This window comes from Grammomys surdaster, unplaced genomic scaffold (assembly GCF_004785775.1).
Source record: "Grammomys surdaster isolate TR1022 unplaced genomic scaffold, NIH_TR_1.0 126187, whole genome shotgun sequence".
NCBI classification, from domain to species: domain Eukaryota; kingdom Metazoa; phylum Chordata; class Mammalia; order Rodentia; family Muridae; genus Grammomys; species Grammomys surdaster.
In genome coordinates this window covers 4,286,025-4,356,883 of record NW_021620993.1, presented here as the reverse complement: position 1 = coordinate 4,356,883, position 70,859 = coordinate 4,286,025, and the positions used below count along the sequence as shown (strand labels likewise).

General features: G+C 50.9%; 2 protein-coding genes across 3 annotated transcripts in view; both read right to left on the bottom strand.

Moving 5' to 3' along the window:
- Positions 1–10,520: 10,520 nt before the first annotated feature.
- Positions 10,521–34,109, bottom strand: Cpz (carboxypeptidase Z). Its single transcript, XM_028758236.1, has 11 exons — positions 33,930–34,109; positions 27,657–27,689; positions 25,418–25,792; positions 23,200–23,412; positions 20,773–20,969; positions 20,076–20,237; positions 19,395–19,553; positions 16,458–16,593; positions 14,995–15,134; positions 11,951–12,050; positions 10,521–10,989 (listed from the first exon to the last, which is right to left on the bottom strand). The coding sequence occupies exons 1-11, from the start codon at positions 34,024–34,026 to the stop codon at positions 10,643–10,645; spliced, it is 1,959 nt and encodes a 652-aa protein (XP_028614069.1). The 5' UTR covers positions 34,027–34,109; the 3' UTR covers positions 10,521–10,642.
- A 24,972-nt stretch (positions 34,110–59,081) lies between these two features.
- Positions 59,082–70,859, bottom strand: part of Trmt44 (tRNA methyltransferase 44 homolog) — an 18,696-nt gene continuing 6,918 nt past the window's right edge. For both annotated transcript variants that reach the window (XM_028758187.1, XM_028758186.1), the window contains exons 6-11: positions 70,757–70,828; positions 69,067–69,173; positions 67,806–67,989; positions 66,446–66,881; positions 64,507–64,623; positions 59,082–59,944 (exon numbers count right to left, since the gene is read on the bottom strand). In XM_028758187.1, the coding sequence (XP_028614020.1) occupies positions 59,715–59,944; positions 64,507–64,623; positions 66,446–66,881; positions 67,806–67,989; positions 69,067–69,173; positions 70,757–70,828 (1,146 nt within the window). In that variant the 3' untranslated portion in view covers positions 59,082–59,714. The remainder of the gene's footprint in view (positions 59,945–64,506; positions 64,624–66,445; positions 66,882–67,805; positions 67,990–69,066; positions 69,174–70,756; positions 70,829–70,859) is intronic.

The following is a 70,859-nucleotide window of genomic DNA, read 5'->3' as shown; positions in this document are numbered from 1 at the left end:
TCCCTCAGACCTCTCTGAGAGGCTCAGGTTGCTTTCCCAGGACATAGTCTACCCAGCAGAGTTGGGTCCTGCTGATACCGCCTTCCAATAAATCTTTCCCACGCCCATAAATCTCTCCCCGCAAATGCTTATTATGAGAGAGCAGGGAGACTCCTGGGTGGACCTCGTGTCTTCAGATCATCGATCACTTTGGCTAGAGTTGGCTGTGTACTTATTCAGCAGAAGGCCTGACTGGAGTGAGAGGTGAGGGCCCGCGTTAAAGAGTGCTTGTGTGCAAGTGTAAGACAAGCTGCGGCTTCCAAACGCGATGGCTACAGTGGAGAAGTGAACATCAATCAGTCTGCACAGAAAGCTCATGGAGCCTGGCTAGAAGTGTTGGCCCACTGGGCTTTGAAGGATGTATAGAAGTTCATTAAATTACTAATTTAGGAAGGAAACAAATGAGCGATGACAGGAGATGACATGGCTTCTCTGACAAGCTCCCAGGGCTGCTGCCACAAATGGGCTCAAACGACACAGATGCAGTCTCTATAGTTCTGACTAGAGATCTGAAATGACTCTCACAGAGCTGCTAGTGAGGAGTCAGAAGAATGGGCTCTTGATGGAGACTCTGAAGCCATCTACTCTGGCCCTCTTTCAGCTTCTCAAGGCTGCTGATTTCTGTTGGCTTATGGCCGTATCACTCAGCACCCGCCCTCTCCTGAGTGCCCCAGAGGCCATGTATGAAGAAAGAAGAAGGTGTAACTATCATTGCCAGCCATGCCCCATGCTTTACAGGGACTCATTCCTCACCATGCTGTGCGTGAGTAACCAAGAGAGAGACAGAAGGAGGTTGACTGGAGAGGTGGGAAAGCCTAGCTCCTCTCCACCCCCAGGCTCCGTCTGGACAGCCTCCCTCCCCCCACTCCACCCTACCCAGTGCCCTTGCAGGAGAGGACCCCGCAGGCACTTCTCTGGCCCTGTCTCCTGGGAGCAGCCTCTTTTCCCCCAACTTCTTGCTTGGAGTCCCTGACCTGGGAGAGCAGAATCCGCTTCCCATTTGGGCCTATGAGAGGGGTCAGAAGCAGAGGGCCATTCTGGTCAGTGGGCAGGAGGTATTTATTTGCTCAGCCCTACAGGCAGATGCTTTGATGTTTCCGGGTAGGCATGAGGGGAGGCTCCAGCCGGGCAGAGACCCCAGGCCAGGATTCTTAGACTGGATATCCAGCTGTGAAGCATGCCTCTTGCTCTCACCAGCCTCACCAGGCCAGACTCCATGACTATCTTATACAGACAGATCCTGGCCCATCTCCTGGGCCCACTATCTCACCCTGGCTCTGCTCCTGAATCCTCATACCCCTCCTTCTCTGAGGAGTCCTCTGGAGAAGCTGGGAGAGGCTAGTGCCTGGGGCCCTGTAGGACAGAGTCCAGCCCTTGGCCAGGGTAGGCTGATATGGATGCACACACATCTCTGCCTCTGCATTAGCCTCTGGTGTGGGGGAGCAGAAAGGGCTTGACAGTGAGGAATACAGTATGCGGTTCCCCTGTGCCTGCTGCATCTGTGAGGCTGCTTTGTTAAAACATAAGGGGTGTAGTTTCTTGGGTTTCCTGGGCCAGGGGGTGCTTTCTTCCTTCTCAGTACCTCTCAAGTGACAATAGACACCAGACATTGACAAGATGGGCAAGGAGCCATGTGTCCCAGGAACACAGTTCCCTGTCCTCCTTCCCCACCTAGTGGCCTGGATTCCCTGCAGAGCAGGGAAGGCTGGCATCGCACACCCTATGCCAGCTGCATCAACATGCCCCTCCCTCTTTCCTGCTGCTTCCTAGGAATGGCTTGAGCAGAGCAGAAGACACAGAACAAAGCTGATCCTGGAAGATGGGGACCAGTGCCCCATGCTCCTACGGCTGAAGCTGGGAACCAGCTGAAGGTGGGAACAGCCCTGAGGCTCCAGCTGTAGCCCAGGCCATGTAGCAGAGGAGTCAGACCTTCCCATGGCTTTTGCATGTCTACCCTGCCCTTCTTCATTGGCTTCCTGGCTGAGAACAGGACCCTAAGGCTTGGCCATGTCTCTGAACATAGAATGAAGACAGAGACCCAACCTGAGGGCCAGCTCCTGTCCTGATGCTTGACTACCCTGTAGTAAGAACTAAAGGCCATCAAACCCTAACAGCCCATGCAAAGCTGGGGACCCCCAAAATACCCTGGGAAGGGTACATGTTTAGGAGTGTAGCCCTGGAGATCCTAGTCCCCCAGCCTTCTGTTCAACCCCTTACACTCACTCCATCCCCTCCCTGAAGCCACAGCAGGTTGGAGGCTGGAGATGCTGGGCCAGGGCAGCTCGGGCCAGGGGGAGGGGGAGGGGGCTGATGTTGATGGACTCAGGCAGCCGAGAGTGGCAGCTGCTTTCGTGGCCTTTCCTGAGCAATCAGTCTACCCTGGCTGTTCCCTGCCCCCACACAGCCAGGGACCTGCTGGGAGAGCCTTAGCAAGCCCTCTGTGGGCCAGTCTGGGCTGCAGACAACTGACCTTATCCCTCTGAACCTTTTCTCACACCTCAAGAGCAGACCTCTGACCTGCCAGAGACTGGGCCGCAGCCCTCCGGGCTCTGTTTATCTTGCACATTAATTCTGCAGCATGGGCTTGACCCTGAGACCCTGGCCTGGCTGGGGTGTTTACAACCGCAGGCTGTGTGTGCACAGAGGCTGGGCTTCAGGCTCAGACCTCTCTTTTCCCTGTCCACACTATCTTCCTGGATCTCCTTGGATCAGCAAGTACAGTGCACTCACACTTATCCACTATAGGCAATTCTAGGGATTCGCAGCTGGAGGGAGCAGTGTCGGGCTTAGGATAGTACATGAGAATGAGCAACATGTGGACACAAAGCTCCATCCCCAGGTACACCACCCATCCACAGCACACCCCCTGTCCGTAGCCTGCATGTTCCATCCACAGCCTAGGACTACTATTCCCAGCCCATCCTCAGCCACTACCCAGGCCCCGGCACACATCCTGAGGCAAACACAGGGCAAGTAGTAGACACACTAAATATTTGCCAAAAAACAGTGGTGAAGCACTACGTGCCCCCTCCACCTCTGCCCTGACCAAGATCAGGGTATCATCTTCCTCCGTGTGATCAAGGCCCACTTCCTGCTTGCAGCAACTGGGCAACATCACCACCCCTCAGTGTGAAGCCCAGTCCTCTCTAGCGCCTACATGGGGTTCTGACTGGTGTTTTGTGTGTTTCCCTGACCCTCATTTTATCTTGGCTTTTTTTTTTGGTTCAAATAACTATTAATTCTATCTGGCCTTGCCATGGTGTCCCTGTGAGCTGGCACAAGCCACTGGAAATGCAGGCTCAGACATTCCTAAAAGCTCATGAGTCCCTAGATCCCATGGATGATAAACCTGGGATACTTGATAAAGAAACAGGAAACAAGGCTGTGGAATTGTCCCACCTTGGCCCCAAGATGCCCCTTTCCGCCAGTGGGTGACATCAGAATCCATCTGGCATAGCCAAGAATGCTTCTGCGGTCTCATGAATTAGAGGCCAGCAGCAGTTGCCAGGTTTGAGGAACCTAAGGTATGCTAGGCCCTCAAGTAAATTCATCTAAGCACTGCTTCCCAGGAGCATCTAAGGGACAAAGGGCTCACTCTGTAGTGTAGGGGAATGGGTTTAGGAGTCTTCGAACCCAGGAAGCATCCCCACCCCCAGTCCTTTCTGTGCAAGCTGTCTGTTCAGTAGGTAGGAGGGCAGAGTGTCCCTCCAGCCTCAGAGGCCAAGCGCCAGCAACTCAATGGTGTGAGCGTAATCTGTTTGCTTTGCGATTCTCTCCACTCAGTGGAGACAAATTGACTTAACTGTGGAAATGGGCTGCCGCCGAGAGGCGACTGGCTCCTCAGGAGCAGCTTTGTGGGGTTTACAACGTGGTCCTAGCAGGCGGCACAGGCCACAGCCAGGCTGCTGGGACCCTCTCCTGCAGAGCTGGCTCTGTCTTTGAAGTTCTTCCTGCGCATTTCCCATTAGGAACCTGGTGATGCTGTCCTTGGAATGACGAAGATGGGCTACAGTCTTGAGCAGTGGCTTTCCTGCACTCCCATGAAGAAACAGGGTCACGAGGAGGACGCCTCGGTCACCAAACAACCTCAGAAGATAGCAAAGCAAACAAACACAAACACAAAGCCCTCTCAATTTTGATCCCAAGGACAGCACAGAACAGCCACTGAGCCACCTATGAATGTGTAGCTTTTATCTACACCTCTGTCACCTGGTGAACATTACGTTTAGAGGATAATTCTTGTGGTGACAAATGAGTCCTGGAAAACAAAAGTTTCTGCCATTAAAAAGAAGTTGGCCAGGCTTAGTGGGCACACTTTTAATCCCAGAGTTTGGGAGTCAGAGGCAAGCAGATCTCTGTGAATTCGAGGCCAGCATGATCTCCAGAGTGAGTTCGAGGACAGTCAGGGCTACACAGAGAAACCCTGTCTTGACATCCCTGATCCCCCCAAAAAGAAGTTAAATGATGAGCACTCAGTTACTCACCTGCAGTCTCAGCCCCACGAAGGCCCGACGAAGGAGATCCCTCGCTACTCTGGGTCACATTTGTGAGTCCTGGGGCTGGAGATTCAGTCCATTTTTCTGAGGACAGATCCCAGCCTATCAAAGTCCATGGCAGGGTGGTCTGCAGGGGAGTCTCTCAGGAGCTCTGCCCATGTCACAGTATGAGGTCCTCTGACCTTCATCTCCCCCACAGCAGTAGAGAGACTGATGGAATCCCATGGTTCCTACAGAAGGCCAGCCCCAAGCAGGAGAAAAGCATCCTGCCTTCATTCGCTATCTCAGGTTTCTCCTCAGCTACAGCCCAGGAGGACAAAGAAGGAAACAGGTGAGATGCCCACCCCATAGGAGCAGAGAGCGGAACTCAGAGAGCAGGGAGTGGCCTGCCTAGGACAGGAAGCAGAGGGATGGAGAGAGAGGGAACTTTAGTTGGGCCTCACAGCACCTTCAGAATGTGCAGCTCAAAAACGAAGCTACAGTGTCACAGAATTCCAAAGAGACTTTTTCTGGTTAGCTGGGACAGGGTGTTTAAGAGAGTCCCCTTCTGCAGAGCCGGTATGGAGACAGCCATAGGCTCTGAACTTGCCTTGCAGCCACTCTAGGTCCTCTGGTGTGCCTGCCTGTCTACTGTTGATGCCCCAGCCTGACCTGTCCTTACGGGACAGCAGTACTGCACAGAAGTGTAGTATTAGGTACCTCAGTCAAGAGGACATGGTCTTCTAGGGCTGCAGTAGCAAGGGCCGCAGATGGCATCTCAAACTAAGGACACCTGTCCCTCATAGTGTGGCCAGCTACACAAGGCCACACAGTTGACAGCTACCACCCATTATTTTCTTCTGCATGCAGGAGCTGTCACCTCCCTGTCTTTGGTGAATGGCCTTGCTGAGATGGGTGTCTTTAAAAGTTCTCTGAAAGCAGAATGGTGTTTTCATACTCTGCCTGTAGGAAGGCCCAGGAGCGAGCTTCCTGCAGGCTGGCTTCATAGGAAGGATGATGGACAAGAAGCCCCAGGTCTGACGGTGCTTCAGGAGCACGAACTGAAGAGCATGTCTTGTCAGGTAGGAAGAAAAGCTACTGCTCTCAAATCCACAACCTGCCTTCCAGTCCCACAATGCTGTTGGTAAGCCAGGTACCTCACTAAGTGGGATCACAGTGCCAGCCACCACAGCACCCAGCCACTATACTCCCCAGCCCACCACACTTCCCAGCTACCCTACTGTCCAGCTACTATGACACCCAGACACCATGCTGCCCAGACACCACAGCACCCAGCCACCATACTGCCCAGCCACCACATGCCTGGCCACACTTATACAGCGTGCAGGCAGATCGGCGTAAAGAGGGCTCCAGCCCACAGGGCAGTAGCCCGTGCAGAGAGGTCTTGCTAGAATTTTCTTTGCATCACTGTCATCTTGGAAAAACATCTTGGGTTTGTTTTAGCCAAAGAGAGATTCAGACTGGACAAAGCCGGCTCTGATTCTCGTTATTAAATTGGACGATATTGTATTTATGGAGCTCAACTTTCTGATGACAAAAAAATTATCTGTACAACAAAATAAAGACAAACGGAGCTCAGAGGCAGCTCAGGAGGCAATTTCGGCCACTAATCCCCCTCAAGGGCAGCTTATCGCACCCTGGGATGGTGTCATCAGCAAGGCTGGGACATAAAGTGCCCTTTTGGGTTTTTCTTAAGCTAACATTAGCAAATTGTATATAAATTCAATCTCAGCTAAAAAGCCAAGACAGTCCACAGCCAAGGGCAAGGCCACCCTCTGGGGGCAATCGCTGTGCTTTATGTCCAATCAGACACAGGCTAAGAGGGGAAATGTGGTTCTCTTAACTAATCAATTACATTTGAGTAATTGATCGTATATTATTATTGATGAAAGCCTGTAATATTGTGAGTTAGAATGAGTTAGAAGGGAGTGGGCTCTCCAAAGATTAGATTTGTATACGAAAATGGAAGGGAAAAAAATGACCTTCATAAAGTCTTTGGAGAGTGGTTCATGATCTACTGCCAGGGCAGAGTGAGGCCTTGATGTTTCTGTCCTCAGTCTGTACATCGTCTATTGGGGGACAGGGGACATGCACCTCTGCAGAGCATGTGAGGTCACAAGATCAGCCCAGGATGGAAGAAGGACAGCCAGAGGGAGGAGAGAGCGCCACCTTAGAGAAAGGCACTCCAAAGAAAGTTTAAAAGAGCAGAGAGACCTTGAAGGAAGCATCTCACATAGGAAAGCACCTATCAATAGCATGTCACAGTGAGAAGAATGCACAGCCCGTAGCTCTGAGACGCTCTTCTGAAGCTGGCTGCAGTGTAGTCAGTCTCACATTGCATTGGGAAACTTCCCAGCCATATCTTGAACTCTTCATGGCAAATGTCAGTCTTTATTTCCTAAAAAGTCAGTAAAACGGCATAAAACCAGAGGGGAGGGGGCAGAGAGTGTCAGGGAGCAACTGTAGCTTTCCTTCCAGGCCTGACTCCCATTCCTGGGGCATAACCCCCACCCATTCCTGTCCTTAGGTCATAGACAGAGTTGGACCAGCTAGCACTGGGTAGGAGAGGAGGCTGTAGTTGGTATAGGTAAGTGACCGTCTAGGCTCCTCCAGAGTCAATAGTAGTCCAGGGTTCTCTCCAGCGCCCAGGTCAGCACCAAGGGCAGCCGGAAAGGTGGTGAATACTGACAGCAGCAGCCACTACCGTGGCCGTGGTCATCATCCCCCCACCCTTGATATTGATGTGGCACCCATTCCCAGGGGATACTGAAGGCCCTCACCCCTTTCCCCATACCAACAAAAGACTGTTTCCACTCCACAAGCAAACTTACTGAGTGTGGCCACCAGGAGCTCCGCATACGCCTCTGTAGAGCAGACCCCCTCCCCTTTCAGGATCTTCCTCCTGCTTGGAATGCACTTGACTTCAAATCACTCTGTAACTGAGGATGACCTTGAAGGCCGGGCTCTCTTGAGTGCTGAGGTGTCACCCCAGAGCTGGGGTGATAGATGTGGCCCCACCCTAGGCTTTACTTCTACTTTAAAATGCTTCCTTACCGTGGTCATGATTCCCTTCACCATGGGCCTTGGTCTTCATGTCCCTCATGTGTTTGAGGCGTCCCAGTGAAGATCCAGCTGTTCCTCAGGCCACAGAACCTACAGAAGCCCTTACCCTCTCACAAACACTGGCAGGTGCCCTACTGAGACCTTGTCTTTGAGTCCCTAGCTAACAGATTCCCAGGTCCCAGAATCTGTCACCTAGGAGGTGAGTTTACATCAAAGAGCATATTGGTGGACACACACCCCTCTTTTCCTGCCTCCTGTCATGAAATCAGCAAACCTGGCTGTGGATGTGCTGTGAAACCTTCCCCTTCCTCAGAAGGAGCTGATGAAGAAACCTCACTTCTGCCACATGGGGCCTGGCTTCCTCTCTTCAGAGCCCTCCTCGTGTTTTTGTCTCTGGTCCTAGAACCTGAAGTCTCAGTCAAAGCCCCACCATACTGTTGCCTATCTCTGTTGAGCTACAGTATTAATAACTTCTAATAACTGCTTGCTTCTCAGTAACCCATGTCAGTGTCCCTCTTGAGTGCCCAGCTGGGACCTTTCAAGATTTCTCTTTTCAGGCCATTCTCTGAATCCAGTCTTCTTTCCTTTGAACCTGGCCCACAAGGCCTGACTCACCATGAGTCTCTTTCTCTCCTGTGTTTGAAGTCCCAGGTTTCATCAGACAGCCAGAGGCATTTTGCAGCTAACACAGAAAGAAGCTTTTTGCTTCTTCACCTGGGGGAATTCAATCTGAACACACCCAAGTATCACTCTTCTGGTGTCCCATTGGGAACTTTGTGTCCTTTGGATCTGCAGGCTAGACTCTCCAGTGCCTCCTAGGTATCTCCCTATAACCCTCCTGCCAACAAGGCCCAGGGTGAGGAGCAGCTTGGAAACAAGGAGCATACACACAGAGTGCTCATAGGGCAGGGTACCAGAGGATGTCATCAAGGATGGCCAGGATTCCATTGGCAGCCATCGAAGGGCATGGTAGAGAGATATGAACACTGATTTTAAAAAAAAGTGGGATTGGTCTGGATGTCATAGCCTCATCACCCCCAAATGACTACTGTCTACTCTGCACAGCCTTTCTGAGGCTCTCTGACAATCTTCCATCAGGCCTGTCCCAATATCTCCCAACGCCGGACTCAGGAATGACTGGGGCCATTGTTCATCTCAGCTTCACACTCTAGCATCTTTGAGCTCTGCTCTTTGAGCTCTTTGGGACTGCGTAAGGGTATCCTGGTTCATGGCTGGGCATGGGCCTGGAACCCTGAGACTCTAAGTGAGAAACAGCAGGTGTTCGGCCACGTTCCCAGAACCCAGAGTCCTGACAAGCAGTCTCATCTCCATAGACCTACATTGTTCAGTCACGTAGGCCATTACAGCCCCTCCCAAAGTGCACAGGTAGAGGGCGTGACCTTAGGCCTCAGGCCCTAGGGATTTACATACTAATGAAGGCCAGAGGGCGGAGCAAATTAAGCATGTCTCCCCAGATCCTCCCTCTTTCTCCCTCCCTATTTAACTCAGGACTGCCCTGAGTTTCAGGGGGCTACATCCAGATCCATCCACCATCTGCCATGACAATAAACCCTTTTGGAGCTATGGACATTCTCGTGTCTTTGGGTCCTGCCACCGTCAAAGCCTCCAGCCTTTGGAACCTTAGATCTTCTCGTGTATGTGGGACCTGCCAGCGTGGAACACCTCTGGGACCACCACCGCAGCTATTTTTTCCCACACTTCCAGGCTGTGTGAACAGGGCAGGGGAAGCTCTAGGAGAGCCCCCATATATGCCCTGCCAGAGGGACCTGGCTACCACTAGCACATACCAAGATCCTGGCAGTCTGGGCCAGCTCCCTCTGCTGTATCCACATTGCTCTTCCACTGGAGTCCCTGCTCCAGGGCATACAGTGACTTCAGCATGGTGTCCTGTATACAGTGGAGCCAAATACATGCTGACCTAGAGACCATCAGACACCCAGAGAAATGCAGTCCACAAGGATTCCAAATTTGACAAGAGTCTAAAACCAATGCTCTGGAACCTTCTTGGAGGCTCACATGCCTGGCTCAGCAGCCGGGAACTGCAGTGCCAGAGCCATGTTTTCATAGCCCTAGGACCCACCTCATACCATAGCCACTGAGGACAACATGTAGGCTGTGGCCTGGAAAATTTGTGTTGGGGCCAGGCTGCCAAGAGGCCATGGAACAACTCAGTGCTGGTGACAGTCAAGTAACAGTTGTGTTGTCATGATCCCACATGACATGAGGAGAAGAGAGCTACCAGCCGAGCAGAGAAAATCCAGCCCTTCCAGGACTAGTCTATGATAAACTCCTATTGTTAAAAACCCTAATTAGACTGTGCTATGCAGTGCTAGGAGCTCGAGTACATCCTTTGTTAGCATACAAGAGGCTACAGAATTCCCAATCTAGTAAATCCCAGAACTGGTACAAGCCCTTATAGTAAAAGAGATGATGAAAAAAAGACCACCCATGGGGAACGTGAGGTCGCGGAAGGTCTTGTGGACCTGAGCTAGTAGCAACATAAGAATGAAGGAAGGCCAAGGAGGACCAAGACCCAGAATCAGACCCCATGAATGTTGTGAGCCCCGCAAAGGCAGATTTTAGTCAAGCTGCAGAGATTTTGGTGCTAACCAACTCTTCTGCCTTTGAGGCCTTGATCCTGCCTTGGAATCACTCATGTGTCTCCCTACTCTTCCCAGCCGGATGATTCCTGGCCATTTAACCTGCAGCAGCAGGATCGGGAGCTCAGCCTTCAAGGCCTCATGGTCTGGAAAAGGACAGCAGTCCTGTGGGCCTTGCCCCGATAGCTCCAGTACTACTACTGGGGGCAGGGAGAGCACCACCTAGGGTCTTTTTCACTAGGACTAGTTGCCCTCAGTAGGCAAAGACCCAATTCCTCCCCTCTCTTCACGGAGCCTTTCATCACAGTGGGTGAACACGCTTTAATAAGCTGCAGAGGCTGTGTGTGGTGTCTATGGCTGGCAGACTCCAGACAGAAGCCCAGGCTGTGGAGGTGGACATCAAGGCCGGGCCTGAGAGGGGTGCTAGTACTTGAGCAGCCAGCGTGGCTTGTGTGGGCTCAGTGATGTGAAGTAAGCCCACCACCATGGCTTGCTCCCACTAGCTGGCTGCCTACGTGCCCTGGGGGGCTCAAAATCCAGCTGTGCGGGCTCTCCCTGTGGATCCTGGGATCGAGGTAAAGCTCTCGAAGGTCCAGGAAGGAAGTTCTTAGGTCCTGTCCCCAGAGGCTGGAGGATGAAGTCCACACGGCCGGCCCTCTTCATACGCAAGGGAATGGTGACTCTCTTCATTACCTTGGAGTAGCCAGGGGCCTGAGCAATGACAATGTGGGAACCCGGGGGGAGGAGTCTCCAGTAGTCACCGTCAGGGGCTTCAAAGACAATAGAAACAATCCTCAGAGGGCTTCAGGCTGAGGCAGATAGTATGATAGTCAGGGTGAGGAGGTTGCACCATAAATGGGGTTTATAAATGGGCCTTAGCACAGGGTGGGATGAGCATTTACCTCCACCTAGGATGTCCTCCTCCTCTTCATCAGACTCCTATTCATTCCTCAAAGCCCCACTTAGGTCCCACCTCTTCCTGGCAGAGTTCATTTGCAAGTTTACCCTTTACCAGACAATGGTGCTGCCAAGTCCCGTGTTATAGGCTTCTATTTTTAAATTGTTTCTTTTTAAGTATTTCATGTCTATTTTATGCAGTTGAATCTTTTGTCTGCATGTATGTATTTGCATCACATGCACACATAGAGCCCTCAGAGATCAAAAGAGGGCACTGATTCCTGCGGCACTGGAATGACAGATGGCTATGAATCACCAGATGTGCTGGGAATTTAACCTGGGTCCTCTGCAAGAGCCATGTCTCCATCACCTGGGACTATGATTTCCAGCTGGGAAAGACTTCAGAACAGCCAAAGTCCATGTGAGACAAAATCAACTTTCAGAATGTTGTGGACTCAATGTCCCCAATGCGTTTGTGTCTAAACAACTAATCCCTGGTTGATTGTGCTGTTTTGGAAGGTTGTGGAACATTTAGGAGGTAGAGCCTACCACCATGTCCTCTCTACTAGCATGGACTATGAGACTAAATGAGCCCCTCCCTCCTTAGGTTGCTTCTTGCCAGGGATTTTGTCTCAGCAATAAGCAAAATAACTAAGTATCCTGCACATAGTGTCCCAGAGTGAACCTTGGGTCCTGAATAAATAGGATTCCTGAGGGAGGTGACTCTAGGCTGCCACCATCGCTAACCAAGCTGGCCGAAAATGGCTAAAGAACCCGGTGAGGTGTGAGCCCTGCACTGGCCAAATCCACAGACGGGTGCAGGTTGCTGCTCACCTGTGGTGACGTCATGGCGGATACCCTTCACTAGAATCCGTGCGTTCTTGACTGGCTTTCCGTATTTATCTGTCACCACACCCTTGATGCCTCGGTGTACCTAAAGGCACCAGAGAGAGGGTATATAGGTAATGTCTAACCCCAGTGTCACTCTCACCAGTGGCCCCCAGGCTCCTCTGAGTTGGGATTCTGCTTGTATAATCAAGTAAGTCACTCTGGAGGCCTCGTTTCCTGTTTGAGATATCTCTGGTAATCTGTCTCATACATTTTGAGTTGTTTGCCACTGCAGTTCTGCCTTAGGGTCATGTTCACTGTCTTCCTGACCACAGGCACTGAGGACAACCTTCGCTGTCTATCCTTAGGTGTATCTGAGTGTCAGTACCTTCCTAGCCTAGGCAGGCATCCATGGTTCTCTCTGAGAGAGGTATAGAAGGAAACCTGGTGAGGACAGACCAGGGCCTCGAACCCCCAACTTACTACTTACACTCACATGTGTCTGTCTACACACCAGACACCCAGTGAGTATACTCAGAGTAAAACCCAGGGCCCATGGAGGACAGCCATGGAGCTGGACAGACTCAGCCCTACTGTGAACTGGCCCTTCTGCTTCCCCTCCACATCCAGTGCCTCCTGTCACCAACAAACCACTTGCTTCTTCACACTCAGCTTCCTCAGCTACAGAATGAGTGGAAGTGGGGCTGCCAATAACACCTAGGACTCACAGTGCCTCTAAGATCAGCAAAGTCAGGAACCCAATAATCCCAGAAGTCCCCACTGCTCAGAGCCAGTGGCTCTCAGTCGCTGCCACCCTCCCTCCTGACCCCCAGTGGCATTGAGGCAGACATAACAATCTAGTCACTTCTCTCCTACAGTTTTGAAAAAAACAAAACAGTGTTGAATGTTTGGGGAAAGAGAGCGTGTAGACATGGCTAGCACAGAAGCTCAGCTCTCATGACATGAACATGTAAGTGGTAGCTGGCTGCCCATGGATGGGTAACCACTGCCTGGATGTCCCTGAGCACGGACTGCTGTTCTGTGGAGCTGAAACCAGAAACGCTATCCTGTGGATCGAGAGGAGAGGTTGTTGGCTGAGGGGAACTGATGGTGCAGAGGCCATCATGCTACCCCAGCTCCTCCCTTGCTCTTCCTCACTCACAGAAAGGCACTGAATCCTATGCATAGCACCAGTGCAGCTGACCTGGATAAAGCTGCCCCTTGAGTCAGTGGTCACAGCCAACCACTGGCTCCCACACATCTGTATCCCTCTAGACCTCTGCCCCCCCACCTTTGCCCTCTTAGAATATTCTGGCCATCAGCACTGACTTGCCCCTTCTCCCACTCCCAGAAGCCCTCACTCCTCAGCCTCCAGGAGGTCATTCCCAGCTTCTCTCTCCCTGCTGGGTTTTACTGAGTGGGCATTTGTGTTTCCTCTGTCCCTCAAGGGAACAAGACCTGTCCATGGGAGTCCCTCCCTCCAGTTGGCTAGTCTCTGGTCTGTACTTTAACTGGGGTCTTCTTCTGCCACCCTGGGGCCTGGAGCTGAGCAGCAGGAAGAATTGGTTCTCCCTCTTCCACCCCCCACCCTTGGGCCTGCTCAGGATCACTGTGAAAGTGGCCTCAATTGGCCATGACAGTCCTGATTCTTATCAGGATCCAAGCCCGTTTTCCTGGGGGTCATCTGTCTCGGAGTAAGCCAAGTGCTGCCCGACTGGCCACCTCTCTGCTTGCCATTAAATCTTCATACACTGAGACTTCATGTACAATATCCACGGAGCGATCCCAGTCCCACCAAAGCCCCTTCTAACTCATTTTCCCCAGACGACCACAGAATGGCCTGAGCACCTAGCTCTGCCTCAGGCCCTGCCTATGGATGAGACACACTCTGCCTGAATGACATGCCAGCTACCACAGAAAACACAAGGCCACATTCTGTGCTACCTGGGGGTGTCTTCCTCCATTGCTACTGCTGTAACAAGGCTCTAGCCTGTTCTTACCTGGTAGAAAGTTCCTGATCTCTCTAGAAAATAATGGGGACACAAAGTCTAGACTTAAAACTTCGGGCAGCTGCCAGGCCACATTTCATGGCCACTCCTTTTGCTCTGTCTCCCTCTCTATCATAGTCATGTGCCTCTGTGACCACAATGATCATTCCCTCAAGCACCATAACCTAGGGGTGGGGCTGCCTAGGACAGGGCCATCTAAGGATGGAACCAACTGTGGAACACTGTGTATTTGCCATGGCCTCTCTGCATCTAAATGTGCTGATCTACCCAGGAGGTGTTGTCTCCCTATAGCTCTCTGTGCCTCATCATAATTCTATAACACACGTGTGAGCAATGCCGGGTGAAACATTGCCTATTTCCTCTGACCCAGCAGACCCTAGCTCCAGGATCCAATGGAGGATTCTGAGGATGTATTTTCAGCCATCCCATCACTGCCTGCCCACCTAAGTCCAGATGACCTTGATGCAGATGCTCTCAGGTACTCCCAGGCAGTCTACCCTTCTGTCTGGAGGTCTCTGATGTGTGAACAGGCTGTATTCCAGAACCATCATCTGTGAGACCCCTCCGTACATACTGTCCTCCACACTCCTGCAGCTGCACTCACTCCAGTTTCGGGAAGGGACCCTGTAGGTCCCAAGTGCCTCACTGAGTCACCTACTACACTTGTCTCCTCAGAGAGTATCCGCTCCTGCCTGGTTTTTCTTCCATCAAGATTCACCTTCATCGCCTCCTGCTTCCTGATAACCCCCAGGGCTTGGAGGCTGGCCAGAACCCCCTTCAGGCTGCCAGCACCCCCAAAAGTCTACCAGCCCCCATCATGCTTGTCAGGTATGAGATTCTTACAAAATGGCCATCTACCTGACATTCCCCTAAGGTGTGTGGGAAGAGATATGGTTGGGAAGCCCCGGTCTTGAATGGGTGGTCAGAGAAGTCACCAACAGATGCTTCCACTGAGCCCCAGACAGAGCCAGGATGCGGGAGCCTAAGGGTGGAGCTGGACTCCATCCCCACAATGAGAACCTTCCTGTGGACGGGGCTCACCATCTCCAGGAAGTTCAGTAGGGGCTCCTTGTTGTGTTGCCACAGGCCGTAGAGCGCCTCCTCTGGCGGGAACTTCACACAACCCAGCTCTACTGTGATCTCAAAGCAGTTGGTGTGTAGGTAATTGAAGTCAGACATACCTGTGGGGTAGGTAGCTGAGTGTCAAGGGCAGAGGGCCTGCGGCAGGCACAGACTCCAGGCCCAGCATCACTTTGCACATAGAGATGATTTATCCAGCCACTGTTCTTCCATGCACAACCCTGAGGACAGGAGTAGAAGGCCCTGACCAGGCCACAGGGGTAAACTTTGATTTCAGACAGGTGGGTAGCAGAGTCCATGGGATTAGAATCGTGTTCTACCAGAGAAACTAGCCAGGGTACCACATGGGCCTCTGTGTCCCAGCTACTGGTCCTACAGCTCCAAGGAGTCTAACAGCGACCACAGCACACAGCTTCCCAGAGTTAACAGCAGCCAAGGGAGATCTGATCATTTCCCAGGAGAGAAAGTCGGGAGGACTACAGTGTCCTCCCCTATCCCTCAGGGCTTTTGTGTTTCTGAGCTGCAACTACCACTGCCACAGTCCTCACGGCCACCATGGTCCATCAGTGTGTCCATGTGCCCTGTGGCCCTGCCAGCTGCTGTAAAGAAGCCTACTGGTCTCTCCAGTTCAGCCTTGACAGTAGGACCTTGTCTGGCATCTGGGGAACCAATGTACCTGAAACCTGGGAAGAAGGGAAGCTCTCATGCCCCAGAAGACGGCATGTGCTAGTCCCTGGCAGCATGACAGGGCTGAATAGTAGCTTTGGAACACATGAGAAAGGTAGCTGTCGGCCACCTGAGTAGGTTTGGTGGGAGACAGAGTTGCAAGGTGAGGGAGCACTGGCCTTGCTAACACAGGCCTTGTGAATCTGTCTCTTGCCCTCTTGCCCATTACAGAATGGTCTAGATGTGCTGGGGGCACAGCAGGAGTCAGATGAAGGGTGGCTGCTGCTGTGGGGTGGGGGAGGCGCCGTCAATGTGTGTGTAGCATGTGTCTCTCGCAGTGACACCACCCAGCACACAGCAGCCAGTGAGGACTCAGAGGCCTGGTGAATGCTGAGCTTGGGAAAACCCAGAATTCTTAGAGTACAATCACCCCCAATATCTTATACAGAAACTATATCCCAACCATTAGGACCTGTTACAGAGAACCAGAAAGTCCTCTGTTGTCCCAAAATGTCAGCTCTCCCGGGCTCTGCCACTGCACCTAGCAGCGCCGTTCAACACCTAACAAGCAGCAAGGGTTGGGTCACAAGCAGAATCACCACATGGCTGATTATAAAATAAATTCAACAGTAGCTGCCAAAGTCACAGGATCAGCTCATCCTAGTCCCCCTTTTCCAGGGAAGACGGTGACTAACTCTGCAGAGAGTGCCAGGGCTCTGCTGAGGGAGACCCCACCCACCCGCCTGCTCAGGCCGCACCTCCAGTGAAGCTGTACCAGTCTGCCCCGTTGATGATGCTCCCCCGCTTCAGGAAGTTGCCCCCACACCTGTTCTCCGACCTGTCCATCATCATGGGGTGGACATCAGCATAGGCTCTGGCCAGCAGCTTGAACATCTGAAGAGGAAGATGGAGAAGGAAGGTCAGTGTTCTGCAGCCCTCCCCCATCTGTTTAAACATGGGCTTGGCTCCAAGGTTAGGCCTAGTACCTGGACTGTCTGGTCCCCTACCACTCTTCTTTCTCATCCCTGCCTTGGGGCCATCATCCCATGTTTCTCCTTGGTCCTGTGGGTGGAAGCTGGAAGGAGGCTATAGCCATTGTCCCCAAAATCCTGGGCACTTGAGCCTCAAGCCTGGCTTAGAGCAAGGATTACAGAGGTGTGGCCTGTCTACAGGCTATGTGGGCAGGTGGGGTGCAGACATGAAGAGTGCAGATGAACTATGTCAGCTGGAGCCAGGCGCGGTGACACTTGCCTTTAATCCCAACACTCGAGAGGTAAGAGGCAGGTGGATCTCTGAGTTTGAGGCCAGCCTGGTCTACAGAGTGAGTTCAGGGCTGCCAGGGCTACACAGAGAAACTGTGTCTCAGAAAAACAAAAAGAAAGAAGGGAAGAAAGGGAGGGAAGAAAGGGAGGGAGGGAGGGAGGAAGGGAGGGAGGGAAGGAGGGAACAAAGGGAGGGAGAGAGAGAAGAAAGGGAGAGAGGGAGGGAGGGAAGGAGGGAACAAAGGGAGGGAGGGAAGGAGGGAAGGAAGGAGGGAGGGAAGGAGGGAAAAAAGGGAGGGAGGGAGGGAAGGAGGAAAGGAGGGAAAAAAGGGAGGGAGGGAGAGAAAAAAGGGAGGGAGGGAGGGAAGGAGGAAAGGAGGGAGGGGGGAGGGAATGAGGGAGGGAGGGAGGGAGGGAAGGGCAGGACAACTACAGAGTCCCAGGAGCGCAGGTCACTGGGCACAGCACCCTGACCTCTCAGCAACTGCTCTTATAAGTGTCCTGGTGAGCTGCAGTTGTGCTGACTTCTAGGGCCGTGGCAAGTAGGAAGGGCTGAGGGCTGTGAGTGTGGCTCCCAGGACTCTCTCTGGCAGGATGGAACACTGGCAAAGACATCCCTCGGGACACCCAGCCAGCTCCTTCCTCACACACTCTCCCCACCTCTCCTGAGACTGTGGTTTCCACAGAGCCTGCCACTGGCTGCAGGCTGCACCATTATTGATTGAGGATTGATGTCTGGGGAGCAGGCTCATTTCTTCTGACTCTAGTGGGACCCATTGAGGTGAACCTCCCCGCTTCAGACATCCCGGGCACTGAGGCTGAGAGGCTAGGCATGGAAGGGCTCCTGCTGCTCAGAGCACACCTGCCCACCCAGGGGGTGCACTTGCTCTAAGGAGGCACACGGTCTGAGACCCCCACACTGAATGCATGTACAAGCAAATGTATGAATGAGTGTAAATGAGTGAATGCATAGTTGAGTGAAGGATTGAATGAATGAAGTGGGGGAGAGAGTGGGTGCATGAATGAGTGAATGAATAAGTAAATGAATGACTGAATGAGTGAGTGCACGAGCTAATGGGCAGACTTGCGGCTGAGAAGCCAGAGGATACAGGCATGGCTGGCATAGCCCTTGCAACTTACAAGTGTGAGGGCACTCAGCCCAGTCTGACAGTCTGTGCCTGAAGCATCCTCCCATACTTGGGAATGTCCACCTCACCCTTGCTCTTGTGCTTCACTAGGAGAAGCTGCCACCTAAGGGAACCTCTCTAAGTCTAGGCCAGGCTGGGGTTCCTCTCCTGACACACATGAGAACACAGACATATACATACGCTCCCAACGGTGTGCAAACATGAACATGAATGCAAGGCCAGCCGTATTCACACATGTATACATACACTGGGCCCCAGCCTCTGGGCCTCTCCATGGAGGCTGATGGTCCTATCTCAGCTTGTTTTGTTGTTACTGTTTTTGTTTTGTTCTTGGTAGTTTTGTTTGTGTTCTTCCGTGGACAGAGTAGGAGGGAGAAGTTCCCTCTCTATTGTGCCCAAGGAACATGGAAAGTTCTAGGTAAGACCAGTTTGACATATAAGTGTCCAACAGGGCTCAGAGGCAGCTGTTCTCCTGGCCAGGGTGCTCAGAGATCAGAGAGCCCGGTATCTGGCCCTTGTCTGTCCTGATGGTCCCTACCTCCAGGTCCCTTCCCCTAGGTCTGAAATGAAAACTGCCCTTGAAGGTACGCCAGACTCCCTGCAGCTATCCGACTCCCCAGAGACCTGACTAGAGAGCATGCCTAGCTCAGACCTGCACAGGCTCCAACTGGGGCAGGAGCTTGCAGCGCCCAGTAATACAAGAGGGAATGGAGGGTTGGCCCCAGACCTGGGCGACACCAAGAACTGCTGAGTGCTGCCCTCCCTCTGCCAGCTTCCTCACCCACACAAGGGAAGGATCAGCTTTCTGTCCCCCTGCAACAAACAGAGCTGGGTGACACAGCAAGGCGGTTTCAACCACGGGAGTGCCTGGAAGGGTCCCAATGTCACTGCTAAAAAAAAAAAACAATCCTAAGAAACCAGGGGGCTTACCCAAGGACCCTGTGAGCAGCAGCAGGGCCAGAGTCCCGCCCCTAACCTCTGCACCTAAGCTGGAGCCCAGGCAGAGAATCCAATTCAGAGCCCACTGGGCACCATGCATGTGGTAGCACTGCCCCCTGCTGGTGTTGTCTGGAACACCATGAGAGATGCAACACAAAGCCATAGCTCCTCCCTGAGATTGAGGACACTGAGATGGAAGACTGCTCTCTGCTTGACAGGGCATTTCCTGGATGTTGGGGAAGCAAGCAAAGGGGCTCCTGAGGTTCAGCAATGCCTATGAGCTAGAACAGAAATGACCGTGCCGGCAGAAGACCCACTCAGCCTCGGCACAGTGTCCGTCTCTCACCTTCTCATCTGGCGTGGGAGAAAACATCTTCTCCTCATGGGGGTGCTTGGAGAAGTCGAAGGGGTAGGATACCACCAGGTCACCCCCATGCAGGCTGGCTGAGAGGACGAAGGGAATGGTCTGTATCCACTTCATGATGGCCTTGGTCTCGGGGGCCACCTGCCGGGGTTGGAGCACTGCTCTCAAGATTCTGCCCTCTCTGCTTGCCACCGTTTCCCACCCACCCCAGACCCAACAGAACTCCTGGCCAGCTACTACAGAGTACCAGTGACTCTAGTCACTGCAGAGTGTGTGCTGGCCTTTCAACCTGGAGCCCATTTTGTCCCTCCTGGTCAGGTCACCTCTCCTGGAAGCTGAGGAGTACCCCCCCCCGCAGCTCCTGACCATCCAGTGCCTGCATTGAGTAGGCACCACTAGCTTCAGGAGTGGCCCTGACATAAAGCAAGATACACTAGCTACAGAGGACAGGGCTCCTGTCAAGCTCATTCTTGAGGAAGAACTCAGGGCTTTTGGGAAAGTGGCCAAGAGCACTCCAGCAGGATGCAGACTCACATCATCTCTGCTTGACATTGAGGCTTTGATACATTGTGACTGCCCCAGCAAGGGATGGGCCTACCTTACAGGCTAAATATCGAGGCTCAGAGGGGCCAGTGCCCTAGGGAGGGGCCACACAGCTCCTACCTTACCCCACCAGTAGTACTGTGAGATGGGGATATGGTCTGTGCGCACACCACGAGTGGAGGCCAGCCGGTAGTACTCTGACGTGAGGTCAGGGAAGTTGCGGTTCAGATCCAGGTTCTGCGCATTCTGCCTCCCGCTGGTCCAGCCGTTGTAGCCAGCACCCTGGACATAAGGGCCTGGTCAAGCATCTCCCACCCCACCTCTTCCAGCTCAGGCTGGACTGAGGTTCAAGCGGGAGTGTGGCTTCTGTGGCTTCACCTTTGCCCTTCCTCCCACCTCCTGTGCCTCCACATAGCCTTTCTCTCATCCCTAGCATCATGGCCCAGAAGTATTCTCCATACATGGAATACCTGCTCCCTCTATGGCCTCTTGCCTCTGATGGCTCTTGCCCATGTCACTCTGTTCCTCCTAGTGAGCTTCCCTAATCCTCCATCAGCACACTCTCTCCTTGGAACTCTTTTTCTTATCTTGCATGTTTGGCAAGTACTCTACCACTGAGCTACATCCTCACCCCTGTCCTAAAACAATACACCACAGCTCTGCCCATCCATCAGGCGGAATGTTGCAGGACCACTGCTGGCTCAGCCCTGGTCACCTAGAGAGATGACTGCAAACAGACCTTCAACAATGATGAGTAAAGTCAAAGGTTAAGCATGCCAGAGGATGCAGCCCCTCTGCAGGCAGCGGGAGCTCCCACCTCTGCAGCTGCCACCTCGTAGCCATCAGGGTTCATGGATGGCAGCAGGTGGATGCGGGTAGTGTTCAGCAGGCGCTGGATGCGGGGGTTGCCCAGCAGGTACTCCGAGCACAGGTACTGGGCCAGGTAGATGAGCATTTCCCGTCCTGCCACCTCATTGCCATGGATGTTTCCAATGAGCTTCACCTCAGGCTCCACTGCAGGGAGAAACTGTGATATGGGGTGTTGTCTCACAGATAGAGTTTAGTAAGGGCATAGTGGATGTGCTGAGACTGATTCCCAATTGTTTTGACTCAGAAGTCTCTGGGCATAATGAACTATCTAGACACTCACTTCTTGAGCTCATTTCTTATGTTTAGCTACAATTGTTAGCATAAATAAAGAATGCTATGATAATATATGGTGCCATTGATTTGTGTGACTTCTATTGACATCTTTTGCCTGTGTTTGTGTAAGAAGTCAAACACATCAGTGCTTAATAGGTAAAACAGCTGGCCCTGGAAGGGAAGGATGAATAGATGCATGAATGAGCAGATGAGTGGGTAGATAGATGGATGGATGGATGGATGGATGAGTGGATGGATGGATGGATGGATGGATGGATGGATGGATGGATGAATGGATGGATGGATGGATGAGTGGATGGATGGATGGATGAATGGATGGATGGATGGATGAGTGGATGGATGGATGGATGGATGGGTAGATGGGTAGATGTGTTTATGGGTTGGTGGTTAAATAGACAGAAGATAGAAGAACAAATAATAAATAGATGGTGGATGGACAGATGGACTGGTGGATGAATAGCTGGGTGGAAGAACAAATGACTGAATGAATAAATGAATAGATGGATGAATATGTGAATGAATAAAATAGTGAATGATGGCCAGAGGATGGGCAGGTGTGTGAGTGGGTGGGTGGATTAATGAGTGAGAGGACGGATGAAGGCCATGTCACAGAAACACTAGACTACGCTTGGCAGCCTTCTTCGGTGTGGCCGTGGGAAAGTCACCCCTACTTGCTGGATCTAATATTGCTCATTGGAAAACAGAATCTCTTACCTGACCTGTCTGGCCCAGAAACCTTCAGCTGTCGGTGTGAATGCCCAGGCACTTCAGACTCCACATCCCAGGGTATAAACGACAAGGAAATTTCCATGTCTCTTCAGAAGGCCAGATGTGACCTGATGACCTCTGGCCTCAGAGAGACAAGGCCTTTGAGCTTGTGATGTCCACACTGCTCAGTCTAACAAGGTGAAAGCTGGGTGGGGGTGGACAGCCCAGCAGAGACCTAAGTCCACAGACTCAGAGACTTCTGGAACTGGAGGGAGGGATGGGCCCTAGTACACCAAAGTGGCAATCAGGTAATGGGCTGGGGGATGGGACCAAGGGAGTTCCAGCCTTAGTGATGTTCTCAGTGCTGGGAGTAGAAACTTTCAGTGTCACCATTCACACAGGAGATGGAGGTCCAAGTCAAGTCTCTGTTTGAACATTCTAGAGCCCTAGGTACAGTTAGCTTACCCCTTCACTAGCTTAGAACCACTAGTAATTACTGTAACAAAGTTTGATTCCTAATTTGCACCATAGCAAGGAAGTCCTGAGGGATCTGACCCATCTAGTATTTTCCAAAACTCATAGTAGGCCTCCATACCTAACGTCACTGTACCTCGATATGAAAAACCCACTGTGTGCACACCACCAGATTAGCACACTGTGCCTCAAAAAAGGAGCAGAGCAGAGGGACAGGAACCCAGGACCCAGACCAGCACAGGCCCAGGATTCACAAGACTGCAGGGCCACCGTGGTGGTGATGGTGACATATTCCACACTAAGGGTCTAGGACTGAAGCTCTGGTATCCACTGCCCATTGGCCCCATGTCCCCTCCAGGACCTGCCCTAGTCCCTCCAGCCTCCAGCCTCTCAGAAAACTTTGCCCTCTCCCTGAAGACAGAGTCTCCATACTGTCACCTATTAAGGTAACTTACTCTCTTGCTATTACTCAGTCTCCTCAGACAAGTGTCTGTTAGGATGAGACCAACTCATTTCCACGCTCCCAAACTCAAGTGATATGGCTTTTCTGGAGAAATTCTTTTTTCTCCCCTGAGACAGGGTTTCTATGTAGCCCTAGCTGTCCTAGAATTCATTATGTAGACAAGGTTGACCTTGAACTCACAGAGATCCTCTTGCCTTTGCCTTCCAAGTGCAGGGATTAAAGGTGTATGCCACCATGCTTGGCTTGGAGAAATTCTTTTTAATACTGTCCTTGTGGGCTGTGGTCACTCACCAGTCATGCCCAGGTGATCATGGGTAGGTGAGTGGAGGGGGGGGCACCAGTTAGTCACTCTCAGCTTGCGCACCCCAAAGCTAAGTAGGTCTGCATGCTGTTCCCAGGGATAGAATCACACCCTGACCTCACATGGTCACTTACTCAGTTCATGCTGGCCTGGGCGGCTCGAGAACTCGATGACTACCAGGTCCTTGCCTTCGAAGCTGCGCCCAATGCTGTAGGTCTTGGCCACCTGGGAACAGCGGGCCGCTGTCCTCTTCAGCACCCGGACCATCTGAGCATAGGAGTGGTGGGCGAAGCGAATGAAGGTAGGTGGCAGGCCTGAGGGCAGAGCCTCCTCAACATCTAGTTCTCCTGGGAAAGGAATTGGAACTGGGGCTGGGGTGTGCACTGAATACTTGCTCATGGCGCAGACAGCTAGCCATCCTGGCCCAGCACCCTCACCCCCAATCCTACTGTTCTGCTGTACAAGTGGGGGATGGGGATGACACATAGGCCTCCTTGATGGCACTGCGTCAAGCCAGCCAATGATGGTGCCCAGGAGATGAATATGGAGCATGTCTCCATTCCAATGTAAAAGTGACAGCAAGATGTGGGTGCCTGCTGGGAACTTTCAAATATGAAAGGCAGAATCCAAGAGAAGGTGCGCCTAGGAATCCTCGACCACCAGAAGTCAATGAGAGGCTGTCATCTGCCTCTAAGCTGTGGTTGTCTGACATAACCCAGCCTTGGGGGCCCTGACACAGCTCTGCATCCCTCTCTACCTACTGGTACCATGGCCTATGCCATGTCAACACTCACATAAGCCAGGCAGCCTGGCTAAGAGTGATTTCTCACAGCTAAGATTGCTCCCAAATGTTTCTGTGACAGGGGGACCTCCCATCAAGAAGAGAGGGAGGCTGGGACAGTGTTGGTCAGAGTGTGACCTCCACCTGACAACCTGAACCTCCACCCCCACCCCCACCCCCACCCCCATTTCTCTGTTTCTCTCTAGAGAAGAAGCTAGCAGCCTGGGGATCCTCCTCAGCCCTAATGGTTGAAGAAACTTGAGGCAGGTCCCTGCAGATCGCCCGGGGCCACAAAGAGTTAATGCTGTCTCTACTTGTGGTTTTCTTTTTGCTCAAAATGGTTGCTGAGGAGAAAGAGCAGATGAACCCAACAATTTTGTGGTTTCAAAATAATCCCTTTCCAGTGCCTGGGCTTTCTTGGGGCAACAGGCTCAGCTAGAGCAGGTTGGCTTCCTTTCTCCTCACCAGCCTTGCTTGCCACCTCCACACCTTAGCCCATTGTACACACAACTCCTGCTGGCCAGCACCCACTGTGCCTGCGCTTGAACCCAACCTGCCTTTTCCAGGGCAGGACCAGGCTCCAAGGCCAGGCTCAACATGGTAAACCTCCTGGCAGCCACTCACACATGCTCTGCTAGTCTTTACATCTCAGTACACAGTAGGCCTCAATAGATGAGGCTGTACAAACAAGCCCATCCATCAATGGCTGGCCAGGGTGACTCCAAGGGAAGCCCCTGTTCTGTCTGCTTCCCTGGGCATCCATTTCCCAACTGCAACAGAAGACTAAGGGCTTGCAAAGCAAGATGAAAGCATTGCTGGTAACTCCTGCCCGGGACAATATGGAAGGCCTGGTGTCTGTCCCACAGAAAGGTCCACAGGCCAGGGTGGCACAGTGGGTACTGATCCCCAGTGGGTCATCTTTCTCACCACTCAGGTGAAAGGGTACAGACAGGAACAGAAAGGGCTGTGCTCAGTGAGGCACTGTGCCAAGCATTCAGTGTAGCCTATTCCTGTGTCCCAGGTTAACCCTGGAGAAAAACAAGCCCTCCTCTCTGCAGCTTGCATCATATCTCCTGCCGTCCAACAGACTGTGCCTGAAGAGTGACTCAGATCACATAGCCTGAGTCATCCTTCAGGCTCAGCTTTGGCCAGAAAATCTGCTGAGAAGGTCCCTGCCCAGGGACATGGCCAGCGTGATGCAGTTCTGATGGCGGCTGCAGCTGCTCACTCTGTCTACCGTGCTCATGCCCCCCTTGTTTGCTGGGCATAGGCATTTCCATGGATAGGATCCTTCACGGGCCTGGATGGGACACTTTCCCCTGGCCCCTCCCTCCAAGTCGATAGATACAGGATCCTTTGGTTTCTCAGCAATGAGATAACCCTCCATAGGACCCTACTGATACCCTTCTACAAGGAGCAGGGTCAGCACCAGGATGAGACCGTGCCATTCCAGATTCAAGTTATCTTTCTGTTTGTCACATGGCCCTAGCGGACCCCTGACACCTGCCCACCCACACAGTAGCTCCCAGAGCTAATGGGCAGCCTGGAGTACTCCCAAAGTCTTGCCTTACCCCGGAGCTGTTCCAGAGGGTCATAGCAGCCTTCCTCCTCTGGCTTGAAGTATAGAGCACAATCTAGGAAGTAGGGCCAGGCCATGTCGATGGCATCAAAAGCTGGCTGGCAGGCCTCCCGCAGGCCCTCACAGACATGCCTGCAGGGCCTTTGTGTGTGGCCTTCCTCACATCTGGGGGCCAACACAGAGCACCCTAGCAGCCGCAGGTCAGGGTTGCACTGACCCTCCAGGAGAAAGTGCAGCACACCCAACAGCATGTACTCAGGGCTGGACTCCACTGCCTCCCACGACCGGTGCTCCAGGAGTGTGGGGAACGATGTATGGTTATAGGCCACATCCGCACAGGTCCTGAGGTGCAGGTCCACACAGGTGGCTGGAGAAGGAGAGTCAGCAGGTCACATGATGACCCATGCCCAAGTAGATACCACCTAAGACCAAGGCCTACAATGATGGAGCACCCACTCTGTGGGGAGAAACAAGGGCAGGGCTGCTGTGGAGGAAGCAGGGTCGATGGGAGACACAGCAAGGGGTTCTGAAGCAACTGCACCCAAGATACCTACCAGAAAATGGGCCAGGATGGCAAAAGCACCAGCAGAATGGGAGCAGGCAGCCTCCCCTGCCTGGTGATGCATGATGAGGCCAGTGGCTTGTCAAAAGCAAGCGCCAGCCTCATGCAGGCCAAAAGGAGAGATGTTCATGAGAACCCATCCCATGTGGAATACCCCGTCCTCAGGACAAGGTTAAGTCCTCTCAGAATGCATCTGGCAGACCTGGCTCTGTTTTTCCTCTTGTTACAAGGACATTGTAAGTACAGGCCAAAGGAGGCCATCTCCTCTGAGATTAGACTTTTTGTGCTGGACCAACATGGGTGTCCACTGTCCTACCTCCAGCAACCACCATTTGCCAGGCAGGGCCTTCTAGAGTCCTTAACACCTTTTAGCAGGAAGCTGCTGGGCACAGAGTTGTGACCCTCACTCCACTCTTCCTCTGCCACCTGCCACTTGCTCCTCTTCCCCCCATCAGAGACATTATGTGGTACCGACCCAAGGACTTGTCAGTTTCCCACGTCATTGCATGGGAAGGACATGGCTGTCCATGTTCAGCTTCTTTCTGCTCAAAGCATTTTAGATATGTTGATTTTGGTCTTCTCTTCTGGCCCTTGGGGGTTTTTGGTTTTTCTTCGGGTTTGGTTTTTGTTCTTGTTGTTCTTTGTTTGTTTGAGTTTCTTTGTGTAACAGCCCTGACTGTTCTGAAACTTGTTTTGTAAACCAGGCTGGCCTTGAACTCATGGAGATCTGCCAGTCTCTGCCTCTTTAGTGCTAGGATTAAAGGCATGCACCACTTGGCCTTTATTGTTTGTTTGTTTTTAATTCATTTATTTATAAGTGGTTCACACCACGGCAGGAGCATGGACCTCAAAGGACAACTTGCAGAAGTCAGTTCTTTTCTTCTACTATGTGGACCCTAGGGATTTGACTCAGATGCTATATCTCGACAGCAGAAATCTTATCAGTCAGCTTCTTGGGTTTTTGAGACAGCCCTTAGTCTGTAGCCCAGGCTGGCCTAGAACTTCTATGTAGCCCAAGTTGGCTCTAAACTCATGGTGATTCCCTGCCTTAGCCGAATAAATGCTGAGGTGACTGACTAACATGAGTCACCAAGCTCAGCTATGGCACTGTTGTTCTAGGAGGAAATGTTCCCTAGGTTTATAAATCTCTGTATAGAACAGACCAGATGTGCACAGCTGGTGGGAGAGAGGTGTGTCCTCAGCCTTGTCCTGAGAGTTTTGATCATAGCTTCAAGTCACTAAGCAAGATGCCCTACCTCTCCTCATCTCAGGAAGGGCATGTCCAAGTTTACAAACCCAGCTGGGCCTTCAGAACCAGAAGCTGAGGATGGCTTCTCTGTCGTGGGGCATGGATTAGAAACACAGCCTGTGAATAACATGCAGGAGGCTCTGGGCTCTGTTCCAAGCAGAACATTTTCCCCACCGAGGAAAGAAAAGGAATCTTATAGTGAGAGACAAATGCAGGGCTGGCCTTGGAGGGACCCCTAGCATTGCCCCAGGAAGAGCTGGACAGGCAGGCAAGCTACTCTCTTGTTTAGTCTCACTTCACTGGATCTTCTGAGCCTGCCCTGCTATCCACATCCGAAGTCAGCATCTCTGCTTTAACAGCATGGGGGTCAGGGAAATGTGGAGTTCCTACAAGACAAAGCAGGGATGGGGTGGTACCTACCACTGTGTGTAGAAGCCAGCCTCTGACATTTACCTGGAAAAAGAGACAACCCCGATCAACCACAGATACAAGTACACATCTCTCCCTTCACAGCCTTTGCTGGGTACTCATTGATGCCGAGCCCTATTTTATCTTCTGCTACCTTCACCCCCTAGTTTGCACTGCTGACCACTGAGCTCAAAGCAGCAGAGTCTGACAGATCACAGGACTTGCCTAAGAATGTGGATGCACTGGCATTTTTCCAGCCCAGCCTGGAACCAATCTGAAGGGTCCTGTGCCTACATCCCCATAGCCAGCCATGCATCAGCACCCACAGCGTCCTGAGCCATCAGCCTCAGACTATGCCTTTGGCTCCCACCATACCCAAGACTGAACACTTTTCAAAGAGCCATCCAAGAACACTGAACGAAAAAGGGCCTCAGTGCTGTGTGAGTTTAGGGCTCCCTTTCCAGCAAAAATTAACACACAAAACTATCCTTGCAACTGTGGGCTCTCAAGGGCCTCCTGAGTGCCAGGCCTCATGGACTCCACAGTAAGTTCCAGGAGGGGCCATAAAACTCCCATGAATACCAGCAGCCATATTTAGCCAAGCACCTATTGGGCATCCTATGCACAAAGAGAAGGAGCCAAGGAGGAAACTTTGCATCAGGTTTAAACTGGTCCGGCCCTGGTGTAGGGTCAGGATAGCTTGTGTGGGGAAGGACAGACGTGGAGTAGAACAACCATGGTCAAATGAGGAGTCTCTCAGGAGCAGGCGTACCTGCATGGGAGGGGAGATGGACCCCGCTGGCATAGGGACCATAGCAAATGCCTGTACTCTGTCCTGTGCAGACAGAACCTGGCAGGGGAACAGCACCCATAGGTTTCTCTCAAGATCTAAAGTCATGTAGCAGGTAGATACAGGAATGTGCCACCTACACCTGCCACCTATAGAGAAAACAGCAAAGACACAGACCCACCCTGGTTACCAAAACTTACTGTGCTCAGTGTACCTACTATGTGCCGGGCTGCCTCAATTGGGATCATACTCCCAGGCTTTTGTGAGCCAAGCAGCATTTGAGACACCATACCTGGCACTCACAGGGTAGCTGAGGTTTTTAATATCTTTGAGATAGGGGGTTGGTTTTGGTGGTTTGAGGCAGAGTCCCATGTAGCCCAGGTGATCTTGTACGCTCCGTGTAGCTGCAGATGGTTTTGAACTCCTGACCTTCCTCCCTCCTCACACGTGCTGGGATTACAGGAGTGCACAGCATGCCCAGTTTCTATTCTCTCAGCTATCAGGGAGAGATTCACACAGACTTTCTTATGGTGTCGCTTCTGGGTGTGTGCCCAGGCCACAAGAAACCCCCTGGTACTCCAGGACATCCTCTCCTCCTCATACTAACCATGCTGTAAAGAGTCCTGACCAGTGCAGTGGAGTACAGAGGAGCCCAGCCTCTGGCCTAGATGGCTCTGGGTTCACCAGCCCACGCAGTGGGGATCATGGACAAGTCTCACTTCAATATTCTTGTGAGGTTCTTTTTATATGAGGCTTCTAATAATCACTTTAGGGATATATTATGAAAGTTCTAGAAGATGACCCACATCTAACAATGATGTGGCCCAAAGACAACATCCCACAGTTATTACCGGTTCTCACTGTTCCTGCTTCAGGCCAAACTTACACAATAGATCAAGTCTTGTGAATGTCATTATCAGATACCCCGGGTGGGGGGGGAGGGGTTGTCCATAGCCTTTACCCCTATAGAAGAGACTACATGTGCATACTCCTCAAAACAAACCTGCTACAATGAGTGAATTGAGCACAAGCAGGCAAAGGGGGGGGTTCAAGAGCCCCCTACTGCACATACAAGTGTCCCAAGGGCCTGCTTTCTTCATGCAGTGATCTCCAAGCACCTGGCTGGACCAGCTCAGAAGACTGCTAAGCTCTGTGGTTCTAAGTGTCCCTGTCATGTGCCCTCACTGCCCACAGCAGAGGAGGAGGATACAGAGTGTCAACAACTGTAGAGAACAGTGAGGAAAAACTGAATTGCCCTCTGGCCAGAGCATGGTACCATCATCTGCTGTCAGTGAAGCAAAGGCAATCTGCAATGTTGGGATAGGAGGAGGGATCCCATGAGGGACCTGGTGTGACCTCCACCCTGTGCAGGGCCCTGTAAACCACTGTACCCAGAGATGCCATTCCCAGGACTCACAGTCTGGGGTGGCATCTTGTTCTACAATAATTTTGGACCAAGGTGCATGCTGAAAGGAAGCCATTAAGCTCCGGGGGTGCTTTCACTCACACCCCCTTGCTCCTGCAGCCCCAGGCTCACACAGTGCACATCAAGACTCACTCTGTAGGAGCCTAGATGTTCTGTGATGAGGAGTTGTAGTGGAAAATTTTCCCCGCAAGTTGGGAGGAGCTAAGGTGAGAGAAGTAAGGAGAGGAAGAGGAGGAGTAAGGGGAGGAAGAGGAGGAGTAAGGGGAGGAAGAAGAAGGAGGAAGACAAGGAGAGACCGGGAAGAGAGGTAGCACCATGGATGACCACACATGTACCGAGAACAGTCCTGGGTTATAACTTATATCTGGGTTAGTTAATTGGGAAACACCTCCATTTATGTGGGCCTATTGTTATGGAATATTATCAAACATATAAAGCCTTTGAATAATCTAAACATTAGAGTCTCATTTATACCAGGCCTGAGTGGATGATGGGATGGTCTGGGTGCAGCCCAGCCTTGTAGAGACAGCGTGGAAGATTTGCGGAGCCATCTTCCACGTTGGTGTCTCGTGGGTGGCAGGGCCGGTGTTCCTGGCTGGCCATTTCCAGCTGTGGTGCACACATAGCCTCTGGCTGCAGAACATGGTGGCTGAGCTAGGCAAAGCCGCAGCAGCTTCGATAGTCGGCTTGACCAGCGGCCATTTTAAATAATTACTTCAACAAGGAGTGAATAGAAAAATCAACTTGAACTCAGCCCTGGGTCCTCTGCCAGCCTCAGGGAAACTTAAGGCAAGGATACCAGGTGCTGACTGTACCCAAGCTGTTCTACAAAGTCACTGAGGACCCACCACTGAGACTGGGCCACTGTTCAGAGATCAGAAAAGAGAACCTGATGGTTTCATAGCCTTTCCATTCTCTCTGGCTCACAGATGAGGAAACACATTCAGACATTAACATGTCTTTGTTGAACACGAAGAGAAAACCAGTAATGCTGTCTGGTAGAGCAGCTGAGGGGACAATGAGGTAACTCATGGGTGTGTCAGCATGACATAGCTTGGGCACGCTGTCTGTAGAAGGAGGTACTGACCACAGTGACCTCTCAAGCAACAGAACTTGATCAGGGCTCAAAGGGGTGGCCAGGGGCAAGCAACCACCAAGTTAATCCCCAACTATGTCCAGGTCTCCACCATACCAAAGATGGCAGACCTGTCTGCTAGAGCTGCTGTGACAAAACACCACAGACTAAGTGGGTTACAGCAGTGGAAATTCACCCCGCCAAAGCTCTGGATACTGCAGTCAGAGGCAAAGTGTGACCAGCACGTACCTGCTAACGGCTCACAGAGGATCTTTGCCGCGTCTAGGTCCTGAGGATTCCCAGTGTCCTTGACTTATGGCTGCCTCACTGTGATCTGTGCCTGGTGCCCCACCCTACCACTAAAAGCCCTCACCATCAGTCTTAGTTCATCTGCAAAGTCCCTATTCCTACGTGAGATCCATTCATAGCTCCTGGCCTTAGAACTTGTGGTCTTTTCTGGTCATGGTAAAGTTGAAGTGGGACAAAGGAGGGACCCAGAGTAAGTCCATGTGCCTCTGGATTCCACAGCCATCTACAGAATGAAATTGCACCTCTTCCAGCTGGGTGAGTCTCTCCAGGCCTTTGATTTTTATGCACAAAGCAAAAGCCAGAGCCAGTTACACAGAGGCACTCCATTTTGCTATCCACTGTGTCAGAGCCATAGACACTGTCACTACTGCCTGCTCACCTCCTGCCACCCACAACATAATGCTGACACACTCCAGATGCCTGGACCAACACCTCCTTAGAACACAGAGGGCCTGCTTCAGAGTCTAAAGCCACTCCGTCCTGCTTGATAGACACACACTTAGTGTGGGTGTCCAGTGCCTGAGTCCAGCAAGTCGAAACCAGCTGCTACTGTAAGTGGAAAGATCCACAGTAAAATTCAGACTTAGTGTTTTAAAAGAAGGTGGCGTGATCTGTGCTATTTTGTTTTGTTTTGTTCATCAAGTTTACCCAAGCTGGACTCAGTCACCTGGGAAGAGGGAACCTCAACTGAGGGATTGCCCCCATCAGATTGCCTGTAGTCAAGTCTGTGGGGACATTTTCTTGGCCAATGATTGATGTGGAAGGCTTGGCAACTGGGGATGGTGCCACCTCTGGGCAGGTGGGCCTGGGGCGTATAAGAAATGAGCTGAGCAAGCCATGGGAAGCAAGCCAGTAAGCGGTGCTCCTCTGTGGTCTCTGCATCAGCTCCTGCCTCCAGGTTCCTGCCTTGACTTTCCTCAGGAAGTGTAAGCCAAATAAATAAACCTCAAGTTGCTTTTGGTCATGGTGTCTTATCACAACAATAGAAAGCAACCTAGATCATACTCCAATCATAATTTTATGCCAATGAGGAAATATTGAAGTAATATTCCAGATAAATGGATTTTTATTATTATTCTCTTTCCTTCTTAGCGGCCCACATGGCTGACCTACATCAACCACAAGGTGGCGGCATTTCTTCAAGGGAGGGACAGACGCTGCCCTCAGTCCAGCCTTTCAACTGCCCATGATGCTCTTGGCTAGAGCCCCTCTAGCAGAACAGTCAGAGTGCCCTGGGATAGAACAGGATGCCTGTCCCCAGTCACAGCAGAGGAAAGGAGTCAGGCTGTGAACTCAAACTCAGGTTCAATGAAGAACCAGAGTCCTCCATCAATGAAAAGACTGAGCAGAGATGAAAAGACTGAGCCCCCTGGAACATAGAAATAGGGTGAGAGTGGGGGGTGTGACCACCCTTAGATGTGCAGCCTATGTGGAAGCTGCCAGGCTGACCCAGAAATTTTCAGATCTGAAAGCCTTCTAAACTTCCATGCATGTACCTATAGAGGGAGACTGGACCCAAAGAAATTACTCTCTCCCTCCAGAAATATTCCCTGATGTGTTGTGGCGATATTCAGCCTATCCAGGGACAGAGCTCACCTGAGTGTCCTACCTCAGTGAGGAAGAGGGGTCTGTAATGCAGCCTTGGTCTGGGGCTAGTATTCCTGGTGCAGAATAGGCCAGGAAAGGCTTCCTGTAGCAGCTTCTGCCTGTACCTGCTTCTATGCATTTTTCTGGGATACCTAAAGCTCAGAGAAAGTAACCTCCACTGCAAGTTTTAGCAGCACTAGACAGGTATGGTCTTCACACAGGTCCACACATACTTGCACATGTGCACACTCGCCCAACTGGCCTGTACTGTCTATTCTACAACAGGACAGATAGAGGTCCAGGGGAGGCCAGGGGTAGGGAGGAAACCCCAGGCTGAGGGCAAAGAAAAGGGGCATTGTGTTCCCAGCATCCACCTGGCTAGAGCAAGCAGGCTCTCAGGTGACCACAAATCCTAGCTCTTAAAATTCTACATCTGATACCATGGGTTCTGAGGACCCTGGGGGCTCAGCTAGACTCATGTGGTTGCTGTTGATAAAGACATAAAGGAGGTGAACTAGATGTATATCTCCATCCAAACAAGAGGGAAGCTGAAGCCCGGCTTCTGGAGGGCCAGAGGCACCAGAATGGAGTCCAGGACTCCAGACCCATCCTCAGGACCCTCAGTTGTGATCCCTGGGTGTCCCTCCTTCTCCCTGTCCTATCCCTGCCAAAATGTTCCACCCTTCTCTGGGCCACTTCCGGAAATAAAAAGTTATCCACATTGCAGCCAGGAGTTTTGAAGGAAGGGTCAGGAGTCTGCTGTGGCCAGCACCTCCCCATTCCTGGAAGGACAGGGGACTCAGACCGCCTTGTCCTGCAGTCCTAGCACCTGCTCACTCTGACCCACTTTCGGACCCCACCACTCCAGGTGACTTCCCTGCAGTAGCTGGTGCTGGATGCCTTCCAGCTCTGCTGTCCCCCTAGGGTCTCTGGCCCAGTGCCCCAGCAAAGTTTTCTCTACTGGTTAAGGGTCACAATGTGGCACCTCAGGACATTCTACCCAAGTGGTAGTTCTGCGACCCACAAGGAGAGAAAAGTTCCCAGGTGAGTGGAAGGAGGGGTATCTAAATCTACCCAGAGGGACGGCTGGGACCCTACCGGAGTGGTCGGGTCCAGGCGAGCAGCTGGGGTGCGCGGCAACGGCCAGCGTGACCAGCACGGACAGCGCGGCCAGCAGTAGCGGCATTGTAGGCATGGTGGGCACAGATGCGCGGATGCGCGGGAGGGCGCAGTGATGTGGCACTCGGGGAGCGCGAGTGGCGCTGCTGGGCCCTGCGGCTGGGGGGGGGGGGCGGTGAGGAGCCGGCACAGGAGTCGGGTTACAACAGGCAGCGCCAGACACTGGAGAGGAGAAGCTGGAGGGAGGAAGAGGAAAGGCAGATAAAAGCCAACCTGCCCCTTAACCCTCCAGGAGCCCCGCCTCCTCAAGAAAGGGACTTGTCCTCTTGTGGGAGGCTCTGGGGAGATGATCATCAAATGCTTGCTGATTTGGCCTAAAAACCTTGATTTGTGGGTGGGTGGAGACATCACCAAAAGTGAAGATGGGTCCTGGTCCAGAGCTGACCCCCAGCTGGAAATGAGCCATGCCTTGGTCAGAGCCAGCTAAATGAGGTTGGCCAGATCTCTCATGCCTGTCCCCTGTGTGGATTCTCTCCCAGGGGAGCTGCTTGTAGAGCAAAGGTGCTGTTACCATGGCACCCTTGCCTAGATGCTGACAAAGCTCTGATCCTGTGTGGAGCTGTGTTCCAGACAAGTCCCCTGAACTTTGATTCCACCACTTGCAGGACCCAGCAGGGACCTAGCTCAGAGGACCTTCCTAAAGGATTATGTATCTATCTACCCCTAGAAGGTAGCCTGAAGGCAATGTCGTGAAGTGGGAGGCAACAGCCTACTGGTGACCAAACTCCAGATTATACCTAGGGCAATGGTAGCACCTTCCTGTGCAGCCGGACGCCTGGCCCTCACCTTCCCACTTAGAACTTGTAGATCTCTAGGGCTGCCAGCACCCAAGTAAGGAGAGATGGCCTGGAGCCCTGTATGCTGTCCTTCCAGGCCTGACCATTTGGCTCAGGACAGTCCATGACACAGCTGTCTAGCTATAGACACATCTGCCTGCCAGACCCTTCTCACTACCCCACTGCTATGGTCTGGTCAGCTTTCACATGTCACAAGCTTGGGGACAGTACCTGTGGGACACCAAGGTAGCACCTAGTAGAAGCGTTTGGCCCAGATGACTTTTAGGGGCCAGATGCCTTCATGCCTACCCTTTATCAACCATCCTGGATAGCTGGAGGCTGTGAACAAGCCATTTAGCCTGGGTGAGAGGTTATAGTCTCTCTCTGAAGCAGACCCACCCCCAAGGAGCACAGGCCACTTCCACAGCTTTTCAAGTCAGAGCCTTCAAGGCAGCAGGGCCACACCCTCCTGAGCTCAGACTCCCAAGGGCACTTGTGGCTGCCCACCAGCTTCCCGATTCCCTACCTTGACCTTCCTTCTGGAGGCTCCTGCCTCAGTCCCTCATCTCGGAATCCAGCTGGCAGCATGCAGGCTAAATGCTGTGGGAACTGCAGGTCTGCTGCTATCCCCTTCTGCCAGCAGGTTTGAGTGTCATGCATACAAAGCATGCAGCTATGGGACCCAGCTGTGCAGCCCTCTGTGGGGTTTGGTCTTTGTCCTCAACAGTACATAGGAACCTATGCAGCTTAGAGATCACAGCCCTTCAGACTTGATAAAACAGGCTCCATAGAGCTACCATCATCACCCTTCAGACCCCAGATGTCCTGAGGCCAAGCTCTCCCCTCTAATCCAACTTTGTCTCATCAGCAGAGACAACACAATCCCCCCATTAAGCTATTTTATTCTTCAAGGGGAAGTCACAGACAGGGTTAGACTTTCCCAGTGGAGAAGGGGCTGCCTTCTCTTCATCTGCCAGAAGCTCTAGACACCAGCAGGCAGCCAGGCACAGAGGCTTGGGATATAGAGCAGCTTCTACATTCAGGGTTGAGCTGAGTGACCAGCAGGGGCAGCTAGAGGTGTCTACACAAGACTCAAAGCCTGGAGCAGGAAGAGGCTCCACAGGCTCCCGCAGAGAGCACAGCCACTGTCCTCCCAGTCATGAAGGGACTCTCCATCCCCAGCTTGGCCAGCCTGGGCACTCTCCAATAATGGCATCAATGCTTTCTCTGCCTTAAAGTGATGTACACAGCAGGTAGTAGGAGCACACAGGTGGGTGTGTCACTCCCTGGCCCCTGATGGTGCTGGATGTGTGGCTTCCAGCCACACATCTGGTATCAGGGTAGGTACCAAGCAAAGCCCTGAGGACAGCAAGGCCTCAAACAACAGCCACCAGGCAGCAAGGAGGGTGTTGGGTTATAGGAGTGCATGGCAGTGCTGGCAACCTAGGCTAAGGGCTCTGAGTGGGGTTAGCTAGAGGCGTTTGGAGGGGCTTGCTACACACAGGAAGTAGGAGGTGGCTTCTTCAAAGAATGCTAGAGCCAGAGCCCCTGAGAAGCCTGAACACAGAGCTTTAGAGAAGGGCCAGGTTGGGAGTGGGCAACCATCCATATACAACACAGCTCTCACCCTCAAAACAATAAGCTTACACTTGAGCCAAACTTGAGTGACTGCAGCCAAGGCAACACCCCCGACTAGAAACAGTTTTCATGATGTTTTTGCAATTACAGAGACTCACCGATCGAGGTACTGGCCATGTGCCTTGGCAGTAGATGGGGAAGTCTCTGCTGTAGGTCTCGGCTGTTGTCTGATGACATGATTAGCCCATGGGTTGGTGGAAGCTAGTGGCCTGTCAAGACATCCTAGAAGGCTTCACTGGTTGTCACAAGATTGCAAGGTCAGACACAGTGGGCCATCAAGGGAGCTAAAGATAGCCCAAGATAATTTGGCTGTATACCTACAACAGTTCAAGTCTCTAAAATCACTAAATTTTGATCAGTAAATCAGCCTTTAGCCCTTAACCTTTAGCCTTTAATAATATATGTTTTCTCCCTGGGAATTTCAGTTCACCCGGCAAAGTAGAGGGGCTTTCAGGCTGGGCAATAGAGGGCACAGAGCTAAATGCTCAAAGGTTTCCAGATGAGCCTACATTAGCAGATATCCATGGAGGCCATCCATGAAAACCCCAGATGAGGCCCAAGGAGAGGTGGAGTGAGGCACACGAGGAGACAGGGTGGTGTGTGCATGACATGACCTCTGATAGCATCAGAGACCTAGAGACGGGGAGTTACAATCTCAAAAGGCCTAGACAGCCTGCACAAGAAGTGTCTGGCCCCTTGGTCCTTCTGACCCTGACAAGAAGATTCAGTGACAATGTCTAAACCCTGAATAACTGAGCAAGGAGCCTTGTGACACCTTCCTGTTAAGCCATATCAACCCAGCCTCTGTAGACTGAGGCCCATCAGCTTTCCAAGGAGCCACTTCTGCTAGGTAGCATTCTGATGTGGCCAGATGTGAAGAAACCAAGGGGCATGGCTGCTGTCTGGCCACAAGTGAGGACCCCAAGAATCCTACATGGCGATACAGGACAACAACACAAGTGAGCGCTTCACATAGGCTTGTCTCCAACACCTTTTGACTCAGGCAGACCTGGCCTGAAAGGTGTGTAGGCCAAGGGCTCCAGGGAAAGAGACCAGGGAACAAAGATGGTGTCTCCCTAAACATGGCTCCACCCACAGTCCCCCAGTGCATGTTGGGAGATGTGGCCCCGTGGAGGTATGGCTAGCCTCGTGTTGTCTTGTTAACTCTGGAAGCATCCTGCCTTGCAAAGGACCAAGTGCTTGTCCACACAGACTACACTGACCTGGACTCAGATCCACCTCCCTGGACATGGAGGTTTGTCATTTGTGAGATTGGATACGGGGCTGGTGACAGTTCTGTCCTGTGACAGGATACAAGACAATCTCCTTGGCACCCCAGACATGGAGAGAAGCCTGTGGATGTCAGCTTTCCTCCAGATCCTTGGATGGGAGACCCCTGATGCCTGTCATCTGAGGCTGAACCTTCTGCTGCCCTGAGGGTTCCCAGAACAGTAACCTTTCAGTGGGACCCACTAGATCACAATGTAGGGGCAAAGGAGATGATGAAGGACCCCATAAAGGGGCTGGTCTTCCCGTTGCTCCTTGGTGGTGTCTCTTCTATTCACTTCCAGTCACATCATGGCTGTAAACTGCATGAGCGGGAGGCAGCAGTCAGGGTGATGGGAGGAGATTAGGCAGAGCTTGATCTCAGAGCCCAGAGACAGGGAGATGAAGGGTTAGGGAAGGTGCTCAGACGGAGTCTGAGGATGGCAGAGGCCAGGATGAGAAGAGGCACAGTAGAAAGGAAGCACCAACTCTCTTCTTGTTATAGGTGCAACATAGGGAGGTACTCCCCCTCTTCTCCATGCTGGCCAGCCCTCCCCACTCCTTCACCACACTGTCCAGCTCCCTCTACACCTCTATGATCTACCTCTAACTCTTAACTCCTCCTTTCACCTCGTGCAGAGAGACATGCTGGGCTGCCATTCCCTGGGAAAGAGAAACCACTCAAGATTACTCCCTGGGCAGGGCAACAAACAGCACACATTCAAGGAGATAACTGGGAACAACAGTGACACCTGCTGGAAAAACCACAAAATAAGACATGGCAAGCAGTGAGCAGATCTCCCCCACAGATGCTCCTCAAGTTGGCAATGCCAGTGGGTGAACAGTGGGCAGCAATGATGGGTGTTCAGACCCACACCTACATGTACCAGGAAAGGAGTGGCTGACTGCCTGAGTCCTCTGGAGGACTCCTGCTGACGCAGGCCTCTAGTCCTGCTAAAGCTCCCCACATAATATGTTCCAAGAGGCTACATAGATATTGAGCACTTGCCTTCCGGGTGTATGGCCACAAGCAGAGACCAGGGAAGGGTAAGCTGAACAACTGGAGAATGGAAACACTGCAGAACAATGCCTATTGACTCTTGCTAGGGCTCAGTGCACAGGCACAGTCTCCAGAGTGACAGGCCACATGCTACCTTGGGTGTTGGTCCATGAGTAGTATCAGCAGTGACTGCCATATCACGGTGACAACATTGATGTGCCTGGCAGTGGCCATGTTCCACTCACCACATTTTGAGTGTCATGAAGCAGTGCATGACCTATGGTGACACCAATCAGGTGAGAATAAGCATAGCAGCAAGGGTGGCAAAGCACGGGGCTTGGCTCCAACAGCAAGCAGGATAGGAGTGGGACAGTGGGGGTCTGCAAAGACTGTCCCATCCATAGTACAACAACAGACAACTATCAACACAGTGAGAAGTCCACAGTCAGCTCCCAATGCTCTGCTCAGTGTTGGATGCTAATCAGGTGTCCAGAAAGCCAATGGTCTGGCATGCAGCCCACCCATTACTGCAAAGAGAATGTCCAATCCAGATAGCAACAAGTGGCCCAGAGGTAGCAACCAGTTATCCAGAGGGAGCAACCAGTGGCCCAGAGGCAGCCTCTCCTGACGCTCAGCTCTGTGGACCCAGAAGAACAGCACCAGAGCACTGGATAGCAGCAACACCACCAGCACCAGCTTGCCAGAAGGCCTGCAGGTGGTAGAGGGACTGTGCTCCTGGCTGAAATCCAGGAGCTGTCCAAGGAGAACCTTGCCATGGTGCATGGTATACACACTGCAGCTTACTATAGACTCAGAGCCTGGCAGCATCCAACACAGCTCAAGTGAGGTAAGTCTGGAGTCTAAGCACTCAGATAGGGTGTTATGTACACTGTGAGGTGTTGGGTAACTGGCTCTGCTGGGAACAGCCACAGGTAATGGCGCTGTCCTCGGTGCTGAATGCGGTTGCCCATCTCTGTGCCTGAGGCACTGTCCCAAAGCAAAAGTCAGTCGGTTGACAAAGGGGACCGCTGCAGGAAAGTCTCTTTGCTTTTTGACCTTTTGATCACCTGTCTTTTTGACCCTTCAGAGATCCCTGGGGAAAGAACTGTGTGTCCCTCTACTGTCTGTCAGGCTGTCCTCCTGAAGTAGTCCCGCCTTCCCCATCCTCCCCATCCTTGAGTTTGCTGGGTTCTGAACCATATGCAGTTGAGATGTAAGCTGGTAGGAATCGCAGTTGGACACATCATTCCTTCTTCACATCCCATACCTTGCCTTTCACTCGCTGGTACCAAACTTCAGTGATCAAGTATTTAATGGCCTGGTGACGAGTTGTCTCATGGTTAGTGGCCCAGTGGTTGGAGAGAGGATGAAGGGAGGGATTTGGGAAGGACACTTTCAAAGAGATAGCACATGGGAACAACCTCATGTCACAGAGTCCTTAAACTCATGGCTTGCAATGTCCTTGAGTGTGGAAGAGTATGTCTTTCTCCACCCCACTGTGCTCTCTCCCTGTGTCTGAACATACTCATGTGTGAGACTGTTTTGACTCCCAGTGGCCAAGTGACAGGAACGGAATAAGATGAAGATACATGGAAGCCATTGTTTGCTGAGAACTTCTTGATGCTTCCAGCAACTCCTTCCTCATGTGGCCTTTTCCACACACCCAGTCTGGCCTGAAAGCTCTTGTCTGCCTGTCTCTTCCTTAGGGGAAGAGGGGTCCAGCCTATGAGGGAGAGGAGCTCCCTGTGCCAATGCTTAAGGGCTGGACAGAATAGTGGTGGCCCTGGAGGATGACAAGCTGGGCTATCTGCTCTCCCCATCCCTAGTTGTGTGGCTTTGGGCATATTAGTATCTTGAGGGTAGAGGTACAGGGAGTCCAAGGTGGCATCTGATCCATCCCAGTTTCCCAAGAGCAAGGAGGTGAGTTAGATCCCGAGGGACCAAAAGAGGTAATTAAATAAGAAGGATGGGGGAGGAGGGAACAGACCTCCAGGCTGTGCTGTTCCTGGAGCAGGCCCAAGCATACCCCAGCTATGAGACACCAGCAACTGGATCAGGTCCCAGGAGCTCTGGAGTGTGATAGGCATCGAGCAGGGCTAGCAAGGGTGGTATGGGTCCCAGCATAGTGGATCCTCCCCTTCCAGATGTTGCCCCAGTACAGGAAGCTCATACCCCAGGTGATACACCCTGCTGGCCTCTGTAGTAGGAGACTGAGAGAAATCTAGAGGCCTCAGCTGGGTGGGAGATACTGGCTAGGAGAGCTCTGGTATTGACTCTTCATTCAGGGGCTGCTGGCAGGACCTATCAAGGAGGGTGCCAGAAGCTTCTGACTCTTTGGCTCACTGTGCAGGCTTTGCCTTCCCCAGCTTCACCGTCCTCTGTTAAATCGGTGGTTCTAAATCTGTGGGGGGGATTACAACACGTTCACAGGAGATGCCCGAGACCACAGGAAAACACAGATATTTACATTATGACTCATAACTAGCAAAATTACAGCTATGAAGGAGCAATAAAATAATTTCATGGTCAGGGGTCACCACAACAAGAGGAACTGTATCAAAGGGTTGCAGCATTAGGAAGGTTGAGAATCATTGTATTAAATGGAACTATGGTGACCTTCCCTATAAGATTGGCAAGAGAAAAAAAAAAGAAAACCAAAAAACAAACCAAACAAAAAAAGATTAATAAGAGGATTAAATGAAGTGATGAGTTTCAGGACCTGTCTCTACACTGTCACGGGCCATTAGGCCAGACAGACAGACAGACAGACAGACACAAGAGTGCACATGCATGTGTACTCACACACACTCACACACACACACACACACACACACAAACACACACACACACGAGAATCTTCCTTTATTCAATAAGCTACTGCTTCCAGGACTGGGGCTGGCTAATGGCCTGAGGACAACAGGTATTTCAGAGGGACAGAAGGAAGATAGAGAGTGTTCATACAAATAGCTTGAAAATCTTCATAGACTATGGTAGCCCGAGGACTCACTGAGAAAATGTGGATGTCATGGTCCTGAATAACTGCTTGTTGGGTCCCTGCAAGTGGGAGTATCTATAAACATCAGTCCTAGTACAGCAAGGTCTGCTGTCACTCCCTGGCTACTGCCAGGAAGTGGGGCAGCACAGAAGCCAAGGGGCGGGGCCCTATGGAAACCCATGCTGCAAATTCCAGAGCCAACTGCGACCTGGCCACATGTCTTTAAGGGCTCTTCAAGGATGGAACACTGCCCTCCTGCAGAGGTCAGGCTGGCAGGAAGATCTCCATGTGTCCTTCCTTAGATCCTGCCAAGATGGCTGCCTTAAGAGTGGCTTAGGACTATGCAGCAGAACCTGAGCACAGATGGAAATGGGTGAGTTGGATGGTGGCACAGTCTGATCCCATGTTCCTGGTCAGTGTGTCAGAAAGCAGGTCTGTTCCCACGGAAATGAGTTCATGGAGGGAGCAGAAATGGAGTGGGCAGCCCCCTCCTGCCTCCTTCCACCTGGGCACAGCCCTTTGCAGAAAGACTCCACTAAGTATCACTGTGAAGGAAGAAGATGGCAGAGATGGTGGAGGATTCCTAAGACCCTCTCCCAGCTCAGTTTCCCTGGAAGGTACAACATTAAACACACAGTCCCTTGGTTCCCTCATCCATGTAAGCCTACATCCAGGGAACATGTGTGTCAGGATTGACAGCAGGAAGGAAAGCCAGTGAGCCAAGGACACCCAGCCAAGCTGCACACAGGAACTATGCCCCATGACTTGAAGGATTCTGTTTGTCATCTGGGCCAGAAGCTGCAGGTCAACACAGGCCCAAGCCCCTTCAGCAGAAAGTCTTCAGGCACCCCAATAATGGCATCCCCTGCTTCTGACAGGAATCAGAAGAGAGGACCAGAAGTGAGGTGAGACTATAAACTCTCAAAGCCCATCCTCAATAACACACTCCGCACTCCACTCTGCCCCCCTTGCAAGGCTCCATCTCCTAAGGGTTCCATAACCTCCCCAAACAGCCGCAGCTACTGGTGATGGGGTGTAGCAATGTATGCATTTATGGGAGGTGGGAAGGACATTTCTCATTCAAGCCACTACAGGAGTTCCCTGCTTCTGGTTTGTCCACACTTGTTCTAATAGTGATTACCTCAGCCAGCACCCTCCTCCGATGCTATCTTCCTGCATATCACATTGTCCATCATCCCAGAAGCCAGGCAGATGTGGACTCCACCTGCCTAGGCCCCATGGCCCATGCCTAGGAGATAGATGTCACCAACAGATGCCTGGGTCCTAGGCGGCTCCGCAGATGTAATCAGAGTTCATCTTAGCCCAGAGACAACACAGTGGCTCCTGCCTATCCTTCACTCAATAACCTCTGGCTTCTCTAATTATGCCTGTCCGCTGAGGTACCAATGAAGGCCATGAACTCTGGCCTCTATTGAGTTCTGAGCCCTTTTAGAGTCTTCACAGGATAAACACTCGACCAAAAAATATTTTTAAGGCATTCTCACAAAATTCTGACAATCACAGCTTTGCACCAGACCTTCCTTCACCTAAGGTGAGGGGTTGTCACCATGCTTGTGGTTCAGCTAGAGACACAGAACTGAAGTTAATTGAGGGGGTCTACTGCTAAGCGGTCACTTAGACTGCGAGGTAACTGGTGTCTGGGGCAGCGGTTGGATCTGGGAAGCATCCTGGAGCTAATTTAAGTGAAGGCTGTGACCTGGGTGGTGGAAGAAGCTAGCCTTAGGCTACTTCATCCACTCTTGAGGCCTCTCCAAAGGCCTCTCCCCAGATGGTGCAGAGTGACCTCCTTAACCTGAAGCTAGATATTTGTAGACCTTAATCACAGCCATGCTTGGAGATGCGTGATAGAACCTACGAGCACACTGCTGGGTGACCAGCACCAGCCCAAGGTGATACAGCAAGCCACCAACACAGCAACCACTATGCACAGCCAGTAATACAGTGTTACTGACATTTTATAGGACAAGTGTGATATCCATCTGGCTGTGGGCCACATGTTCTTCCCATTTTCCTGGACTTATTAAAGTGCCAAGGCATAGAGCTGCCTCAGAATGGGCTGGTGGCCCCTTTCTCAATCCCTGCACCTGCAGCTAGCAAGGACTGAGGACTTTGGCCTGACTGACCCTGGTCCATCAGTCTGAGATGGCCGTCATCATCTCTCCTCCTGACCTTCACCAAGGCAGTCTGATCTTCAGGCCAGACCCGGCTTTCTTCTTGCTTGAGAGCTACAGTGAGCTGCTCCCTGGTGCCCTGTGCACCTTCACAGAGATTCAGGACCTGGACCAGCAGAAGGTGCAGTTGACTAGCTTCAGGCAGGGCTGTATGAGCAGGGTGACTCTCACTGCCCTCCTCTCTGAAAGAAAATGACCCACAGACCACCCTACCTAGGTTTTGTCTAGCATAGCAAGAACCTGTCAGATGCTGCCCTTGTCCAGAGAATTCTCATCCCTGCCCTTTAGCTTGGCAGTGGTCAGAGCCTGGGTTGTACTGGAGTGCTCTCTAGGCTGAGAAACTCATGACCAACTATAGCCAGTGCCCACTGGGTCAGCCCCATCCCTTCAGGTCAAAGTCTGGGTGGGACTCAGTCAGCTCCATGCTCAGGACTCCAGGTTGGGGAGGGCTAGTTGTGGTCTGGTTCTCTTCCAGGCTCCCAGGGCTATGAACAGGGTTTAGTTTCTCAAGTTTCTTGCCCAGAACTTGCCTTCAGCAACAAAATCTCTCTCCAGATCCTGGCCATGGACCCCTCCATCCTCAGAGCTGGGCACAGAGAACACTGCTTGGGTACATCTCTTTTAGGGTAGGAGCCTGGGTTCTTTTAGGCAGGCCTACTCAGGATGGACCCTCATCTTTCTTGAAGTCAGTGTAATAGAAGACATGTCCTGGCTGGAATCCCACCAGATCCATGGGTCCCATCCACAGTCCAAGGGAGTTGGTAATCCCAGATACACACTAGGGAACAGAAATTTGAGACCATCTAGGAATTCTCCCTATTACAATCTATATCTTGGTAGCACCACACTGAATCCCAGTTCAGTGCCACCTAAAGCACTTAGCATATTGGCTCTGGGACCTGTCTGGGTTTGCTGTCACATGGCCATGACTTGCATGGCTGTGGCCAGGACTCTAGAGTCTCCCTTGGTTGGTCCCAAGCCTTTGGTACCCAACTGCTGCACAGCTGCCCACAAGCTTCCATCCTGCCAAAATACCAAGTTGTTGCCAGTACCGAGTCTGCCCAAACCTGCCAATGCCCCAGAGTGGGGTCCCAGGAAACCAGCGAGCCATGGGGAGGCCAAACAACCACCAAGAGGACTTCCCCAACCCCTCATTTCCTACCATCTGCAGTCCATGCCTATAATACCGGCTGTGCCAGCCTGGAACTCCCTCCCACACCAGGAGCTGGATGCTCTCCCAGGGAAGGGAGGGTAGCAGTCAGCACAGGAAGCAGCTATTCTGGAGACTCAGTCATGCTGGGCACATGGGCATGCCACATAGGCAGCCTGGCCTGAACTCCAGAGAGTGGTTCAATCCACTACCAAACTCCACACCACTGCCCTGCAGCCCAGAGTTAAACAGTGCCCAACACTATAGTCCTGTCATGGAGAAGCCCATCTCTCAGCTTACAGACAGGAGAACTGGGTATTATGTTTCTGATTTCACATGCATTTTCTCATGTGGTCCTCAGGAGGTGCTATACCTCCCCCATGCTTGCTTTCTTGCATGCTTGCTTGGTACATGTGACGCGAATGAGTGCTTTATGCTTGTGTGTATAGATCACACACATGTGTGTTGCTAGTGGAGGCCAGAGATAATCTCAGGACTCGTTCCTCAGGAGCCATGAACCTTTTTCTTTTGATACAGGACTCAAATTGTCCAAGTGGACTGGGCTAACTGAGCAATAAGCCTCAGAGGTCTGCCTGTTTCTGCTTGCCCAGTGTTGGGGTAACAGGTGCATGCTATAATACCCCACATAGTCCTATCCATAAGGTAGAAGGAAAGAACCAACTCCCTCAAGTTGTTCTCTGACCTGCACATGCATGTCATGGTACACACACACACACACACACATACACACACACACACACACACACACGCGCGCGCGCGCGCGCGCTTGTACACATACACACACAATGGATGAATGGATGGGGGCTGGAGAGATGGCTCAGCAGCTAAGAGCACCAGCTGCTCTTCCAAAGGACCTGGGTTCAATTCCCAGCACCCACATGGCAGCTCACAACTGTCTATAACTCCAGTTCCAGGGATTCTGATGCCCTCACACAGATATCCATGCAGGCCGAACACCAATGTACATAAAATAAAAATAAATAAATCACTAAAAAAGACATTTTAAACCTAGGTTTTTGGTACCAGTGTTACTAGAAGGAACAGGAGCTTGAGAGCCAGCCTCTCAGGCCAGTCCTGTTTAAGCGGCCCAGCAGAAGCAGTATACTATTTTGGTGGCTCTCAAGTTACATCTCAAAGAGTTACTAAGAAATGCCTTTCTTTTCCTTTATCCTTCTTTTTGACAAGTGGCTCTGGGGGTAGGGGGGGGTGTCTTAAAGGGAACTGCAGTCTGGTAAGATGACGAATGAGCCACCAGAGCCCACAAGGGACTTCAGACTAATCTTTTTCTGTAAATGGGGTTACTGGTGCGATTCCTAGACAAGAGCAGCTGGGACAGAGACAAACCGCGCAGCTCAGGCTGTAGGCCCCGCCCATCGCTGTTTTACATTCTTAGAAAACAGACTGTGCTGGCAGCTCTCACAGCAGTGGATACTGCTGCCTGTCATGCTCAGCCATTGGCAGACTTCAGCCAGACTCAGGGATAAGGGCACCCTTCATTCTTCTGCCCCCCAATTTCCCATGTCTTTCTGTCTGCTCTATTCACCCTACTTCTCATTAGCAGCCAGGAGAGAATGACTTGTGGCCATTTAGAACATTTTTGGTGGGCTAGTAAGATGGCTCAGTGGGTTAATGTGTTTGCTGCCAAGCTTGACAACGTGAGTTCGATTCCTGGGACTCTCACAGTAGAAGGAAAGAACTAAATCCTGCAAGCTGTCCTCCCACTTGCACACACATTCTGCAGCATTTTGCACACGTCTGTAATGGGACTCCTGCAAATAAATAAATAAATAAATAAATAAATAAATAAATAAATAAATAAATGCCTTTGGCAAGACTATATGTGGCCCGTGGCCACACATGGCCACAGTAACATCGGCAGCAGTTTCTCTGCTTCTGTGGTGTAGACACAAGGAAATATCTGAGAGGAACAAAGTCTGGAGTTCAAGGATACTCATAAAGCAGAGAGCTTCCCTAAGATTGTGCTGGTCCTAAGGACAAAGATGAATGAACTTGTCCCCGAGTGCCTGTCCCTAGTCACCTAAGAGACTGGCGGAAACCTAAGCCCAGCACACCGTTCTTGGGAGATGGAGGAAGTACAGGGCAGGGAGGTGCCAAGGGCTTCAGCCACCCTCATTGATGCTCTCCATGTGGTGCTCGGCATCCCTGACCTGCCTGCCGGATTTGCAGCGTCTGGATGCTGCAGAGCGCCCCCACTGCCTTTCATCCTGAACCCTGAAGGAATTCAGTTCAGACTAGCCATCTCAGAGGCTTCCAGCTGCTGGCTCAAAAGGCCAAATCCACATTCCTTGCACTGGAATGTTTTGGATTCCACCAGGCCCCCTTGAAATTCACAGAAAATAAATTTCTACCCAGCACATTCTTGAGCCTCCTTTGAAATGCATCTTTCCTACTGTTCTGAGTTCTCTCTGCACAAGAGGGCCTCTGAGCTGGACCCCTGGGGTGGTCTCTCCCTCAGCTCCAGGGACTCTAGAGGTGGGGAAAGTCTCCCTGAGGAAGAACCCTAAGGCCTGCCACCTAGGTATATCCCTCCTTGGAATCTCCATCCCAGCAAGCTGGCCTAGGCCAATGCTTTCCTCACCCCTCATACTCATTCCCCCTCTCCACACCCACCCCTGGCACTCTCTATAGGGTTAGCAAGTTTTCTCTTAGCAAAGCAAGTGAGTTTGCAACGCGCACAGGGCTCCGCTGCAGTAAACAGGGGCTGGCAAGCTAAGACCAGATGTTGCTGAACTAAAAGTTTCCTTACAACACAGGCATGCTCATTTGTTTGGGGTTCCCCAGACAAACAGATGTGTGCAGGAGTTGCAACAAGATTTCCAGTAACTAATGTGCAACAAAGTGAGACTTGTAAGTGTTTACATTGATTCTGCCTTTGTTGTGGTCTTGTAAGGGACATTACACAAACAGACCCATCTGTGAACTGTCTGTGAACTGGAGTCACACTGACAGGACCCTGTACTGTGGGGTGCCTGAGTCATACCTCCCTCCACCATCTCCTCCCCAAGGGCACAGTTCTGCAGCAAGGAGATTGCTGAGATGGTGGGGGAGGGGAGCTGCACATTCCCTGGCTCGCTATGAGTGTACTGTGGCTCTGTGCTTGGACCTGTCCCAGGCTGTGTGTGTGACAGGCTTTGTGTAATCCAGATATGCCTGTGCACTTGGCTTGGAGGATTCACCACAGCAGGGAAAAGCTGGAAGATGCCATTAAAGTACTGGATGGGAAATTGTGTTCTGAGCCAGTATTATAAGGACTTTCTCTAATGGACCTTTCTAGATTTATTTTATGTGTATGAGTGTTTGTCTGCATGTGTATATGTGCACCATGTGTATGCAGTGTCAAAAGAGGCCAGAAAAGAGTGTCAGATCCCTGAAACTGGAGGTACAGTTGGTTATGAGCACCACGTGGGTGCTGGGAACAGAACTTGGGTCCTGTACAAGAGCAGCAAGTGCTCTTAACGGCTGGGCTCTCTTCGGTTTTCAGTATGCCTTTCTAAACATTTGACTTTTGCTCTTACAGTTAGGGCTTTGATCCACCCAGAGTTTATTTTTCTGGGCCCAAATGTAAAAAAAAAAATGACTGTCCCATGTGCATTGTCCATAGGACAGGACTCCAGCCCACGGACCAGAAGGCAGATTGGATGGGAGAGGAGGCCAAGGCAACGATCTAACTAGTGTAATGATACACATGAGATAATTAGTGACAACCACACTGATTAAGACAACTAAGAGTTTTAAGTCTTTTTCTTAATGGTCAGTCCAATAATGGCTTGAAACACCAGAAACTCTCTTGGTGCCTAAGTTCAGAGGTACAATGTTTTCAAAGGCAAAAATCACAGATATATCAGCGTTCGATGAGGGTTGGAGTAACTTTGAAACGTTCATTTCTGGCAGAGCATGGTCGTTGTTTTTGACATAACTTGCTGATTATTTTTGGCTAATACACCTGGACCATGGTCAAGGCCACGGAAGTCTCCAGTGTGTTGCCAAGGCAGATGTGATGGTTGTGGACGGGGTAAATACAACTAAGTAAACACAAAATGGAGTCAGTACAAGCGTTACCTTAATCTTTTCACTAGAAACCTGGAATGTCCTTCTCTCCTCCTCTCCCTAACTAACTTCTATTCATCCCTCAAAACCTTGCTGTCTGCTCTCAGCTCCTAGGGAGGCCCATGTCTGCCCTCTTCTGGTCTCCCACTGTCTCTCCATCCCCCTCTGCCCACACCAGACAGGAAACCACAGACAAAGCGGGGTCAGTCGGCAGAACTTGAATGCTACTCCTCTCATAACTGTGTGAGATGGTGGCCAAGAAGCTCACCTCCTATCTCAAAGGTGATAAAGAGACAATCTATTCAAACGTGAATGACTGTGGCCCAGGGACGTGAATCCAGGTTGCCCTAAAATATCGTATCCCAGTGTGGTAACAGTTCCATGACATTTTTTATAGAAACAACAAAAAATGTTATGGATTGAGGAAGACACTTCACATACACTGCTGGGAGCATAAGGTTATGGCAGAATGGGAAACTTGGGGCAGGCCCCAGATGCCTTGGTCTTTGAGTTGGTGGAAGGTAGGTGTCTGCTTGTTATTCCAAAGGAATTTGCCTGATAGTGACAATGATTTTAGATCTCACAGAGGTGGGCAATGGATGGCTATTAAGAGGACTTGTGATAATCCAAGATATGGCCCTGAACCGGCATCATTCCAACTTTTGATAACCAATTATAATGAGTCACTTAATGTCATAGAATGTTCAGCATGAGACTTTCTTCTGAGAACTTCAGTTCACCAGTAACTTCTCTGCTTCCCTTCCTTATCCACAAAGGCACCACAGGATAACCACACATGGGTCAAAGTTCATTGCATGTTAAGTACCCTTCTGTATATGGTTCTGGGCCTGTGGGAAGGTCTCACAAGCAATCACAGATCATGCAATGGCCTTGCCAACTTCTCTCATCATCCTGGGCACTCCCTGGTGGTGGATGCTGGATCTTGGACCTTCCATGGACAGTCAAGTTAACTGGAGTAGGCACAAGATGGGGTGAGGATGTTTTTCTGCAGAAGCAGTCTAGGGTTGGCAGGAACACCAGACTCCTGCTACCTCTGTCCTGTCCAGAAATTCCTGCTTACAGTGGGAAATAAGCCTAAGTTTCCTCAACTGGAGGCACAAGGCTATGGTGAGCTAGAAGGGAATTCTCCACCCTCCCACACTCTTAAGTAACCATAGCAACCCTGGGCCTAGAAGCAGGGAACTAATCACAGGCTGCAGAGACCTCCCTGCAAGGCTGTCCTGGTGTCCCTGGCCCCACCCATTGATCACCACTGGGCAGGCTTAGCCTGGGACCCCAGGCTATGATGTTAGGAAAGTTTGATATTACAGCTACCAGCTTTCTAAGGCTCTGTTGTTTCCTTCCTAGGCCCAGTCCTGGCACAGGAACAGCTTAGGAAACCCATCCTGCCTTCCACTGTGGGTACTGGCCCGAGTCCTGGGCCACAGCCTCATTGCTGAGGGGTCTGAGTTCCCCTGGGCTCAGCACACTCAGGAACAGTCCACCTACCGGTCCTGTCCCTCCCTCTGTCACAGGTAGAGCCTAAGTGAAGACTCCAGCATTGCTACAACCTAGCTCATCTGTTTATTTGCTTCTTTGTTTGCATCATCTGTGCCTCGAGTTCTTCATCTGTAAGGTGAACAGTACCCACTCCACAGCAAGGTTGTATGGACTGTGCTGTGAGAGTCGGAATCAACCATACTGTTTGTCTTGGTAATATTGAGACCCAGAAGATAGGCAAGAATGAGAAGAAACCCCATTCACTCCTATCATCCTTGGGAACTCAGAGTCAATCTGCTCCAAAACAATATTCAGCTCTTTCTCCTCTACTTCCTCTGGTGGCTTTGTCCAGAATATCCATGCTACACAGATGACCCTTCTGCTAGTCAGTCAGTTATCATTGTTTCTATACCCTGTGCCCATGTTCATGTATAGGTTTGAGACGATTTGTGGCTTCAGGTACCCAGTATGGTGTTGTCACATGACTTTCCCTACCACAGACACATGGGCAAGCAGGGACTACTTATTTCTTGTCTTCAAGTTAGGTTTTAGAAGCAACTCAGATGCAGCACTAATGAATTCCTAATGATGGCTGCTAAGCTAGATCACAGGCAGTTCTGGCTACCATAGCCGCCCACGGGGAATGGCCATGAACTTGGCCCTGGGATTAAGTGGTCACACTGGACTTGGGGTGCAGCAGATGCAATAAAGGAGGCGGAAGAAGTCAAGCTGAGAGGCGGAGACATGCTCTAGAGGTTAAGAGCAGTTGGTCTTCTGGTTCCCAGTAAATCAGTGCCCGCTCCCCTACTGTCAAGTCCATTCCTAGGTGCTGTAGTTTCAATGTGAATCTAAACGGCCATTTCAAATTTCAAATTTCCCATGATACCATATAGAAGCCTCTGTCCTACATATCCTACACTCTGCCCAAACTTTTTTTTTTGATTCTACTAAATCTTCAACATGGATGACCACCTTGCATGTCCACAAAGAGTTTTCCTCCTTCATAATTGTTAGGTGGAATCCCTGCTCCTCCCCTGTACAAGCTTGGAAACCCCATCTCCCTTCCTTCCCCCAACCCCCACCTCAGAGAGAAAACTCCCCTTTACACATGGAGAAAACTCTGGGCTAACATGTCATCATTCCTTGTCTCCCCATTTCCAACAACCCACCCTAGAGTGCCCGCTCAGGGACTCAGTTTTTGACCATATATGGCCACCATCCCAGCTCCTAGCTGGCACGCCATCACTCCACGCCTAAACTCTATAAAACCCCCTTGCTTAGTCTGGATGTGTGACTTCACTGACCTCTACCTGTGAGATCGGCCAACCCACCCCCAAGAGCTGCCTCCTAATAAACTTGCCTTTATCTACTTTAATTTGATCTAATCTGGCCTATATCTGTGTCACTAGGAGAGAGAAAACACCTATCAATAATAATCTGAATAATTTTCCTTTTCCTCTTCTTCTTCCTCCTCCTCTTTCTTAGTTTGTCTTCTTTTGTCAAAGCTTTTTTTTCATAATTATTAAGGTGATTTTGTGGATTCTCCCCTTTAATGAATTAATGTAGCAAATTGCATTAATTTTTAATTAAAAATATTACTGTGTATGGTGTGTGTGTGTGTGTGTGTGTGTGTGTGTCGGTGCATATGTGCATAGGTAGAGGTGTTGAGGTAATATTTAAAAAATGATGCTACTTACTCACTCATTTTTTTAAAAAAAATACAACTTTTACTCTCAGGTGAAATAGACTTAAATTTCTAGAGAATTCGTGACTGAAGTTGGTGCATCACCTATTGAGGTAATATTTAAAATGGCTGCACCTGATCTGGCTTGTTCTTATGGTGCCGCTATGTTCTCGACTAGACAAGGCCTGAGGCCAAGAGGGGTAGCATGCTCTCGCCGCTGCTCAGCTCAGACTGACCAGAAGCACTGGCCCTGGCACCCACAAGACACTGTCATGGCGGCCGGCTCTGCCAATCCACCATGCTGTCTCCACAAAGCTTGGCTGAGCCTAGACCATCCCGCCATCCACACAGTACCAATACTCTAAAGCTTAATATTATCCAAAGGCTTTATATAATTGGGAATGCTCAATTAACAAGATGCCCATACAATTAGAGTTTTAACCCCATATTTAGCATTTTGATAAATTGCTACCTTAGACTGCTAGAGACACTCTGACATCCATTGCCACCTTCCCCTCTCTCCTCTTGCCCCTCCTCTTCTTTCTCCTCTTCCTCTCCTGATTCCCCAAATTACCGAGTTTTATTGTAAAATGTAGCAGTGGGGTAGGGTGGGGATTATCCCGCTACATAGAGGTCATTGGGATCTAGTCTTGGCATGACCCTTGTCTTCCTTGGGCTGAACTGATTCATCTGAAAAACTCAGGGTTAACAGTGCTTTGTGGCAGATTGTTGCCTTGACAACTGATGTAGTGTCTTAGGGTTACTATTCCTGTGATGAAACACCAAGACCAAGTAAGAGTTGGGGAGGAAGTGTTTATTTGGTTTATATCACTGTTCATCGTGGAAAGAAATTAGGATAGGAAATCAAACAGGGCAGGAACCTGGAGGCAGAAAATGAAGCAGAGCCTGAAGGGGTGGTATTTATTGTCATGCTTTCCATGGTTTGCTCAACTTGCTTTCTTACAGAATACAGGACCACCAGCCCAGGGATGGCACTACCTACAGTGGGCTGGGCTCTTCCCCATCAGTCACTACTTAGGTAAATGCCTTAAAGCCAGATCTCATGGAGGCATTTTTCTCAATTGAGATTCCTTTTTTCAGATAACTCTAGATTGTGTCAAGCCATCATAAAACTAGTCAGCACAATTGACCCCTTGTCAACTTGTCACACAAACACATCATTGTCAACCCATAACCTTTCCTTCCTTGTTCTTCCCCAAATCACACATTAATATCAACATTACAATATAAACATTCCAAAATTTAAAAGTCCTACAGTCTTTACAAATTCGAATACTTAAAAATTCAGCCTCTGCTGAGTAGGATAGATAGGAGATAGGAGTCTAGAATGGCTATTCTCTGTGAGGTTCCACCCAGTGGCTAACTCAAACCCACAGCCAAACAGTGGATGAAAGAGTTGGGGAAGGACTCCAAAGGGAATAGGAACTCCACAGAAGGACCAGCAGAGTCAACTAACTTTGGGACTCTCAGAGACCGAACTACGAACCAAAGAACATACATAGGATGGATCTAGGGCTTCCCATGTATATGTAGAAGATGTGCAGCTTGGTCTTCAAGTGGGTCCTAAATGACAGGAGTGGGGGCTATCCCAAGAATTGCTGCCTGTCTATGGAGTATGTTCTTCTAGCTGGGCTGCCTTGTCTGGCCTCTGCGGGAGAGGATGCATCTAGCACTGCAGAGACTTGATGTACCAGGGTGGGGGATACCCAGGGGGAGCCTTCGCCCTATCAGAGGAGAAGGGGAGGGGATGGGGGAAGGATCGCAGGAGGGGGTAATTGGAAGGGGGCAGCGATCGGGATATAAAGTGAATAAATAAAAATAAAAAAGTTCAGTCTCTTTAAAATCCAAAGTCTTTTAAAATTTGAAGCCTTTCATCTGTGAGTTCCTTTACTTTTTTACTTCAAGAGGGGAGAACCAGGACACATCACAACCAAAGCAAAGCAAAGCCAAACTCCAGTAGTACAAATAACTCAATGCCCAATGTCTGGGATTCACTCAAGCCTTTTGGGGTCCCCCAAAGGGCTTGAAAGGTCACTTCTCTGGCTCTGCTCTTTGAAACTGTTTGTCTTCTGGGATCTGGGCTCCGGTGGGTTCCGCTTTTCTGCTGCTGCTGTTCTTGGTGGTCATCCCATGGTACTGGCATCTCCAAACCTGCTGGGTTCTTCTGCTGTCAACTGGCTTGTTCTCCTGGGCTCTCTTCAGGGACTCCAACCCTGCCACACACTGCCAAGCTTCAGCTACTCTCCATGACTCCTGCATGCCTTCAAAACTAATTTGGGTATCTCTTACACTATGAAGTTCGGCTGCTGGTGTGAGGTATAACCATGGCTGCCTCTGGATTGTAGATTCTGTATATTGACTCTAAAGAGACACCTTCTAGAAGATTTCACCTCAAGGATACTAGTCTCTTCTTAATCACTGCTAATTTCTCAGCTCCAAATAACCACTGTCAACTGTCCCAGTAATACAAAGGTTTCATTTCAATGGTGCCAGTTTCTTGTTGAACACCACAGATTCTTCACACAGATATCCTGGGAGAGTCTTTATTTCCTTGTGGAACTTCACAAACCAGGCCTCCACTGTCTGCACTGATCTCAACATACTTATCTCCCAGTTTCCTACAGAACACCCATGAGCTCTCAACACTCATCGGCAAACAAGTCAGGACTGTCACAGCAATGCTACTACACTATTTCCTGGTACCAACTTGTCTTACAGTTTCTATTGCTGTGATGAAACACTATGACCAAGACAATTTGGGGAGTGAAGGGTTTATTTCAGTTTGCATTTTTCAGGTGACAGTCTATCACTGAGAGAAGTCAAGGCAGGAACTCAAGCAGGGCAGAAATCTCGAAGCAAGAACTGATGCAGAGGCCATGGACGGTGCTGCTTACTAGCTTGCTCCCCTGGTTCACTCAGCCTGCTTTCTTATAGAACCCAGGACCGCCAGCCCCAAGAGCACCACACACAATGGGCTGGGCCCTCCGCAATCAGGAAAATGCCTTACTGCCAGATCTTACGGAGACATTTTCTCAATTGCCGTTCCCTCCTTACAGATAATTTTAGCTTGTGTTGACATAAAACTATCCAGTACAGTTAGGAATATTGAAGACCTCATAGAAGGCAGCAAGAAGGAATACCGTGAGTTCTCCTCAGACAATCCAGAGAGGCGTCTCCCTACTCTGTAGCTGGAAATTTGTTCCTGCCTGGGGCACAGCCTCAACCTCCCCACCCCTGGGAATAGAAAAACAAGGCTGGCAACCCCCACTCAGATTCTTAGAGGTTCCTGCCAGTCAGGTCTGCTCCATGTCCTGTCCAGGCTGCACTTCCTCCTAGTTATGCTGAGTTATGAAGGCATAACTCAGTCACCAGTTAAGCCTGTCTGTGGACACAGACATGATCCCAGCCCTATTCCTAGAGAACAGCCTTTGGACTGTGACTGGGTTGATTCTAGTATCCGTCCAACTCTGTATGTAGGAGGAGAAGAGAGGGAGGGAGGGAATAGAAAGGATGGGGAGGAAATAGCTTCATAACTCAGTAGGAGGCTCCGGGTGGCTCTCTGGAGACTCCACCCCTCACATCCCTCCTTCTTGGGCTTTGCCTTGTTTGCTCTGGAGTGGCCCAGAGCAGAACAAATCACTGCCACATGACCCTGGATTTCTAGAGAGCCAAGTAGATGTCCCTTTTTGTTCTCTGCTCAATGGAGATGCTGCCTGGTTGACGGTTAGGGACTCCTAAGGGGTCAGGAAGGAAGGCCATAGTGCACTGTGGAAGCCAGTCTCACTCATGGAAGGTGCAGCTTGTCTCTGGCTCCCTACAGGCTCAATGCTGGAAGTATCACCAGAATGACTGCTGGTCCTGCAAGCTAGGGAAGGAGAAGCTGGTGTGTTGCAGGTCTATGGTTCTGCTGGGTCACAGGCTGATTCCTTGACTGGTTGACATATGAGCCATACTGTGGAAGCTCAACCCCAGGCCAGCAAATGCTGTGGTTCTTCCCAGCCTCCCTCTACAGGGGAGTCTCAGTGGGCTGGGCCAGTAAACAGATCCTATCCAACCAGGCTAGCACCTTCTCCATTTGGAGCTCCAACTGTTCCACTCATCCAGAAACTGGCTTGAGGTCTGCAGATGTGGGTCCATTGGAGCCTCTCTGTTGGAGGCCAGGAGCCAGGCCTACAGCCCTCCCCCACCCTGGCCTCTCTGCTCACGTGGCAGAAGTGCACACTCAGCACATTGGCAGAAATGCCCTGGCTGAGGGTATAGAAGGAACGGGCCAGAACCCTGGGATCTGGCAGAGCCCAGAATTCAAGTTGGCTCAGTGTGTGCTCTGAACACATCTTGCTTCTGCCTGGTGTGGCAATGGCTGGCTTGTACTTTGGTTTCCACTGACCTAGCCAGGGTACTAGCTAATGGGAACAGTCAGGTTCTGAGGAACCGTTTCATTCCTGCCGCTGAAGCCACCTCTGTGCCTGCAGTGGTGTTGGGGATGCTCTGAGAGCTTTGTAACCCCCTGCAGCTGTAGTCTCAAGCAGGCTCTGATTCACTTGAGCATCAGAGCACGTCTGCCCACCAGCTCTGGTGATGTAGGTTACTGTGTGGCCTTGAGTAAAGGACTTGCCATCTGTCCCCCAACTTGACATCAGGTAGAAGAGTAACTGAGGATACCATCTTTTGGGCAATCCAGGTGGCTCAGGATTAAGTCTGGAATGATTAAGAGTCTCAGGATTAAGAGCAGGCTTCCTACTTTCCTCTAAGGTCCAAGGTGTCTGAGCCTAAGACCCAGGTACACTGCTGGCTATCCAGGGCCTTTTTATTGTATATCTCTGAGGCCACAGTCCTTGATGCTAGAATGAGCTCTGCCCTCCTACCAAGTGTCAGGAGATGGTGTCCTGCTCCATGAGAACTATCTGTGCCAGCATAAAGAGAGTGCCAGCCTGTGTCTGAAACCGAGTAACTTCAGGGGCTCTCAGGCTCTAGGGTACACTCCCTGCTCCTCCAGTTCTTAAGGGGCTCTCAGGATACCTGGCTTGTGGCCATCACTCACTTCTGCCTCTGGTCTGGTGGCTTCTTCCTGTGTCCGTATTCAGCTCCAGGGACACTGTCACTTCATTAGGATGTGCACCCTTATCCCCACACAGGCCGACTTATGAAGTCTTTATTTCCAAACCAGGCTGATTGAAGTTCTGGCATGTGAGCTTTAGGGGCATGGGTGTGTGTGTGTGTGTGTGTGTGTGTGTGTGTTATGATTCTCAGGGGCATGGGTGTGTGTGTGTTATGATTCTCACTTGGGAGTAAGGTGGAGTCAAATGGTAATGAAACTGACCGAATGTGCACTGTTCCCCAAAGCTTGTGTCTGACATTTGGTCATGCTGCTTGGGAGGCAAGTCTGGACATGGGGTGTAGCTGACAAAAAGGGGTCACAATCCTTACTCACTGGTGCTTGTGTTTGACCAGCCTGTTCTGAGTGCAGGCAGGGCCCATGGTCTGCTTCCCATCAGGAGAAATCAGCAAAAGTGACAGGGCACCTGTGTGATGTGACACAGGTGGGAACTGGCTTGCTGCTGTTGCCAGCTGGCCTGTGAAAAGACACAAGAGCACGGACACAGCTCCTTCCCCAGTCTAGTCTCTACTGAGACCTCAGCCCTAGGCTATATCTTGGAGCAGCCAGGACAGACCTGGGCATAAAGGCCTGGCAAAATTACACTTGTCCTACCTCGTGGCTCTAAGCCTCCAGGTCCACTGCCATTTGCTGCAAATCAAAAGAAAGCAAACAATCGCCCAAAGCAGAGAAGATGCCCACGGCCTTACCTTGTAAGCACTCAGGAACTCAGCACCTCTCACCACCAGCACTGAGCTCTAACTGTGGGGGCCACAAACATTTAAAGACTCAGAAACCAAATGGACCAAGGAGGCCATGCTCTAGACAAACCTCACGCTTATGAACAAGTGCATTTGCAAGCGGAGCTGGTCTGGGATGGGTGCTCACCAGCCAGCCATCATGGCAGTGTGCGTTAGCTGTCCTTCAGCTCTGAGCTCAGTTTCTCCTCGGATCCTGTCACTGGCACGGTAGAACACTGGCTTAACAGTCTAGCAATGCAGCAGACAGACAGGTATGGCCACCTCCCCCATGAGCACTTCCTTAGGCCTGCTCACACTCACGCAGGGGCCCTGGGGAGGGCGTGAGCCAATGAAGGAGCAAGCCCACAGCTCATCTTGAGTGTGCTTCTGTGATGTCTTCTCCCAGAGCAACCCAGGCTTCAGCAGGAGCCTTTGTGAACTAGAAAAGGTAGGAACCTAAGACTGTTGTCCCACCTCTTGGTCTAGCTGTCTTAACATGGGGCCCCAGAAAAAAATCAGAAAGTCAGATCCCAACACCTCTGGGAACCTTACCTAACTAAATTCTTGGGATCCATTAGATTTCCAGGCACCTACAGGGCCTGAGACCAAACGCTGCCTTTCAGACAAGAAGCCAGGCTGGGCAAGAGCTCTACAGCTTCTAGGCCCCTAGGGACATGGGAGAAAAGGCAATTACAGGCAGGGCCAATGAGGACAGAGACTGCTTCTCTTTGAGTTCCTGAGACACATAATCTAGTCCTACAAGAGTGTTGGTAGTACCGCCTGGGGGCAGACTTCCATCACCGCTATGGGAGCTGGGGCTACTAAAGTGTCAAGGGAAGAGGTGGGAGCAAGCTGTCAGTTCTCACCAGCTGGGCCTGAGACCCCATGATGGCTGCTCTGCCCAGGATGCTATAGAGGCCTTGGCTCTTCAGAATAAATGGCTTTATTCTCACCACTCAGGTGACACCAGGTTGGTCACCAGAAATACTTCTACCACGTGAGGTTTCAGAGACTGGTTCCCAGGACATTCAGTTGAGATGTTGTGAGTGCTTCTTTTTGTGTAAGACTGAAAACAAATTTAAACGGAAATAATTTTTTCTGAAAGGAAAAACCATCCAATACTTCTGGGGAGTAGGTTCTAAAGAGAAGGATAAGGCAGAGGGAGGCAAAGCTCACTTTGAGTCATGCCTCGAACACTAGGTAGCTGTGGATGACTCTGGAAGCTGTTCTCTGTAGGACTCTGATAACAACCTCAAAAAGCCCTGTGGCTCTGTCTGCAGGGATCCTATGACCAGCCTGAGGAGAGCTCCTTGGCAGAGGAGACCTGGGGTACACAGTCGTGTCTGCAGAGGCTGACATGGTGGCTCTGGCATCAGAGCAGTCCAAATAGGGCCGAGCAGGCTCCACAGCCTGCAGACACATGCCAGTGACTGACAGTGGCTACGCACACCAACAGGTCATGCTGAAGCCGACCCAGCCCCAACGTGAAGTCATCAGGACAACGGAAACAGGCAGCAGAGTCACTGAACTGACAGCTAGAGAACACTGAAGAGGTGACTCAGGGAGCCTGCCTCTGCTTCTTCAAGGTCTGAGACAGGCGCAGTTCTCCGGGCCCATGGGCAAAGGGGCATCGGGCAGCAGGCAGTACGCAGCCATCAGGATGGTGAGTGAAGAACCAGCAGATTCGAGTCTTGAACACATCTGCAGACAGGCTCCGCTTGGCTTCTGGAGGCTTTTCCCTCTGCAGCTCCCGCCGCCAGTCACGGATGTGAACTCGCCCATTCAGAACTGAGGTTTAGAACAAAAAGACAAAACCTAAGACTTTAGCTTAACTGTCATTAGTATACAGGGATGGACAAACGCCACCTTGTGGAGAGAGTCCTGCCAGGGAGTACAGGGTCAAGGTGAGGGCCTCAGCTATAAGTCCTGCCTCAGACGACCTGGATGCACAGTGTATAGTAGTCAGGAGATGGTCAGAGTGGCCTGCTGTCCTTTGCCACTTCATTTTGAGGAGCCAACAGCTCCGTGTGAAACTCAGCCAAAGCAACCAAATCTTTTGGTCCCCCCCGCCCCAGTCCTGTAAAACTACCTGTAGCCAGGGTGGCTGGAGGAATAAAAGTGCCTCATTGAGGAAGTCTGGCTCACTGACTTCCAGGGTTGAACGAGTGTGTATGAGTGAATGCAGCTTCCTGTCAGCTCTGGAATCCCCTGTGCTATGGCCCCAGAGCATGGCTGCTGCCAGAAGTAAATATTTCCCTTGGAAACCTGAGCAGTAAGTCCTGAGAGGACCCTATGGCACAGGACACAGGGAGGGTTTCGTCTGCAGGGATGGCTTGAAGCCCCCAGAGAAGTGATACCACATGCAACCACCTCCTTTGGGCTGAAGTTTGTCTTTCCTGAACTAAGCCCAGGTTAGGGTCACTTCAGGACACTTTCAAAGAAGTTTCCCAAAGCAGAGCCTCCCACCACAGCAAAGGAGTGTCACTGTGGGCCCAGAACTCTCTGAACTGTGCTCAGAGGAGCCTCGAGGGCGTCTTCCAGAAGCACTAGGATATTTGTCTGTAAGTGGCCAGACATCCCGTCCCCACTGGAAGTTCTGACATGTTTAAACAATCTGAGGTCAACAGTGGACTTGAAGCCTGCCCTCAATGTTGGCTTGGGCCTTCCCTATGGACATGGTGGCCAGCAGGAGAAACCTCCCTGGATGCTTATGAACTACTAGCATGCCTAGCCACCCGTTGGGGTACTATTTGTAAGGGTCACGTGGTCAGGCCCAGTCAGTAAGTATAAAGACCAAAAGGGAGCACTAACAGAAGCCTGGAGAGGGAGTAGCCAGGCATCGTGTATGCACAGGGTGCTAATGTCCCCATTTTATACCAGGATGTCACTCCGGAAAGATGGTGTCAGGTACCAAGAGGGGTGGCCCTCCAGGGCACATGCCATCTATCCAAGTCAGACCACCAACAGCTCTCCTCTGGAAAATGTGTGTTTAAAATGGAATCACAGGAACACATTTGTTTCCTTTCCAACCCCCAACTCATGCCTCCTGCTGGATTGCAAAGAAGCAAGGAAGGCTCCACTCAGCAGCTATTCCACAACAGCCTCTCACTTGCATATGCTGAGAACCAGGGAACAGAAAGAGCACCAAGGTGCTCTGTCTTCAGGAGTACCAGCACTAGGGTTTTTCCTGGCCTGGATTGTCAAACTCACTGGTGACCATGGGTAAGTTACCAATTCCTCTAAGCTATGTCCAACTCCTGTAAATGAGGTGGCCACTTCACCAGCAGACAGGAAGAAATAACCAAACCTTATGAAGGGCCCTGGAAGGGGTGGAGCCAAGACAGGGTCAGTTCTGATATTGTGGACACTGTGCACGTGACCTGACCTTAAACCATCTGAAAGCTTTCTCAGGAGCATACATGTCTCCAGATCAGTCCGAGCCACATTAGTTTAAAACAAAACAAAACACAACACCAGCCAGAGATAAGCTCCAGCTTCAGCACATATTTTCTGCATGACTGCAAAGACAATGTTCACGTGGCGCTGGATCCCTAGCCTTCTACTCAGAAATGATTTAAAAAATAACTGCCCCCCACAGTGAACTGCACAGAAAAGTGGTTAACCCCATACATGCATATTCACACTATACAGGAGAGATCATTCTTCATAAAGTCAAAGAAAATGGGAGGCCCTTTAGGCTGTAGTATTTTAACTGACTAAAGCTTTCTAAGTAAGCACAAATGCTGGGCACTGGGCCATTCATCTGGATGTCTGGTTGTGGGGCTCTTGATTTCAGCAATGCCTCCAGGAGGGTGTCAGACCATTCCTGTACCATCCACAGCAGCATTCACCCAAGTGAGGGCCAGTTAGCTTGACAGAATCATATCTAACTTCTCAAAGATAACTGGACCACCCAAGGGCAGCTGTGTAGACTCACCACCATGACCTCACATGAGAGAGTGCCTGACACACGTGTTCCCATGCGTACACACAGGCAACGAGTACAGACATGTACCTGGCACCCATGCTCTCATGTACATGGGAGAGCACACATCTGTGCTCAAGTATATGAGGCAGCACACACCTTGTCTTTCACGATGACATGGAAGAGGAACATGGGATCCTCTCATCCGTAGGTGTGAGGTCTGTGAGGGGAGATTAGGACAACTTTTCCAACTGTGTCCCTCCACAAGGCCCCATTTCCTACCATCATCAGTCAGAGGCTCTTCGTGGATTAAGGCTGACCCCAACCTGTCTCTAAGTCCCAGGCTGTTAGGATGAGGTGCACTACGCTGAGGTGGCTCTCAGCTTAAGGTGGTACACCACATGAGGAACCAGTGCTGAGCTGAGAGCAGCTCATACCATCACCTAGATCCATGGAGCTAGAACACTGTAGTCTGAGAGACTTGATAGGGACCTTGGGCCGATGTGCCACAGGTCCTAGAAGCAGAAACACAGTAGCCAGGCTGCTCCTTCCCAGGCCACTTGGGTATCAACCGTCTGTGCTAGTCATAGAAGCCACAGTTCTCTGGGCACTGCAGCAGCCTGGTACCAACCCAGACCACCACCCCACTGACTAAACCTCTCCTGGACCTCCTCACTTCCAGGTTCCTCTCCTGGACTTCTTCAGTTCTCAGACTAGTCTCCTCTTAGACTTCCTCACTTCCTGGACTTCCCTCCTTCTGGTCCTGACTAGAGCGTCACCACCTAAGAAAAGCCTTTCCAAGTAACTGAGCCTGAGTGGATGCCTGTAGTGAAGGCATAATGGTAAAGCAAGACAATGCCTGCCATGAGAATGACATATGGGGAAGTACTTGGGGTGAATGCACTCCAGGTGGGGTGTGCTGGCTAGTTTTATGTCAACCTAACATAAGCTATAGTCATCTGAGAGGAAGCAACTTCAACTGAGAAAATGCCTCTAGAAGACTGGGCTGCAGGCAAACCTGTAAGGCATTTTCTTAACTAGTAACTGATGTAGGTAGAACCATCCCTGGGTTGGTGGTCCTAGATTCTACAAGAAAGCAGGCTGAGCAAGCCATGTAGAGCAAGGCAGTAAGCAGCACCCTTTCCATAGACTTTGCATCAACTACTGCCTACAGGTTCTCACTGGTTTGGGTTCCTATATTGGCTTTCCTAAATAGACTGTGATATGTAAGCCAAATACATTCTTTCATCCCTGTGATGGTTTGATTGGTCCAGGAAGTGACACTATTAGGAGGTGTGGTCTAGTTGGAGTAAGTGTGATCTTGTTGAAGGAAGTGTGTCATTGTGGGTGTGAGCTTTAAGACCCTTGTCCTAGCTTCCTGGAAGCCAGTCTTCTTCTAGTAGCCTTCAGATGAAGATGTAGAACTCTCAGCCCCTCTTGCACCATGCCTGCCTGGATGCTGCCATGCTCCCACCTTGATAATACTGGACTGGACCTCTAAACTTGTAAGCCAGCCCCAATTAAATGTCATCTTTATAAGAGTTGCCTTGGTCATGTTGTCTGTTCACAACAGTAAAACCCTAACTAAGACACTCCCCAAGTTGTTTTTGGTAATGGTGTTTATCACAGCAATAGTGACCATAACTAAGACACGGGGCACACTTTTAGGAGAGACACACACCCCGTGAAGTGGGAGTGGCTGTGGAGAGAGCTGGTAAGAGGACTTGGCTCCTGAAGCTCTTCTCACCTTGTGTTATTTCTACACACTCATGAATTCACAGTGCCTGCTGTCTCTACACTTCAGGCCTCTGGGTAGTCACTGTCATACTCCACTCTCCATCCTCAGACTAAGCACTCCTGCAGGACAGGGACAGAGACGCAACCCACAAAGAATGGGCCCTTTTATCTCTGGAGGTATGGAATCCAGTGTTGAATATATCAAGCAGAGACTAGAAGACTCCTGTCTCCAACTTAACTGATGGGCTCTACAGCTCCATGTGCTTCTTGCTGAAGGTAGCAGAGGTGAATCAGTGTCCTGTGGTGACACAAGATGCAGCCAGCAGGCTTCGCAACTAACCACCTCCCCTGTGTGAAGAACAGGCATCACAGAAGCAATGGGAGTTTAGGGGCATTTCCTAGACAGGAGCTGTCTGGACCAAGGCACAGGGAGTCTGAGTAGAGGCTGGAGTGTGTCTAGAGGGAAGGGTAGCTATGGCCTCACCGGTGCTATGATACAAGCTGGTAGTGACCTGGATAGACACAGGGATGCCATACTGTCCACCTGGTTCTTTTGAACATCTAGGATGTCCCGAGTATCACAACCTCTCCATGGGGGACAGAAAGCAAGTGCTACAGGATGCACAGGGAGGAACCTGCTCTGGGGACAAGCAGGAAGGACAGTGTACGGCAACCTCAGAGATTTTACCTTCAAACACCTGATGGCTATTCCTGAGCAGGGTCTGTAGGCCTCCACATTCCCGCTTCAGCCGCTGTAGCGTCTCTGAGTTTAGTTCTGCAGCCACTTCTGCCAAGGAAAGGCTCCCTGTGGAAAAGCAGGTTTCCACAAATAGCCCAGATTACAAGCCTATAACCATCAGAGACCATTGGGTCCTGAAGATGAAGCCAATTCTGAAGCTTCAGGCATGCTTCAGCTGCAGGACCCCATGAGTGCAGTTTACTGAATCAATATCACACAACCACAGGTCATGTGGGTGGCAGTCACCCAGCCACAGTACCAGCATGCAGGACAAGCTTCCACTGTGCAGGCTGAGCATCAAGTCTGTCTATCAACACCTGGTGGGTGGCCCAGCCCCCCATGAGTTATGGCTCACAGCTGAGGGGGCAGGACCAACAGGCAAGCTTCTAGTTGTGTCTCTTGGCCAAGCTGTCAGAACTTTGCAGGACACTGCCCATGTGAGCCAGGCATACAGGTGGGGGTGGAATGGGAGGTGAGACACAGAACTGCAGATGTCACAGGGAGGTCTCTCCCATTCACAATGCTGCCCAAGACCCTGCTCAGACATGAAAACACTCTGACCAGACACCCAGTGACAATGAAGTCTATTCCAATTAAGATGACAATGGGTCTCCATGGGTGCATTTGCCAAGGATCTCACCTTGCAGTGCACCTGTGCCTTCTAGAGCTGGAGGCTAAAGACAGCCCAGCCCCCACAGTCTTCTTACTTAAGCAGCAGCAGCACTGCCTGACCCAGATTGGAGGGCCTCCTTCTCGGTGTCCAGCAATGGCTACTGAGGGAGATACTCAGGCCTCCAGCAGGCAGCATGGGGAGAGGCCATGGGTAGCCTCAGAGGACCAGGCTCTTCTTCCTCATACCCCCAGGGGTACCTGAGAGACTCTAACAAACCCAGGTCTCCAGATACCCATCAGGGAAGGTATGGTACCCAGAACTCCTACTGGTAGCAGGCAAGATGAGACCCAGCCCCTAGAGCCATCTCTGGACATAGGTTTGAAGGAGGGCCCATCGTGATCATGGCTTTCTATCCCAGCCACAGGCCAACAGCCCCCCAATTCCCATCACTTCCTCTGCTAAACCATGAATCCTATTGCACAGCACACTCAGGAACTTCTGGACCCTGCTGCCATCCCAGTGCTGCCCTCTGTTCTTCCAGCCTTGGTGGGAAACCTTGCCTGCCTCCCTCTGCAAAGACCCCATATTAGCATCTACAGAGTGCTGAGTCTTTAAGTTACATGGCCACCTGAGCCAAGACCACTCTGGCCAGCTCTGAAGGGAAACATACAAGGTCCTGCCATGTCGTATGTGGGGAATGAGGATAAAAGGAAGAAACCTGGAGCCAGCAGTCACAGATGAGGATGTGGTAAGGAGAAGTGTTGCCACTCTGCTTTAAGTTATGCTGGGGGCCATCTGCACCTATGCGGGGCGAGAACTAGGCAATATTCTCAGCTTCAGGTGTAACCCTGGTTCTGGTCAGCAGATGGCCCCATACCACCTCCTGGTGGTCACAGGTGGAAGGGGTGTAGCTGAATGCTCTTACAGCCTTTGCATGTAACAGCAACCCTACTTTGCCTGTTTTCTCTCTGATGTACAGGTTCCAGCCAATGAACAATCAAGTGATACTATCTCTCCCATGACAACAGTCTTGTATTTAGGAATTGCAGTGAATGAAAATAATGAATTCATGTTCACAGGAGTGGGATTTTTTTATACTCAGTGACCAGTCTGTCTGTATCATTTCTAAGGATCAAACACAAGCAGCCCTGGCTTCTGCTGTCCTCTCCTGAATGGCAACCTGGACAGCTGCTCACTCCCACCCTCTGAGTGTGCTGAGCTACAGAAGATGCAGAGATCACAACGGCCAGTGAGCCTGCCTCAGTGGGGACCTACCTCCTCCATTCCAGGTCTTCAGATTCCCGGCTTCAGAGTTCTCCGTGTTGAACTTCTTTCTGTCTAACAACAAGTTTGCCACCTGTAAAACCACTTGGTCAATGAAGTCTCGAGGGAGGGCAGCACAATTCCTCACACGCTCGGCCTTTTCTCTGGGGCAGAACCCAGGCACCCAGAGTCCTGTGGCTGGGGCTCCTGCTCCTTGCTCAGCAGCCAGGCCCTCCAGCATGCACTCAGCCCCAGCATCAAAGGTCCTGTGACTGTCCTGGTGACCAACATCGTGAGCAGCAGTCTGGGGTGCAGAAGGAGCATGTTCCTCACCAGGTGGGCTCTGTGGAAGGACGCCCTGTCTGCTGTGCAGGTATCGTGTTCTCTGCCCATCCATCCAGACCTCTGCAGAAGGCAGGTATGTTCTGGATTTCCCAATGAGGCAGACCTGTGTTTGAAGAGACATTGAATTTCAACATTCCTGGAGCATTCTTGTGCTAAAGTACAAATTATACCAAAGTTTTAGAAATTTGTCACGAGAAGAAAGAAATCCTTAGTTTAAGCCTTTTGGTTGTATTAGGGATGGAATCCAAAGCCTAGTACATGTTGGGAAACATTACCCTCTGAAGAATACCCTTAGCCCCAAACCCTTTATTCTTTTGAACAGATACCAAAGAAATGATTTAGTAATAACAATAACAATAAAAAGCTAGTGAGGAACGTGGGTGCAGGTGTAAGGAAGGTGCAAATTAGCTCAGGGTTCTAAATGTTGCATCTGGATGGTCCTTACTGGAGCTGCTCTGGATCCAGGGATGACACAGCTTACCTTTAAAGGTTTCTGGGGCTCTGTGAGAGAGTGAGCTGTGTGTTAAACTGCTAGCATGACATTCAGTACAATGCAGGTGCCAATGCATCTAGGGAACTTCCTCTACACTTTGCCTCTGATCATTAACTGAAGTTGGAGTGCACACCAGCAAAGGGAGCCAGTGGAGTTCTGCTAAGGCCACCTAGCCCTACCACGTGCTCTGGATTTGGAACTGAGCAGCGTCTGAGCAGGTGTTTGGTCCCCACCTGCTGGGTGTCTGCCCAGCACTTACTAGGCGCCATGCATACCATCCAACTGTAACAATGGGTCAGAGACTGCAGGACCTTCCTTGGTTATTAATGACAAGCGGTAGAACTGCAGCTGTGAAACACAAGTCTCTGCCACCCCAGAATGAACCTTAGCCTGCTGGGAGGAGCAAGACTTGCTGACATAGACATCATTTGGGGGGAAAGCCGCCAGTTTGAGGATGGGCCCTGAAGGACTTCTAAAGGAGCTCCAGGCAGAGCACACAGAGCTCCCCGGCCCTATACCTGCCCTGGCACATACCCGCTTGGTAGAAGGAATCCTGAGGCAGTCCTCCTGCACGTGGAAGCCACAGGAGAGCCCCACCTCCAGCACGAAGTCCAGGTACTCCCGGTACTGTGTCTTCCTGCTCTGCCGCCGCTGGTATCGTCCCACAAAGTCAAAAAAACAGCAGGGCAGGACAAAGAACCGACAGGTGTAGGAAGACCTGGAGAAGAAAGAAACCCAGAAAATCTTCAGAAGCCCAGCCAGACCCAGGCAGACAGGCTCACCATAGCGTGCACAAGCAGCATGCGGCTGAGCTTCTTGGCTGTTCCTGGCAACTCTTACTTCTATTAATGAGTGCAATTTTTGTTTCGTTTTTAGGTTTTTTTGGTTTTTGTTTTTTTTGAGACAGGGTTTCTCTGTGTAGCCCTGACTGTCCTGGAACTCAATCTGTAGACCAGGCTGACCTCGAACTCAAAAATACACCTGCCTCTGCCTCCCAAGTGCTAGGATTAAAGGCATGCACCACCACTGCCCGGCTTGTTTTTTTTTTTGAGACAAGGTTTCACATGGCTAAGCCTGGAGGCGCGCTATTTATCCCTGACTTCCTTGCCTCTACCTTCAGTGTGCTAGGGTAAAAGGCATAGCCATCATATTGGGATTCTTTCCCAAGAATCTATCAAAACTATGCAGCACATCATATTTTTCAATAAAATATATATTGAATTAATAAAAGATAATTTTCCTGTAGTTACTCTGGCCCACTGTGACTTTAGCTCTCTTGAGCTGGAACTTCAGGTAGGAATCAGAAACCAGGACAGATGCAGCTGGAGTGGAGCTAGAAGCATGACCAACTCAGAGCTCTGGTGTGGGGGGGAGGACCAAGAGAAGACTAAAGGAAGCATGGCTGAAGGCACAGCACAGGCAGTGCCTCAGGCTACTCAGAGTGCTCTGTAAGGTGCAGACTGCTGTAAAGAACTGTCTAAGGAAAGATTTTCCCCGGAAGCCAAACCCTCCAAAATCAGAAGAACATTTTTTTAAAAAGCACACATCTTTCAACATGGGTTAAAAATGCCATAGAGATGATACAGTTGGGATCAATGTTGGCTAACAGAACATAGGAGGAGACATGTGTGTGGTTTAGGTTTTCTAATCGGCACAGCTGCAAAAGAAAGCAGGTAGACTTAAACGTGTTCAGTACATATGCTGCTGTCATTTCAACACTCCTGAGTTACCATGTCAACGCCGCAGCAGCTGGGGTGCTATCAGGAAGACACAGCCACCCACCTCTCCTCCTCACCTGGCTGCAATGACAGGGATCCAGGGGGTGAGCTCATCAGAATGGTTACCAATCAGCCAATCAACACCAGGGAACAGGGTTGTGTCACTCGGAGTGATGGAACCTTCCTTAAGAATGTCACACAAGTTGAAGCAGTCAGACCATGTACCAGAAGCTCTGGGCCATGACCCATGGCCACAGTCCACCTACCACATGACCCTCCCAGGCCTCCTCTGTGCCCAGCTCATATTTCTAGACAGAGCTATTAGAGAAATCCCACTACTGCAGCTGGAAATAAACTATGAACATACAATAAACAACAGTAGACAACTTCCATCAAACCCTCAGGGCCACAGGCTCAGGCAGAAAGTATACCACAACACAGTTGGCTTCTACCTCACACACTCAATGCTAGCACTGAGACTAGATGGGGTTCCCAAGTCAGGTGACTCATGGAAGGGGCTGAGGCAGGTGCTAAAGATCCCCAATGAACAACTCAAACCTCTATACAATTCCTGAAAGCCCTTCACACCAATCGGGGATTCCTATAGTCAGGACTGTGTGGTGGTTTCAACATGTCCATGGGAAGTGGCACTATTAGGAAGGGTGGCCTTGTTGGAGTAGGTGTGGCCATGTTGGAAGAAGTACATCACTGTGGGGTTGGCTTTGAGGTTCTATGTTCAAGCTCCACCCACTGTGGCAGTGCGCCTCCTCCCGGCTGCCTGTGGAAGAGTCTCCTTCTGGGTGCCTTTAGATCAAGATGTAGAACTCTCAATTCCTTCTCCAACACCATGCCTGCCAGCATGCTGCTATGTTTCCCACCATGATAATAATAAACTAAACCTCTAAACCTGTAAGCCAGCCCCAATTAAATGTTTGCCTTTATAAGAGTTGCCTTGGTCGTGGTGTCTCTTCACAGCAATAAAACCTTAAGACATACTGGGACAGTTTAAAGTTCCTATCAAGCAGAGGGCAAGCCCAAGGGACATAGTAACGCTGACATCTGCCAAATAACTCCTGTTGATTGTCAGTCTTACACTCAGCACATCCACCTGCAGGGCTTGCTATATACCTGCCAGATTACCAACAGTCCTCAAACTGGAGACTAAAATTTCTTTCTTTTTGTAGACAAGGTCTTACAATTTAGTATCAACTGGACTGGACTTGCTCATGTAGAATAGGCTGGCCTAGAAGAGATCTTGCTGCCTCTGCCTCCCAAGAGCTGAGATTAAAGGCATATGCCACCACACCTAGCCCTAAAAAATTTCTCAATTTTCTTCCTCTTTTTTAAAGGTAAAGGTCTCATGAAACCCAGGTTGGCCTTGAACTAAGCTGATCCTTCTGCCTCCACCTCCCAAGTATCAGTATTACAGGAGTTCACCAGGTTGCTTGGCTAAACTTCCTGTAACGTGAATCTACAAGCAATTATGAACCCCTGGGAAAACAACCATGAATGCAGAAGGAAAAGTAAGAAAAAAAAAAGTAAGGAAAAGCTCTCTGCCCCTCAAGCCTGTCATATTATCCCAATTTGAAAAAGAGATGAGACGACAGAAAATGTAACAGTCTCTAAAACTGTACTTTCTGCTGCAGACAGAGCGATAATGGCTGTGGGCAGCAGCGTATGGGACAGTCGGGGCTAAATCCAGAAGTGCTCCTGTCAACAGCTGACTCTAGGGGACAATTCTTGCTAGATCAGGGAGGGGGGCGGTACCTCCAGCTGAGTTGGGGGTCCATACATGTCCCAGATTTTTCTTCTTCGGACATCAATCCCTCTGCCTGGATGCTGAAATGAGAAGTTTTGAGATTATGGGTTA

Bases quoted from the DNA above. Each gene is read 5' to 3' on its own strand.
- Cpz (XM_028758236.1), bottom strand. From the start codon at position 34,026: ATGCCTACAATGCCGCTACTGCTGGCCGCGCTGTCCGTGCTGGTCACG. The intron at 15,135-16,457 runs GTGCGGCCTGAG...CCTACCCCACAG, and splicing joins CTGGTACAGCTTCACTGGAG to GTATGTCTGACTTCAATTAC. The intron at 10,990-11,950 runs GTGAGCAGCAAC...TTGTCTTTGAAG, and splicing joins CCGCCATGACGTCACCACAG to CCCCTGACGGTGACTACTGG.